A 71,219-nucleotide genomic window follows, 5' to 3' on the forward strand; every position below is an offset into this window, starting at 1 on the left:
CAGACTTGTTGGTTTGTTAGCAGACTAGCTAGCATTTTTATTAAGATTACTGACATACATGGATATAGGCTAAATATTATTTTCGAACCATAACTATCTGGCTAATGTTAACAGTAAAAAATATATAGAGAGATATAATAGGAATAGTAAATCCAAAACATTCTTTTAGAAATCTGGTTAGCTCATGTTAGCTAGCTGAGTCTGGTTAGCTCATGTTAGCTAGCTTACTACCATTAGCAGATAATATTATGAACACAAAAATACTGTCAGAGTTTTAGTAGAATATAGTGTTAGATGCACATGACTTGTTACTTTCACATGGAGAAACTACACCAAAAGAACATTATATGGTCAAAAGTATATAATGTTTGTGCACATCTGACCATCATACCCATATGTGCTTGAGGACATCTCATTCCAGATTTAGTCCCCTTTGCTGTTATAATAACCTCCACTCTTCTGGGAAGGCTTTCCTCTAGGTTTTGGAGTGTGGCTATGAGGATTTGTGCTTATTTAGCCTTAACAGCATTAGTGAGGTCAGCCACTGTTGTCGGGCGAGGAGGCCTGGGGTGCAGTCGGTGTTCCAAGCATCCCTAAGGTGTGCAGTGTCGTTGAGGTCAGGGACACTTGAGTTCTTCAACAACAAACTTGGCAAACCATGGCTTCATGGAGCTCGCTTTGTGTACAGGGGCATTGTCATGCTGGAACAGATTTGGGCCTCTTAGATCCAGTGAAGGGAAATTGTAATGCTACAGCATACAAAGGCATTCTATACAATTGTGTGCTTCCAACTTTGTGGCAACAATTTGTGTAAGAACCACATATGGGTGTGATGCTCAGGTGGTTATTAGAATCAGATTTATTAGACTGGAAAAGAGTTATGGTATTGATATATATGAAATTGTCATCCGACAGATGCCAAAGGGGAACTTGGCCTGAAGCTGTTACCCATAATGCTTCTACCTCCTGACATAAAGATACAATAATGTTGTTATGAAAAAAATGTTAATGCAATATATTTTAAATATTTCACATAATATTTGAATAACTAATAAATAATATTGAAACATTATTATTATTATTATTGTTATTATTATTATTATTATTATTGTTGTTGGTGGTGTTGTTGGTAGTTTTTAATGTTTTTCTTTATTCAAATTTATTTGTATAGTGCTGTTAAAAAATAGACATTGTCACAAAGCAAGTAAGTCAAAGAAAAACTCCCTGAGATGACACGAGAAAGAAACCTTTAGAGGAACCAGATGACACCATTCCTAAAATGTTTGTCTTGTATGTAAATATATTTAGGTGTGGAGCTAAATGTAAGGTTTACCTGTTAGAGTAATCAGGTGTATTGGTTTTTATGAAGTGTTACTAACATGAAACACTATGTGAGTAATAATAAGTCAAATGGATCCAGATGTCTGGTAAATATGAACCAAAATTTGTTTGAGTGTAGTATGTGTTCTGGCCATGTGCAAGCCAGTTAGGTTTGTTTTTAACCTAGCTACACTTGCAGTGTGACAGAAATCTGTCAGTGAGAGTATAAGCAACTACCATGACCGTAGATTTCTCTGCCAACTCAGCTCTGGAAAAACCTGCTCTATGTCAACATGTATGCAGACAAACTAACCTGGGGTCTCACACCCGCCTTATCTTAATTGTCATATCAACTGTCCTTAGTCAGGGATTACCTTAATGGGTGCATCCATTACATTCATGAACATGAGGGAAAACAGAGGTTAATGTAAATTATTGACACCTCACAGCAAAGTAATTACAGCTTAATTACAGCTTTTGTCAGGCAAATGACACAATTCGTAAACGCAGTCTGTAACCTAAAGCTAAGTAAAGCTCCACCCCAACTGTTTGCACACCCTCTACAATTTCTCGTCTTTTTATTACATTTTTTGTCAAATAGGTATGACAGTAAAAAAAAAAAAAAAAAAAAAAAAAAAAAAGAGTGAAGCCATGTGAAGCGAAGGAATGTGCAGTATGCGCCTGCTCTGTGTGGCTTGTGCAGCTGTGACAGCAGAGAGCAGTCACGGCTGTTGTGTGTCAAGCAACAACATGGAAAAAAGCCCACCTCCCAGCTTTACCTTTCTGTAAGCAGATTTGCAGTTACGATGGAAAAAACAAGCTGGGTGGTAACTGTACATTCCTGGACTGTTTTATATGATTTGGGATGGGATTGATTTGGGTTAATCTCAAATTTGGAAACCTATTTAATCGTTCACATGTGTCTTAGAGACCTTTAGCAGTCCTGCTTACAATGTTAGGAATAACTAATAATAATATGCAAAAACCAACTAATTAATTCGCTGAAATAAACATAACAGCAATTTGTCTCTCTCGCAAAAATACGTGAATTCACAGGACGTGCCGAGTACCTCGACATAGTATGACCCCCAAGCCACTGGAACATGGACTCAGTTAAATATTTGAGGTTTTAAATATTATTTCAAATACAAAAAGCAATACATATGTCTGAGGCTTAATCTGGATAAGTTCGGGTCATTGTCAGGGTGATAAGCTCGTGGTGCCGACTTCTTTATGTACCCATTCTGACATGTGTATAGAGCGCAGTGTATTCACACGGCCTCTTTTACCACCACCCACAAACTCATGAGAAAAACAAGGCATCTGCCGAAAGCCACCATCAGTGGGTGCCCACACACGTGCAAAAAAAAAAAGAAAGAAAAAGGGGGGGAGAACAATGTGAAGGTGTTGCTGGCTGACGCCGCTGTAAGCCAATGTGGCTCAGGTGAGGCGGGTGCTCCTTTCAGGTCCGTCGTCTGCACTCTTCCCGTCATACTCATGAGAAACTCCCAGCGTGCCTTCAGGGCCATCTCTCGCCGGTAACAGGTAAGCCTGTTGACACATGTCAAATCCCTCTTCTTTCTCGTGTGTGTGTTTTTTTTTGTTCCCCTCCTCTCCTCAAAGTTTTCGTGAACGTCGTGCAACGCCCTGTCTAAACCGCAGACATCAGAAAAACCGCCCGAGTGAAGCCGGGACTTGTTTGATTGCACTGCCTCGCAACCTAGGCTTGCACACACACCCGCCTCTCCACCTCACAAGAACGCACACACACCTCAACCGACGTCAACAATGCCACATGTCCTTCACCTAACAATCCCTGAGGCCTGATCCGGCCTGGGCCAAAGCCATAGCTAGAAAAAAGAAAAAAAATGGTGAGATGCTGATGGATAGAGGAGCTTGTGGATTCCTAGGACAGGTGTCGGATGCAGGGCTATTTGATCATTTTACATGTGTAGAGCGAGCAGGAAGATGGAGAAAGCTGAGGTGGCAAAGGTTAGAAGTGCTCTGTCGTCACATCAAAAAAAGAAAAATGTCAAGGCACAGCACCAAAATGCAACTTGTACAAAGGATTTTAGGAATTACACAGTAAGATTAATAAAATAATCAACACACACCATCGTCTTAAGATAAGATAAGATAAGATAAGATAAGATATTTTTGATCCCACAGTGGGGAAATTCACTTATCACAGCAGCTCACACACAGTTAAAGAGCAGGACATACTCGCTCACTATAGCATCACAAAATAACCATTTCAAATAGTAAAACTTTCTCAAAAAATTATGTCAGTCTTTGCAAATCAACTTAAACTGAGAGAGCGTCTTATTAGAATAACTGTTTTTGAAATGTTATTTCTTTTATTATTCCTAAGGTGTATATAGTTATAGTTTTAACTTTTCTTTCTTCCTTCCTTTTCTTTCTTCCTGCACTTTAACTGTCTGTTCAGTTAAATTCAGTGTTGAACAGTGATTTGTGCCTTTTTTTTTTTTACTCCAGACTGATAACTGATTAACATTAATGCTGGGGCAGGGGATTATAAATTCTAGTACTGCCATGCATAAAGGACATCTAACTTGAAGGCACTAGTTGGTCCAGTCTAGGCAGCACTGCATCAGGTACTTGTAAACAAGGCTATCTTGTATTTCCTGCTGCTTTGCACGACAGCCTCTTGGCAGCTACATGCTTGCCTGGCTGCAGTAGTGCTTGGCTGATGAGGTGGAGGAACTTGCTAGAGAAGGGGGAGGGAGGGCAGGCAGGAGGCCAGAAATAGGGAACACACCACCCTGACTGCTAGGGCTGTTAGGCACCCCAACAAAACTCTCAAGAGATCTCCAGTAACATTCTGCAGCATAACAGAATCTCTAAAATGTCACTGTGTAAAAAAAGAGATGGAAATTTAACAGCCATGTTGGCAACTTTGCCACTGGGGAAAATCAAGTGCAGGTAAGTCATAGGTAAGTGTTACAAAAGGGTTACGCAACTCCTCATAATATCTCCTCTGCCTTCAAGGCCCGGCTGGGTCAGATGTTTCTTCTCTAACAGATGTCTTGATGAATACTTCAGAGAAGGTTCCCAAAAAATATATGCAAGTCCATGCATGAAAAACACTTCCACGCATGAAAAAAAAATCCTAGATCCCCAATCCACCACCCAGATACCACCACTGCAGACCTCACCACAATTGAGGAATGTCAGGAATGGCAGACTGAAGCAGATGCAGATAGCATTTATTAAAGAGCTGGCAAACAAATACAAATCGTGAGGCAAAGATGTAAATAGTAAACAGGCAATCATCAGGTGATCAGCAAACCACATAGACAGAGCAAATCCAAAATCCAACAACAAAGAATCAAAGTGAGATTGAAACCAGAATATCAATATTAGCATTTTTGAGCTTGGTGAGAGCCTTCTTGGCTGCTTGGTTCCATGCTAGGTGTTAGCTCCCTTTTTGAGGAGTGACATCAGGGGATGCACAATGCAGATGAAGCCTTGGATGAAGAATCGGTAAAAGTTTGCAAAGTCGAGAAACCTCTGCAAATCCTTAATGGTCTTTGGTGTGGGCCACTCAGTGACTGTTGGCACCTTGGCTTCATCCATGGTTACCCGGCCAGGCTGATTATATACCCCGGGAAGGAGATTTTGCGTCTGTGGAATTCACATTTTTCTCCTTTGACAAATAACTGGAAAAGGCATTCAAGGACCTGGCGGACATGGAGTACATGGGTCTCTGGGGAGGGGGGTTAGATCAGAATGTCATTGTAGGCAATGACGTATCTTCCTAGCATGTCTCTCAGGACATCACTGATGAGGCACTGGAAAACAGAGCAAGAGAGCCCATAGTACAGTTGTAGGATCGATGGGGAGTAGACCACTGGCTTTGGTTTTGCTGAACTCTTCCTGAATATCCTGGTATTCTGAGGGGATATTAAAGGGTGCATGATCCTCTGGCCACTCCACAGTGCTCGATGCCAATGTGAGCTGAGGGGCCTTGAAACAGTGGCTGTGGCAGTGAGACAACCAGCAAGTGATTTCCTTGGACCAGGATATTTGTGGATCATGTAGCTGCATCCATGGAAACCCCAGGATGATGGGGTGCTTTGAACTGAACGTGAGGAGAAAAGATATTTGTTCCTGAAGCAGTGCGCTTACTTGTAGGAGGAGGGGCTGGGCACAAAGAATGATGGTGCCATCACCAATGGGTTCTCCCTCAATGGTGTGGATATGAAGAGGTTTTTGTAGTAGTTGCATGGGGATGTTCAGTCTGTTCACGGTTTCTTGGTTGATGAAGTTACCACCTGACCCAGAGTGAATCAACGCTGCCAATAGAGACCACATGTAAGAGTAGTATCTTAATGTGAAGAGTGAGTGATTGGTGAGACAACGAATGAAAAGGACTCACCTTAGCAGAACAGGGGAAGGTGTTCCTGCTCACCACTGGACTTGGCTTAGCTGAGGGCTTGGCACAGAGGGGACACTGTCTGATGAAGTGGTCACTCTTGCCACAGTAGAAACACAGTCAATCACTGAGTTGTTTTTCCTGTTCTCCCCTGCTAAGCCTGATGCAGCCCAGTTGCATGGGTTCTGATGGGCCCTTTAACCCCGGGGAGATGCAATTTCCCTTGGGGGGTTGGTAAAGCAGTTGTGAAGCAGGTGATCCAAACATATGGAGAGATCAATTAGGGAGTCTAGAGTCAGTTTTTCATCTCGGCTGGCTATTTCCATCAGGATCTCAGGGTTCAAGCTCTGACATTAGGTGGCTTTGAGGGCCGGGTTGTTCCATCCACTAGCTGCAGTGAGAGTGCAGAACTCAAGTGCATACTCGGCCACCCTTCTGGGACCTTGGGACATGGTGAGCAGCTGTTCTCTGAACTCCTTCCCCCCAGGTAAGTGGTCAAAGACACATTTGAACAACTCTATGAACTGGCCATTCTCCTCCCTGAAACCACACGGCCATGGCCCATTTTAGCGCTTTGCCCATGAAGAGGCAGAGGAAATGCACGATCTTCTGCTGCTCCGAAAATCCCTTGTGGTTGGCGAAATACACACAGCATTAAAATAAAAAGCCTTTACACTGGGAGGCGTCACCTGCATACTTGTCTGGCCTGGGCATAAATGTGCTAGCTGCCAGCCTAAGTGTGCATGGTGTTGCAGTGGTGGCAAGTGCATGGGATATCAGATTCACCTTAGTGTCCAGATCTGTTAAGCATTGCCGGTGTCCTCCCTCCAGTTGGCCTTGTGCTGCTAAAGCATGTCGCCAGTCATGCTCTCTTGCTGCATCCATGGTAGCGGCAAAGTAACCTGTCAGGAATAGTAGATTGAATAGAAATGAAGATTGAATTGAAATGTAGTTAGCATTTATTAAAAAGCTGCCAAAAATTTCCAAATAGTGAGGCAAAGACGTAAACAGTAAACAGGCAATAGTCATGCAATCAGCAAACCACATAGACAGGGCAAATCCAAAAACCAAGAATCAAAGCGAGATCAAAACCACACAAAGTGTGTGTGTGTGTGTGTGTGTTAGAGAGAGAGTCCTATTTATGTGCTGGTTGTGATTGGCAACTGGTAAGTGGAATCAGAAGTCAGTGGAATCAGAAGAGGTGACTGTGAGCATGACAGAGTTTGTGTGCTTTGGAAAGTGTAGTCCAGGGTGGCCATGTTTGTAGGCCACGGTACATTCTGGGAAACTAAGGTTGATACTGGAGTTGACCTGACAAGGAACAATAGAAACAATGCTGTACCTCTATTCGATTTTAAAGAAATTACCTGATGACTTGCACTTGTGCACTGTATATTATCAGAACACATGCTGATGGAGAGTTTGGGTGATGACAGGTGTAGCATGGTAGGCGGTAACCAATACACACACATACATCGTTAAATAAGAAAGGACAATGGGTACATGGAAACACGGAATGATTTCAGGATTGTCTGCACAGAACACGATGTGCCAGTGCTGCCACTTTTGGCAATCACTTCCGTAGCCTGTGCCAGCAACCGTAACTGGCAATACATGCCAAAACCTTTAAGCACAGCAACTGCAGCACCTGTTGGCAATTTCAACAATACTTTTTTATGATCTGTGACATCGCTCAGCATCCCATCAATGTCCCCCATTGTCTTATCAAGAACCAATCAATAAAACAAATGGTTCTTTTGATGGAAAAAAAAAAATGAATGTGAATGTTTTAGCCTTGCACTTAGAACCCTGAGCAAGACCTTTAACCGTCAAGGTTATGATTTGCTTGTAAGTTGCTCAGGATAAAAGGATCTACCAAGTGAATACATGTAAACATGCTGTAATCCCAGAGAAACTTCAAGTAGCTATCTCTATCTCGATATCCCCACTGGTCCCATCCTAGCCCTGCCTCCATCCAGCTATAGCTCCCTCCATCCCTCCCTCTGGGTCTGGGGTTGCACAGTCTGTAATTGTGGATTGCCACAGCACATAGACTGTGATATAAATATCCATTTCTCCTATTCCTGTGAAAATAAAGGCTGCTGTGAAAAAAGAAACAAGGGCTCTTTTTAGTTGCCTATTCCAGGTTATTCTCAGAGCCCGGCACCTACAGCATCCTGAGCTCTGCCTCTACGAATGTGATGGACTCAACTATTGTGTTTAGCTCAGGATAATAGACAGACAATATATTTCCACATCACTACTGTAAATCTCTTAACACTGTGACTTCATGCTTACAAATGGGCATTTCCGTTCTTAAACAATGCTCCGATATCATTTATCAGAGTTATGGGGCTACTAGACACAGAAGGTTAAAGAATGTATAAAATACTTTTATTACATTTTAAATTCAACTGAAATACTAATGACCTCTTTTGAGTGACCAAACGATTTAAAAAACATCTTTGTTAATAAAAGCTGATGTTCCATTGATTTGCTTGCCTTTCTAGATGATTGTGCAATCATTGAGCAATCTGAGGCAGCATGCTGACGTCCCCATTTAGCTGCACTGAGTTATTATTACATCTAGTGGTCAAAAACAGGAACTGCAACAAGAGCTAATAGAGCCCCATGCTTACTCTATGATTATTTTCACTGGAGGAGCAGCACAGAGGACAGTTAATGAAAGGGTTGCCAGGGTCATATTTTTGGACTAATTAAAAATATTAGCAGCCTCCTTGTTTTACAGAAAATAATTGGAATTAAATCTAATAAATTTCTGCAAACAAAGGCAAAGTGTAAGTGCAGACAGTGTGTCTGATGTGCAGAATCATTTCTATTGTACAATATTTTGCAAACATTATAAAAGGCAAAGGGGATTTTTTATGGAGTGTTTATTACAAAGGATGTTCGTACATCAGAAATATGTGTGCACCACGGTGACCTTGTTTCCTGCACAAAGATTGAGAAAAAGAAGAAAAAATGTGTCTCCTTTTCTCAATGTCTAATTGTTTGGGCCTGCTGTATTGAACAGATATGTCTAAAGTTGGTCAAAACATGCTGCTAGACTGCATATATTGTCTCTCAACAGCCCATTATGAGATTACTCACTACAGTGAGAATTCACTATAGCGTAAGTCAAGTGTAATAGCCTCTCGGAATAACTTCGTTTGTGACTACATCCTTTTTATTGTTGTCCTGCCCCACCAAAATCTATGATCATGAGCTTCTGCTGCTGCTATGCGCAATGTTAAAACTATGCAAACATAAAGCGAATCATGGAACATTACGTCCTCTATACTTAAACAATAAAACAATAAAACATTATGGTCAAGTCTTTGTACTGTACTGTAATGTCAAAGCCTCCAACAGTAGATTGTATGAGAATCGTGATTAGTCACCACTGCGAGAAAATGTCATGACATTCAATGACAGCACTCCTTCCAGGAAACCTTCACATATGACCGAACAGTCTTAAGTAACGTGTTTGACATTTTGTACATTACTTTCCTTAGATGTACACCATTGCTGTGCACACACCAACCTGTTGACAAAAATATGGATCAAAGCAAGAAGCCTGTCGTGTTGAATATCAGCATGCCTGTGGTTGCTATAGCACAAACACCTGCCTTTATGCTTTAACACACAAACACACACACACACACACACACACAGATAAGATCTACCTATTGACTGCCAGTACAGAAACCTGCAGCTGACTGATGTCTAGTTTCGCAGTGTTTGAGTGTAATTACTGTAAAGTTTTACTGTTTTACTGTTTACTAATGTGTATATACCATGTATAGCCACAAATGCAAACATCAATTCAATGCAATTAACTTTTATTTGAATAGAGCTTTTAACAATGGACATTGTCACAAAGCAGCTTTCTAGAAATATATAAATTCTGGATATAAATTTTAAATTTATATCGACAAATATTACAGTAAATCGATGGGAAGATGCTCAAGGTTGGGTTCACTCCTCCTCAGTCTGTAGTAGACATGGCCTTATTCAGTTTAAAATTCTACATCGACTGCATCTCTCGAAAGAAAAGTTATTCAAGATATACCCTGGAGTGGATCCCTCTTGTGAGCGTTGTGGACATGCCCCTGCATCTTTAGATCATACATTTTGGAAATGCCCCAACATCACCCTTTATTGGACAGAGATATTTAAAACTCTGTCACTAGTGCTTGGGATACAGCTTCCTATGGATCCTGTGTTGGCACTGTTTGGGGTAACTGATGATAGATTATGTCTAAACTTCAAACAAAGGAATGTTTTATGTTATGTTACATTATTGGCCAGGCGTTTAATTCTATTAAATTGGAAGAGTAAATATCCACCAACTCACATACAAGTTTTAAGGGACACAATGCAACATCTAAAACTAGAGAAAATCAAATTCTCATTGAGACAAAAAGAAGGTCTTTTTAATATCATTTGGCAGCCTTTTATTGAATATTTCAACACTAGAGTAAAAGGCAACATTTTAATTTGATATTGTATGTGCAGGTTTTTGTTTTGTTTTTGTTGCTGTTGTTCTGTTTTTTTTTTTTTTTTTTTTTTTTTTTATGTATTCGTGTCTCATTTATTAACACTTGTGAATTCTTGTATAACTAATGTTCGCATATTGAGACAGTGTTGTATATTGGAAAACTCTAATAAAAAGAAATGAAAAAAAAATTTTAATTTATGAATTAATCCCTACTGAGCAAGCCAAATTAAATAAAACCATCACAAAGTATCAAAATGCATATAGAAATGTGTAGATACGTACATATAGAAATGTCCACCATACACACATAGAAATATCATTACAATTATAACTGTAATTATTAGAATTGGGTAATTTAGACTAATTTGTGCTATGCAGCAGTAACACACAGATGAGATGAGATCCTTGTTCTAGTCTGTTTGGGATCTGGAAAGAAGTAGGATGGGAAGCTAAAAACCAGGAAGAGGAGGAGGAGGAGGAGGGTTCTATGTGTGGAATGCTCCAAACCCGGGGCTGGTGTTGCGACTCGTCCCAGACTCTGTGCCGTCACCGCTGGGGTCTGTGGCCAGACCTCCCTATGCCAGACCTGCTGGCTCCAGATCCCGCCCAGGCCAGTTTAGCTGCAGTGCAGGACCCATAATTACAGCACAACACACTACTCCCCCCTCCACTCCCTCCTCTCTCACTGTTAAAAAGTGCAGAGGAAAGAGACATGTACTGCTTAATATGAATATTATGCAGTGTAAAATTTACATACAAGCTAGCAGGGACTTTAAAGTGAATGTGGTGAGACAGGGCAAGAAAAGGTTCAGTGTGGTTTTAGGATCTACTAAAAATTTGTTGGAGAAAAACTTTATTATAGAGACATGAAGCCAAGAGAGAGAGAGAGGGAGAGGGAGAGGGAGAGAGAGAGAGAGTATTATTCTTACTGAAGGAAAGCAGCTGATATACATACATGTCAAACGGAAAAGAGACAGATATTACCACAGCGTTACTGAATTCTCAAATCGGAAGGCGCTTAATTTTCTATATCAGCAGCTCTGACAGTAGATCTGGCTGCAAGTCAAATCACAAGTCTATATTAATGCACTCGTCCTAATATCTTATAGTTTCTATAGTAACACCTCATTCACAGAGACTTGTATGGCAGACGATCTATGAAATCTAAGCCTAATAATAAGCAGATATTAAGAAGTTTATATTAATGAAAGGAGCCTCCAGTGCCATCGCTTTGTAACAGTAAGTTTTCCTCCATGGTAAAGTCTTCAAGACACGAAAAGCTTATTCTTTCTGGTTCCTTGGTAACATGACAAGCTGCGTTTTTTCATCTTACTGACTTCAAGAGAGAAATAAAGACTGGTGAGGGAATAACTCTTTATGGCTGCTATAACCTAAGTGATAACAGGAAATAACCTGGATCTTGGATATTCCATTACATAAATCATGGATATTCCATAACATTAAATATAATTACCAGTGGATAAAAAGTACAACATGTCATTTATTAATGAATTAAAAATTGCAATTGCTTGCAATTTGCTGTGGTATAAGTGGTATAAAACATTTCAGGATGTAAGAGTAAGTACACTTCATGTTGTGCCACATCACACCACACCATTGTTGATTATTTTCTTATGAAAGAACATCCCGTCGTGTTCTATTCCTTACACAATATGGATCCCACCAGTGACTAAGATGAAGAGTCTATATAAATAGAAATCATACATAACATATATAATAAAAGACACAACAGACACAGATTATCATGAATAGCAGTAGCACTATTTGACTAAAGAGAAATCTACACCACTGTGTGAATTTTAGGCCTATTCACCCCATATGCATTTAACATGTAGGGCTGATGGACCAGACTATAGCAATCACAGATCAAAGGATTAAATTGTGCATTTCTGAGATTCAAAAGCACAACTACCTTCTTTTTAATGAACGGGTGCCTCATTGCTCTTTAGTGAAAGAGATGCCAGGTAAATCTCACGTTCACTAAGAGCCATAATTGAAGTTAAATAAGTAGTACAGTATCTGATGATACTGAGAACTTCAAAGCCATAAAACCATATGCACAGAAAGGTCTCTCATTGAAAGCTCAAAGTGTCTTTTGTGGCCCTGCTGGTGTCCTGTAACAGAAGATCACATCATGCACAGCCTAGCATAACAGAATCTCTAAAACGTCACTATGAAGAGACAGAAATTTAACAGCCAATTTGGTAATTTTGTCATTTGATAAGTCTAGTACCGACAGATTTAAAGATAAAATATCTTTAAGTTTTATACAACTCTTATCACTATCTCCACTGCCTAATGAAGGCCCAGTGTGTTTACCCAGTGTGCTTCGTAAATCTAAAAGACTTCTCGAGGAATACCTTATCCTCAGAAAAAGAAACAGGAAAATTATACACTGGATGAGTGGCCTTTCCTTTTTTTCCCCCTTCCTTTTTACTGCCGCTGTAATTTCCTTTTAAACGGAGCTTCCTAAAATAACCTGAACCTAATAATCCCCAACCAAAATGCATACAGGAGTTCTTGGAGGTCCTCTTGGGTGGTTTTCCCTGTTTCATTTACACAGGAGGCAATGTTTGCTCACTTATACTTAGCATGGCTTACTCTGTGAGAACACACCAGTGAGTGAGTGAGTGGCATTTAGTGGACAGTAAGAAAATGAGAAAAATTGTAGCCCAGCATCGTAGGATATTAGAAAATACAACAGGTGTGAACCTTTGGTTCGACAGCAAAAAAGTTTGATTCATGACTCGTTGCTTTATGAAATTATGAACAATTCAATTACATTAACAAACTAAACAGTGATTCTTCTTAAAAAATATTATTAATACATTAGAAGTATTTCTTCCTCAAAAATTTCTCAGAGATATTTATTTGATACTGATTCTTTTACTTTCTGAATCATTCTTTGTGAGAATAAAACCTTCAGCTTTGTCTCTGACACCTGTTATACCAAAAAAAAGTCTGCATTTCCTGTGATAAAAAGCACCTGCTTAATAATTCTCTTTATGGATCTGTAATTTCTGACTGCTCACTCCCACCTGCACGTATCACACAATGTTTGTAAAAAAAAAAAAAGAAGGGGGTCTTTAAACATGTTAGTTTTGATAATAAATGGAGATTCATTTTAAAAGCATTTTTTTCTTTACCATTGGAATCAGTATTACCATTGGAATTACTCTTACACTGACTCTGACTCTGTATTCTGATGCATTGAGAAAATAAATTAATCTCTACCCAGGAAACAAAATGAATGCATTGTGCAGTTCAATATTGTCTGTTTAACATATTGAGTAATGATAGCATGTTATTTGGATTAAATGACCCAAAACTGTATCATGTTTTCAGAAGAAAAAGTTGCCTCAATGCAACATTACAGCACAAATTAAACTCTTTTTATACATATTTTTTAATATCTAGAACATTAGTGTCTACATCAGCAAGGTAGCATAATAACAAAATCTCTTCAGATAAACTGGGCAATAATTTTAATGAAATATTGTTGCATGTGGTACAGCAGTTATTAATACCGCAATGACATAAACTGTATATTGTGCATGTTTTACTATGCTCTCTAACTACATAATGGCTGTGGCAATGTTCAAGCTATTTCACATTAAGGGGTTCAAGTGGTTGAAAACTTTCACTGCCAACTCCGCAGATCTCTGTGGTTGATCAAGCTCATCAGGATGAAATGACAGTTAATTAGCAAGTTACTCAATCCTGCTGAAAAACTGTTACCGCTACTTTGCCAGAACATGAAAGAAATTTGATTAGTGCTAAAAGTCAGGTACTTTATTTTTATTAGAATCCACACTATGCCAAGCTTGACTGATGAATGTGTCTATAAAAGTTTTTAATCATCAAGGTCGTTTCGAAATGTCTACGAATGGTAAGACAATGCGACCACACTTGTGTTATAATCCTGAAAACGTTTCATCACTCATCTGTGGCGCATCAACAGTTCTAGAATAAATTAATTTAAAACTGTGAAGAACTGACAATCAGTAGATGTGATGAGACTCACTGCTAACAGCCATTATTTATAACACGAATTGCTGTATACATTTATTTATAATTATATTGTATAAGAAGTAAATGCAAATACAGCACCCTCTGAAACTACTGTAATGGCGAGGCCAATTCTATTGTTTTTGCTATACACTGAAGACATTTGGGTTTGAGATCAAAAGATAAATATGAGACGATACATTAGAATTTCAGCTTTTATTATTATCCTGATATTTACATCTAGATGCGCTGAACAATTTAGAACCTTTGGCACCCTTGATGGCAGACTACCCAATTTTTTGGTGAGCAAAAGTATTGGAACAGATATTCTTAAAGTAAATAACAATCAATATTTGGTTGCATATCCCTTGTTGCAATAACTATGCTGTCAAGCAACTGACATCACCAAACTGTTGCATTCTTCTTTTGTGAGGCTTTTCCAGGCTTGTACCTGGTGAATTGCATGCTCAATTAGATTAAGGTCTGGTGACTGACTTGGGCAGTCTAAAACCTTCTACTTTTTTTTTCCCTGATGAAGCCCTTTGTTGTGTTGGCATTGGGTTTAGGGTCATTGTCTTGCTGCATGATGAAGCTCCTCCCAATTAGATTGGATGCATTTTTCATTCATTCAATTCATTCTGCTGCTACCATGAGTTATATCATCAAGATCAGTGAGCCCATTCCAGAAGCACCCATGCAAGCCCAAGCCATGACACTACCTCCACCATGCTTGACCGATGAGCTTGTATGTTTTGGATCATTAGCAGACCCTTTCTTTCTCCACACTTTGGCCTTTCCATCACTCTGATAGAGGTTAATCTTGGTTCCAGAACTTTTGAGGCTCATCTCTGTATTATTTTGCGGATTCCAGTCTGCCCTTCTGATTCTTACTGCTGACGAGTGGTTTGCATCTTGTTTTATCTATATTTCTGCTCTGGAAGTCTTTTTCAAAGGGTGGATTGTGATACCTTCACCCCTGCCCTGTGGAGGTTGTTGGTTGTTTTTTGGTTTTTCTTCACAGCTCTCACGATGTTTCTGTCGCCAACTGCTGTTGTTTTCCTTGGCCAACCTGTTCGATGTCGGGCTGTTAGTACACCAGTGGTTCTTTCTTTTCCAGGACATTCCAAATTGTTGTATTGGTTATGCCCAATGCTTTTGCAATGGTTCTGATAGATTTTCCCTCTTTCTCAGCTTCAAAATGGCTGGCCCGAGTCAGCAGTCTCATCTTCATGTTGGTTTATCCTTTTTAACAAAAAAATGCAGTCTTCACAGGTGAAACCCAAAACTCTGACCAAGAGTAGACATTCAGAGCTATTAATTGTTTAGACATTCAATCTAACAGGGCACACCTTGACAACAAGAAACATCTGTCAGTCACATGTTCCAATATTTTTGATCACTTAGAAATTGAGTGGGTTCAAACAAAAGCTGCTAAGTTCTAAGTTATTTAACACATCTAGATGGAAATGAAAGCTTAAATTCTGATCTTTTGTCTCATATTTATCTTTTGATCTCAAACGTCTTCAGTGTATATATGTATATATATAGTGTCAGTTCAAAGAGGTCTACAAAATTTTAAGACTGCATCAAAGGCTACAAATGGGTAGCTTTGAGCTGTAGGTGAAAAACCACTGATGTCTGCTGAAACAGAGATGCCCATGATCTCATTTAAACCAAAGTTTCCGACAGTACAGACTCCCTTGCTGAGGTCTGAATATACTCTGCCGACGCAGCCCTTATATTTCTCTCCATGATCTCCCCTTACACATATCTATCAACAGCAGCAACTAACGACTGTTTATGTAGGCACGGAAAGGAAAATCCTAACCACCAAATCTAAGCAAAAGGTATGCACACTAAAAATCTGGCATCAAAAAGAAGCTAGATGCTGATTTATGTTTTATGGTTATTTGTCGAGACTGGCTTATGGGTTTTGCTGTTGTCGAAGCATGTGCACTTTTATAAATGGAGGAAACTGTATAGCAGCTTGGTTGGAAGGTATGATGGCTCTGACAGAGTGACTTGAGACAAGTGGTGACAGCATGTGAAAGAATTTCAATGAATTAAAACAAAATACCCATTTGAAACATTTTAGGCTATTACATATATCTACAGAATGAAACAAAACAGGCATCATAGCCTCATAACATCATAGCTCAATCAAATCCAAGGTACACTCCAAAGAAACAACTAGTGCATATTCACATACACACACATCATCAGTGTGTACACTGCGCATACTCGTGGGTGGCACTGGACATGCACAAGTCTCTGTAAATAGACCAGGAGCAACCCTTCTATTTCTCCAGCCCAGATTTCCTTTTCTGAGGTCAGTGCAGGGGATGGAAGTGCTGTGCTGCAAGCCTCTAGTCGCCATGACAGACCGCAGCAGCTTCTCCCGGCGCACTTCAAGGAGTCAACAGCACTGACCAAATGGAGAGTTCTCCAGCTAAACCTCACTCTTGCCCTGGAGACTTGATGGGGCTACCACAGCCAAGGCAGACTCTCTGTCACCATGTTTATAAGCGAGACAAAATTCACCACAGTGTCTAGTAGTGGTAAGTTATGGCAACTGAACCCATGTTGTAATCATGAAGACCTTTCTCCACTCCTCTCAGCAGCTTCATTAAGTGTTACATACTGCTCAACTTTTATAACTTAACAACATAAAGTGCTAAATATGGGATAAATGGAAGTAAGTGGAGTGTATATGAGAAAAGAATTAATGCATGCCACATGAAGAAACTGTCAAGGCAAGAATTCTTCGGGATTAAAAATACAGGGCTGAAGTGTCAGAAGGTATAAACAACCTCTGGTTCCAGGATTTTTTGTTAGTTTTAAGTCTACACTGTTCCATTTTGTTATGTCAATTTCTCGAGTCTTCTGAGAGCTCTGCATTTCCTTTTCCTGTGGTTTTCACAGGCAAGAAAAGCCAAACCAAATGTAGATGCTCTGCTGCAAGCCAAGGAGTTGAGTATACTGGACAGACAAAGGCACCGGAGGCAAATCCAGCTCGTTTATTCATATTTATTTATATATCTTCGTGGTTTTGCGCTTGGCGTCCCAGACTTGCAGACCCCAGGGCGTATATTCTCACCAGCAACATGGACAAGGACAGATGAGAAAGGCTTTATTATTTATTATTGCCAAGGCTAAGAGTGAACCATACTAGTGTAAATTCCATGTGGGTAAAGAGTCATGCTGACTGTATAAATAATGTTACAATACTCTATGCTGTACATGACAAATAAGGACTATTTTGTCCTTAAAAATTTATAGCAAATCATTTTTGAAAATTTACTACAGTCATAATAAATCATATCATCCCGGCTACCTCACTCTAAAGATATGATATCCTCTGCTTCACTGCACAGATCACCCATGTAGATGTTTCCCAGTGTAATGACTTCACTGTCAGCTAAGCGTATGGAACCAATTTAAACACATTCCCCTCTCTTCCTGTGTGAATCGCTCCACATCTGGGCACACCTCCAGCTCAATCACAAGCACGTCCTCCATATCGCAATGGGATGGGGGGAGCAGGAACCTTGAGAGCCTGATGCAGAAAAAAATATGATAGATCTGCCTGAAAGTTACACATTACGTATGGGGTAGTCCCAGACGCTCCGCCCACAGAGTTACATAGACTGTCTGACGGACACTGAGATAACTACAGAGATCATAATATCACTGGTGATCTAAACTTCCTGTGTGTATGCACTTCTGTGCACCACATTTATTGATCCGACAAGAAACAAACTTTTGTTTGAGCTAAGTAAATGAGATAAGAAAACAATGGTTTGTAGTAGGCTTGAGCAATGTTGATTTTTCCCTGCTTGTGATTTCCTATTTTAGAAAATCATGACCATTAACCATAAACCATTTAACCGTCCAGAACAGAGCATTTCTACCATTTCAGATTTAAGGAGAGTAGGGAAGGATGCAATAATATTACCAGCTGTGCGGTCGGGAACGGCTTGATATCAGCGCCAATCATGAAAACTAAGCTGGACCATTTTTGGACCATTTTAGCTGGACATTTTCTGTGGTATCCCTAACAAATATAGCTTAACGATGTTAAGTATATACTTGTCTAATGTTAACTAAATCATACATGCACTGATAAATTTTATTGCATATTAATGAACTGAAAACATTCTCCATTAACCATGACAGAAAGCGATGGTGCTGTGCGAGAGCATGTGAGACGACAGGGAAGTGGGCAGGGTTTCCAGGTGGTGTTGGTTAATATTAGAGATTGCATACCACCAGAGCAAATAATTTCAGATTTACACTAAATGGCCAAAAGTATGTGGCCACCTGAGCATCACACCCATATGTGTTCCTTCCCCAAACTGTTGCCACAACGTTGGAAGCACACAATTTGTACAGGACGTCTTTGTATTCTCTAGCATTATAATTTCCCTTCACTGGAACTAAGAGGCCCAAACCTGTTCCAGCATGACAATGCCCCTGTGCCCCTGTGATGTTCAAAAAGCGCATATGGGTGTGATGGTCGGGTGTCCACCTACTTTTGGCCATATAGTGTATATGTCAAATGTCTTATCTCCTGTTTTACTGGGGAGAAAAAGATTGTTTTTCTGGCATTATTTTTTTGGCATATGAGTCATAACTCATACTAGCATACTCCATTAAATTGCGGAGCCCCTAAGCAAAATAGTAATGATTGGCAAGCCTGGTAATACAATATAATCTGGGTAACCATCAGCAGATGTCATGGAAGCGTATTATTGTTTAGAGACAATTAAATTGTTAGATCGCACAAGCCTAGTCTGTAGTTGATCACTCACATTGCCCCTTCAGTGTAGTTTTTTTTTTTTTTTTTTTTTTTTTTTACAACATAGAGTGTTGAAACCTACCAGACATTCTGGCGATAGCTAGAAATCTGACTTACAAGACTATGAATGATGCAAGAGTCTGAGTGGGATTAACATGTCTGTGATTTTCTGTTTACAAATTAAAAGAGGCATGCTGTAGGCTACTAGGTGCAAGAGCTTAAAAAGAAGACACGGAAGAATATCAGATGACGGAAGTATAACAGCTTAAAAAGAACAGAGGAAAGAATATCAGGAAAAACAGTCTCACCCACACACACACACACACACACACACAAACACAGAGCTCATTCTTTAGCCTGCTCCCACAGGCCTCTCTGGTCAGGTCTGTTGGCAATCCTAGGCCCAGTGCTAAGAGGCCGCACAGAGCCTCGGCTCACATGCTCGACCTTGCTGCTACACACACCGCAGCTTCAAGGAACAGCACTCTCAGCAGCTGGCAGAGCTGCCATGGAAAATTCATACGCACCAGGAGAGGTGCCAAGGGGGTGTGGACACAGAGCAGTTCATATGGCCGTTCACATTTTTGGTATCTTGTGTATTTCTTTACGAAAGTGAAGAAGCAGGAAGCAGCCACAGAATAAGCCACAGCTCATATTTCAAAGGACCATCAAGGTGTGACTGGCAATTTTCAGCATTTCTCATGACACTTTACCCAAGTTTTTCTAATCAATTGTGACCTCATTTAAAGAAATCAGCAAAACAATATACCTAGTGCCGACTGACAATAAAACAAAACGCCCTAAGTAGGCCTACTTAACAAAACAATGCATTAGATAATACAGACAGCTATTAAAGTGATTTTGAGCACTGCAATTATCCCATAATATGCGACATCCCTGATCTGGCAAATTGAGTGATGCACTCAGACGGTGAACACCTTGACATTTCACCTGATGCTCTGCTGCATAATAACAGGCTGTCCCATCAATGACGGGCCTAATGTGTTTATTTACCCTGTAATCACTTGCCTTTCACTCCTCTGTAATGACAGAGCGCTCAGGCAATACTGTCGGATCACACCAAATAAGGAGCACACAGCCAGTCGTTACACTGGAAATGAGGAATGTAGGACAAACAGAGTAAAATCTAGACTGATATAATGTTCAGGAGTCTGGCACTGTAATGGCAATGTAATGCTTTTCAAATGATGAAAGCAAATCTAATTAGTCTGGCTTTTAATTGAGATACAGTTTGTCTTAATTATTTTAATATGTGTTAATTGCTCCTTGTTATTCCTGTAGCTCTTATTTTCATTTTACTTCCCTATATTGTACTCATACTCCTAAATCTCTTGATTTTACATTATTAATTTACAGTTTTGCATTATATAAAGCAGCCTTATCAATCTTTTATAACTTAAAAAGTTATAAAAAAAAAACTCAATATAAATAAAGTTGAACCATGGCCATAAATAGCTATGTGAGCTAACAAGCTAGTTTTGGAAGGATTTTTTTTGTTTGTTTGTTTAAATTCTCCCCTGTCTGCTGTTGTCAAATTCAATATGAAATGCTAATGCTAACCCTGATATTTCAGTGGCACAATGTAGTCTACTATGCAGAAAGCATCCCAAGACTACCCAATCAGCAGTGATGACTGATTCTCACCTGACCTCACCTTCTTGACTTTAGCTTCCTGTTGAGAAGTTTATATTATAAGTTAACCCCAGACATAGCTATGATATAAATATGTGAAAATATGACAGAACATATGATATACTGTAAATGTGTGTTTATGAGGGCATTTCATGGTTTGTAAAATGAAAACCTAAATTTGTTTGTTTTTAGACTCGTAACATGACCAAATCAGGTTCCTATAAATAAATTCTTAATGTTAGTTCCTTAAAGTCAGTTGTATTGTGTAACATTACTCATTAATGACACAATAATGCCAATGTTCATTATTAACTATTGTACTGATATCATAACATTGTTACGTAATATAATTCAGAAATTAATAAATAACTTTTCCTGTATACCAAAATATTTAGTTCAATAAAATGAATCAGTCTAACTGGAGTTAGAACAGTTTTTGGAAGAAGGAAATTAATCTCTGATAACATAGATTAATTAGCATTTCATGTAGCACACGTGAAATTTGGCATTGTAATTTCTGCAGCGTGGACATCACTAAAATTTTTAATCCTGGTTACAGTACTGAGTTGAGCTGTATATAACATGAAATATTAGCTATAAGCAAAAAAATCTGTTTGTTTGCTGTATTTCAAAAAGGTAAGCATTTGTCACTGAGGTATTTATGAAATGATTTAGAGACTTGCTGAAACAAGACATTACATCATAATTAATAATAGTTAATTATTTGATATAACTGCGATCTTTATCTTTCGCCGTATTGGCGTTTATGTGAAAAGTAAAACAGCAGGCTGTGGAGAGAGTCAATGAAGTGACTTGAACACGAAGCTTGCGTGTGGTATGGCATTGCTCCGATCCATGAGGTCACTTTATAAAGCTAAAACGCAATGACGTCAAGCTCCAGGAACACAATAATTACAGGTGCAGACAACAGAGTCTGGGGTTCTGTGGTCAGTCGGGCCAATGATTCAGCCGAATAAGAAGCTGCCCTGCACGCACAATGTAATGCTCTGTGCTTTTGGCCAAGACATGCACGTAACCAGTCCATGACGACCTGGCTACTTATGACAGCTCCTCAGAAATCTCACTGGAGGTCGTGCAATCATTTGCTGTCAAATCAGGCAGAACTCACAGCTAATCAAACAGGCCTTTTATTTCTGTTTGAGCAAGACGCTTTACAGGACAACGTGGCTGTGAAGAGCAGGAACTAGACGAGTAGAAATCCTTTCAGCATTGTGTGTGTGTTTATATTGTTAGTGATGGTAGGTGTACAAAAAAAATCCCCTCACCTAGATGCAGTGGTGCATGGGAGACATTGCTCTGGTCCCGTTTGATCTCCACAGGAGGGTTTAAGGAATGGCTCCTCTCTAATCTTCCCTGTCTGTAAATGAAGGGCCCTTCAGACAGAAGCTCGGCGGGGACGTAAACACTGGAGGAGACACGCCGGTGGCACCACTGTAACATGCTCTTACACACAAGCTCACAAACACACACAGGTGTGCGTTCCATACATGAAACATACTCATTGTACAATGCAGTGTAGCCAGAATAGTGTTCAGAAGGAATGGAATATATGTAGTATATACTATGAACATAGTAGATAGTAAAAATTAAGTACAGTTAAGGTTCCAGAGAAACAGGACCAAAATCAGCTGTAGTAGAATATATACACATAAACATCTGCATTGTCAATGAAGAGACAAACATACTGCCTACATACACATGCCTCCACAACAAAAGGACACACGCCACATTATACTGTGCTTATTAAAATGTTTTTTGTTTGTGTCGTGGCTTCTTTATTTACTTCGGTGTAGGTGCTGTGGGTGGGTGGATTGTCTGGCTCTGTCAGTGTGCTGTCTCTTGTTTTGTCGGCGTATTTAAAGTGCCTCGGCATTCCAGAGAGTTTTTTAAAAGATCTTTGAAGTGTCGCGCCATAACTTAGGTGTGGTGAAGCACATAGCTTTAGGCTGACTGTAATCACCAGAAAGCTGAGCTGATGTGTTGCTCAAGTTCAACGGAGTACGTGAAGCTTTGAGAATGCAAGTAAGAGAAGGGATTGAGCATTTTTGAGTGTTTCAAAAAAAAAGTGTGTGTGTGTGTACATGTGTGTGTGTGTAGTCTGATTGTGCTTCCTGTCTCCATTTCTGCCGGCCCACATAGACAGTGAGAGAACGTTGGGCGGACTGCAGGCCACATGACATTTCAGTGCTCTTGCAGAGTGATGTGTTCACTCCCTCCCTCCCTCCCTCGCTCCCTTCCCTCCTTCTCCTGCCCTTCAAAGCTTCGACATGTCATCTCCCACCACAAAAACAGAGGTGGGAAGACTCACTGGCGCTACTGCTGCCTCAGGGCGTCTGGCACTAAAGCTGCCTGCAAATACAGCAGGCAGAGGAGGAGAATGAAAAAAAAAATAATAAAAAAATACAGGGTGTGTATTAAACAAGGCTCTTAAAGCCTACGGCACCAAACCGTGGTGGAGCGCATGTTTGTGTGAGTGCGCAAACGATAGGTGGCAATCAAGGTAAAAGGCCTGGAATCGTCAGAGGACAACTATGTAGTACAAAGTCAAGAAAATAGTAAAGCTGCACTTCCAGGTTTGATGCCCCAGTTTCAGTAACACAAACACTTTGAACTTGTGCATGTAAAGATGTCAAAGACATTCTTCCGTGACGTTGATATGCGTATGTACATATTTATAATCATAAAACCACATAAAAACCACACAAACTGGGTTTAATCATGACACCAGAGATCATTATAAATGACAATCATAATAAAACTATAGAGTTCACTCTCATAATCTTGACTGAAAAAAAAAAAAAAAAACCCTCTGAGATAGGGGTGGCATTTGAAGCTCTGACACTACCTGAAGAGACAGCTAAGCTTGTGGCTTTTGCATTTCCCAAAGCAGACAAAGTAAAAATTGTCACAGACACAAAGTAAGCAAATTTTCCCATCTGAAGCAGAGCACGCTCACTCTCAGGACATTAATATGAAAACTTAAGCAAATAATGCAGCAGTTCTGCAGCTACTGAAAACCAGACTGTCTGACAGTATGACTCCTAATGTTTTGAGGCAGTGTCTCAGTATATCCTTTATTCACCATATAGCACACTATTTGGACTGCAGTTATTTTATAATGTTGTCTGAATTCCCAGTGAGAAAAAAAACAAAATATAATTCATGATACTCGCTCTCAGTAACTGCTTTATCCTGGTCAGGGCCGCGGTAGATCCAGAGCCTATCCAGGGAACACTGGGCATGAGGTGGGAATACACCCTAGATGGGACGCCAGTCCATCACGAGGCACCACTCACACACACACACACACAAACATATACACCTAAGGGCAATTTATCTTAGCCAGTCCACCTACTGGCATTCTTTGGGGGGAAACCAGAGAACCTAGAGGAAACCTACACGGACACAGGACGAGCATGCGAAACATTGCACTGATGGTAACCCGAGGTCAGGATCGATCCAGAAAGAAATCCTGGACATGTGAAACTACTACCAACTACTGCGGTGCCCACTGTAAAAACTTCAACTAAGCATTAGTTTGCAAATCTGTTGTTAAAATATGTCAAAATTTAGGTCTGACACGTTTTCCTTGGAACTTCCATTTGGAATTAAACGTGATGTTGAATTCTGTGAACAAAGATTAGTTTGTTGTGAGAATAAAGCATAATGTGCATGTTTTTTTTGTTTGTTTTTTTGTTTTTTTGCATAAAAGAATACACAACTGTAGCCTACACAATCTGTCAGCCTTCACCAGCCAGAGAATTTCGGTTGATTAATCTTCAAAGTTAAATGTATAGTTGTAAAATAATTTTATTATTCATTCTTGACAAGAGACATGTAGAATACTTCTTTTCTAACACCAGCTAATTAGACCTAGCTAGTACAAGCTAGTTAGATAGCTAAGAAAAGCCATCAAATCTGCACGTAGTTTTCAATGAACTTCAAACACCAAGACACTCCTCGCTCTTGAATATTTTTGTCGTTGAAGTTGCTCTTTAGTTTTGTTTCTCTATAAAATGAACATTCTAAAAATTGTCATAAGACTATTGTATTGTTGAGTAAAGAAATGATTATTTTGCTAAGTTTACAAAGTTTTAAATAAAGAAATAAAATAAGTTTTCTGCAAAAAAGGTTTTCTGCAAAACTAAGAAGTGCTATTGTAATCAGATTTTTTTTTTTTTTAATTAAATGAGAAGACGATTTACTTTTGTACAGTGTGCACAACCCAATATATGATATTATTACCCATAATGCTCCATAAATCCAGCATACAACTGATAGACACTACTTGCACCACAATGCATAAGGATTTCTTTTAGTTTGGATTTTCATTGCCAGGAACATTCATTCATCTTCAGTAACTGCATTATCTTGCTAAGGTCGCGTGGATCCCAGAAATGCTGGGCATGAGGCTGGAACACATCCTGCATAGGATGTGCACACACCCTTACATACTCCTTAACACCTAGAGGCAAATTAGAGTAACCAATCTGTCTTCCGGCATCTTTTTGGGAAGTAGGAGGATACTGGAGAACCCTGAGGAAACCCAAGAGGAGCCACGGGGAGAACATGCGGAACTCTATACAGACAATAACTTGAGCTTAGGATGTAACCAGGGACCCAGCGCTGGTTGGAACACCACAGCAGATAACCTTTTATCTAAAAATGTAAACAAATGTAAATGGAAAATGTTGTTTAATGACCACTAAAGCCTGCAGGTTTTAAAGCAAAGGTTAAAAGCAGAAAATGCCTTTAATACTATTTTGCAGGGTCAGGTTGTTAGGTAACTGGTAATATTTAACCTGTTGGCCTGTGTAGCGATATGTCATGATGATGTGTTTGCAGACCACTCACTAGACACGGTGTTTTCTGAATTCAGGCTGCTGTCTCTCTCACTGTATGTAGAAGAGAATATATAGTAAACAGTGAACTAATGAGTGAGGCAGCACTTTCAGACACAGCTAATGACTCACATTTGTTAAAAATGGCATGAGCTCAAGGAGGGAAGCTGGCAGCTGAGCATGAATCCAAATAATGTTACATAAATGAATGCCTCCAGCACTAAAATATCTAAAGTTCAAAAGATATTTAATGCCTTTGTAATCCCAGCAAATGACACTTGCTTTCTTTCATTTATGTGAAAGTGAGGCCTGCAGCCTCGCAATAGCAGTTTACTACACTGACTGTGTGTTTTATCTTTGGTAACTGCTTTATCTTGGTCAGGGTTGTGGTGGATCCAGAGCGTATGCTGGGAACACTGGAAACGAGGCAGGTATATCAAACGCAGGGCACACACACACATTCACACACTCATTTACACCTTGGGGAAGTTAGAGCTGCCAGTTCACCTAGCGGCATGTTTTTGGAAGATGGGACGAAACCTGAGAACTTGGAGGAAACCCATGTGGACACAGGGAGAACATTGCTTCATGCTTCTCTGACATATTTTTCTTTCATATTTGTATTATTTTCATGAGAAAAAGTCAAATTTACTGCTGGGTGCTTTCCAAGATCGTGAATGTTTTGACATGCACATAATTCCCACGCTAATTCTTTTGAGTAAAACAACAGAATAGGAAAAAAAAATGAAAATAGAGATGCTGAACAAAAACTATGTCTTAATAAGAGTGGAAGAATAAGAGGAGACAAGATACACAAAAAGAGAAAGAGAATTCAGTGTAAAAGAACAGCTCTCCTGGGAAGGACGCACAAAGTGTCACAGCTCCCAGAGATCCAAATACAACTTAAAGAACAGGAGAGCGGGTGAAATGTGCCACTCGGTGTGACATTTGACGGTTCTCTGTGATCTGGGATGCTACACCCTCTATTGTGACAAATCGGGACTTCATTTCAAACGTCTAACCGTGCAATGAGAGATCATCAACATCTCACATAACATGGTGGTGATAAGGTTTTGGATAATATAGCAGATGTCAACCGAGGCGAATGCTCACCACAAGAAATATAAACTGCCCGCTTTACGTGTGAAACAACTGGCAGAGAAGCAAGCCTTGTGTGTGTGTGTGTGTGTGTGTGTGGGCATGCTTTTACCTCTTGGTGGCTATCAAATGTCCCCACAAGGATAGTAATATCTGACGGTTTTGATCTTGTGGGGACATTTGGCTGGCCCCTACGAGGAAAACTGATTTTTCACAAAAGCTGCAGAAAAAAAAAAAAAAAAAAACAAGCCAAAAGGTTTCATTTGGGTTACTGAGGTTAAAGTCTTAAAGTCAGGGTTAGATTTATGTCTATATTTATGCATTAATAAATATGTCAGTGGAATGTCCTCACAAGGATAGTAAGACTTTAAATGGTTATTTCTAATGTACTCATATAAGCATAGACACTTATTATTTTGATCTATACACTATTTCTTCAAGCATTTGCACTAATTATATCAATATCATCAATATAAATATCACATTTGCACACATTTCCTTTCTTCTTCTTTTAAAAATGCTTAATGTCACATCAGTTCAAATGCACCTACAGGCGTTAACTGTCGTCTCTTTTAACGACTAACACCTGAAACCAACTCGGCGAATATGGCTCTCTATGCTTCGGCGACACTGCTGCATTTTTAATCAATTATATTAATGACTGAATGACTAAACTGAATTTCTTTTTATTATACAACACAATTCTATTAGTTTTTTCACAACTTATCAAGCAAAACCAATGTACTCAATGTAAACTTCTGGACCCTAATAATTTTCTGCAACAGCAGATTTGACAGTAGATCCCACTGTAATTCAAATCAAAGATTTATATTAATGCACTTGTTCTGATATGTTATTGTTTCTATAGTAACACCTCATTCACAGGGATTTGTATTGCAGACAAGCTACATAATCTAAGGCTAACAACAAACATTAAAAAAATTTGCTTTTATTCAACAAAGAAAAATGTGTAATCATTGATATGGTGATGCTTACTGTAAGGAGATGTTTATTTAATGTTTATGGGAGGAGACTCCACTGTCAATCATTTATAACAGTCAGCTGAAATTCTTCAGGAGAGAGGACTTTGCAATTTGAGGTTTGAAAAGATGTATTTTTTTGTCTTATTAAACTTTAAGACAGAAAAAAGAGAGGCTGGATGAGGGAATCACTAACTTGACTAGCAGGAACTGACTTCTCTCGTGAACGTTCCACAACATTAAACATGACTATAAATGGTTAAAAGGAACGATGTGTCGTTCATTAATAAATTGGCAAACTGCTGTGATATAAGAGGAATAGTAAAAATAATCCACTTGAGAGTGGTAGCAGAAACTTTGCAACAGGCCGCCGTTTCAAGGCAAGTCACAGGTTTATGTTAGTGCATTCATTCTAATACGTTATTGTTTCTATAGTAACAGTTCATTTAGAGCAACCAATTAAAAAAACTTTGTGGTGGTAACAGTTTCATGTCTAGTTTTATTCCTTATTTGTCTAACGGGATTTAAAAACCTATAGGTGATAGCAGGTGATGACATCCTGACTCATACTCACATGAATTAAATGTCAGTAGAAATAAACATAATGCTAAAATTATCACTTTTGTTGACATTTAATTTGATCCCATTAAACAAAAATAAATAAATAAATAACAATAAACCCTTTTAAAATGTGATACCTGTGATGTGACTGTATAAACCTTTGTCTCAAACATTGAGGCCTGAAAAACAAGCAGACAGCTCAAAAATTCAAGTTTATAAGTAAGAGAAGACTGCCATCCAGTGGTAAGGTAAGAAATCTGCTTTCTGGTGTGCCATTTATTCTTAATTTTTCATTTATTGGCACCATTAGAGCTTTTTATACCTGAACTTTCCACTCATCCAGATGTAGGGTTGAAACACTGAGTATCATATAACGCAGAATGTCCGGGAGGTATTACAGCTGCAGTTAAAGTGAACATAACCAATAGTATTAGTAACAGTGATGGGAGATCATTCACTTCAACAAGATGTGCAGTTGAAACTTGTCCCACATACTTTCACAATGTAAATGCTTGTGACAATATGTGCGGACGTATTTCAACACTAATTAAAGCAGGAACATCAACAAAGATGAAAAGATTTTAAGTGAGGAATGGAGAGCAATGCCTTGCCCTGATGGAATGCACCTCAGCTAAGAGGCTTTATTTAAAGCTGCAGCGGGACCTTTCAGGTGGTCTGTGGAATGGTCGCCCCGAGGTGTCATGGGTGGGGAGCCCGGGGCATCATGGGTGGAGAGCTAATAAGGTATTGGTAGGTCTGGAACAGCTAGTTAGACTGGAGTTGTCCCCGAGGACAGGCTTACCAAGCAGGCTTCACATGCAACACCTGGGTTTGACATGAGATTTTAAAAAAAATAAATCCAGGTCATCCTAAATCATTAATTCAACTTATAAGCTAATTAACATGACTGAACCGGAGGAAGAAAAACATCAAAATGGATTGAACACTGATTTAAGAGTTTAATTAGAGAATCAGGGATAGAGGAAGAAAAACTAGATACAAGTCATAAGGCAAATAGCTAAAAAAAAAAAAGAAAGAAAGAAACTACTTAAGTGTTTGCGTATCAAATATTATTTTGAATTGCATGTATAGGATTTTCTATCCAAATTTTTTTTATATACAGTAATGCATACAACAAGTTTTAGGCCAAAAAAGTATGCTACATATTTATATGGGCAGTGCCCTAAGTGTTTGTACAATTACTAAACATCTTTAAACATCTTTTTACTCACAGATAAATTATAATACAATAACATTTCCACTTTGCAAGAAGTTTGCTGAGAAGGACAGATGAGCATAGATTTGAGACATCCATACGCAATATCATGTATTTGTCAATTGAAAAACAAACACATCTGATTCATTATTCTCCAGAATGCCACATCATGAAAATCCAGTCTTGTGGAATGACAGTATCTTTGTTGAAGCAAAGTAGCTTCACAGAAATCCGGATATGGCTTTAGATTTACTCCTGTTCATAAATCTCTGTCAAATGTTTTTTCAAAGCACACTGGTATTTTTAACTATTTCACACAACCATTTATTAAATTTGACATGTAATTTGAATTTGATAAATACATGATATTGCTGTGATATTTGTTTTTCTCAGATCTTTGTTTGTCTAACCTTCACACAAACTTTTTGTTTTTATAGTTTATAGAATCGGGTAGTTAAAAATACCAGGGAGCCTTGAAAACTAGTTTTGCTTCAACAACGATATTGTCAGTTCGCAAGACTGGATTTTCAAGATGTGACATTCATAGAAAGAAATCACAAACTCTCCAAGTGATACATTTGACTTATAGGTCCTTAAGGGACATGCAAATACATCTGATATTGTCATCAAAGATTGAAGTTTATTTATTTTTTTTTTTTAGAAAGAATGCAGTAGATGGTGTAAGAGCTAGTAGCAGAAAGTTTAGTAGCCATGGGTACAACTTTATTTAGAAAAAAATCTCTGGGAAAAAAAAAATCACAACGACATCTGGTGTTTTGAGCAACATAATGTGTCTGGAGGATCTGGTCATAATCAACAGAATAATGAGTGCCTATATACAAAACCATTTGCATTCATTATACTGTACCTTTAGGGAAACGACTACCGTGTAACAACATAATTTCAAAAACTGGTTCGATGATTTCAAAGGAAGGCCACATGAACCCATAACAGGTGGCGTAAGACTTACAAACCACTGTAGGTTCTAAAATACGCCTTAGAGTCATGTTACATGACATCAGATAAATAGCTAATGAAGTGATTAGTCTTAACGAGGGTATTTAGTGAATTTGGTCTTGTTAAGATAACAGTGATGGCTAATAAATAAGTGCATAAAGGCTCTTTCCTGTGAGGACTGATCAAGTGCTACACTTTTAATACAATTCACACACATCTACACAAACATGCACACACACAAACATCCTGGCACTGGGCCCCTCTGACAGAAGACACGCTGTGATTACAGCCGAAATATGGAGCATTGAGAGTAGGATAACACAAAGACTGCAGCGGATGAGCCGAGGACCTGGCCTGAGGGCTCACTCTGTTGGGTAAAAAAGAAATACTGTAAACATGTCCATCCTCTCTTTGTTCCATTAAACCCCCCCTTTACAGACGCGCGCTCCCTCCAGCAAGTGTACATTACCTGTGCAGTCACATCCTCTCTCACACTCTACACAAATCTCTGGCTTCTGTAAAAGAAAGGAAAGGGTCATTTACGCTGTTTAAGATTAAGGGTTATTGACATGTTCATGACCTATAATTTCCAGAATTCGCTCCCTTCCTCCACCATGCCTAAAGGTTAATTACCATAGCGCTAATTTGCTCTGCCATTCTTATTCAGACCTTTCCAGAAAATTGCCCTTTTCAGAATTCAGAAAACTCAGTAAGACACATACCTTGAACTTACATCTAAATAAATATAAATTATTGTATATAATTATTAAAGGATTTAATTATTTAATATTTAATAATGGCAAGGATGATGATGATTATTATTCTTTATTGTAAATTTTTTATACTTTATATTTTATATTCAAAACATTTTATATTAATTTTTATGCTATTTATTTTTAGATTTATTTCTCTATGTTATTTACTTTAAAGAAATTAACATTCATTAAAATTTAGTTGCGGTCCCCTCCGAAAGTACTGGAACAGCAAGGCCAATTCTTCTGTGTTTGCTATACATTGAAGATATTTGGGTTTGAAATCAAAAAATGAATATGAGACAACAGATCTGAATTTAATTTCCTGCTATTTACATCTAGATGTGTTAAACCACTTAAGACCATGGCACCTTTGATGGCAGACCACCCACTTTTTAAGCACACCTGGGCAACAAGAAACACCTGTCAGTCACATAATCCAATATTTTTGATCACTTGGAAAATAGGTGGGTTCAAACAAAAGGTGCCATGTAAACAATCTCATGCACTATGTTACACAGGTTTGATCATCATGCTTCAACAATGGTCATTAGTGCACTATAAAGTAACAAAGCTAATTGGACACTGAACATTCGACGATAACAATTTTGGAAAACTACTATTTTGGTTCTTACATTTGTAAGTCATTTGAGGTTCTTGACAGGAAGGATTAAATAGGCATATGACGGTGTCAAATCTAAGACATTACATTAAATTGTGATGTTAAGTAGACAGCAATTTAAAAAAAATTAAATTCCTGGTCTCATGCGCTGATGTTCAGACAATTTCTAGGAGGGATTTAGACTAGGTATTTGTAAACAGACAATGTACTGTGTAATGTTGTTAACTCCCACTTCCGAGTGATTTAGTAAAACCTTACAGAGAATGGTGCTGATGGGAGTGGTCTCCTCCTGGGTGACTCCGCTCTCATCCATAGGACACCAGTCGAACACCTAGGAGAGATTTTGAAGCGACGTGTTAGACAGCACTCTTCACCACCATCATCGTCAAAACACTGACTGAGGGATTAGATAACCAAATAAAATGATGATAATTATAATGTAATTCCCATGTAAGAAAAGCAATAATTCAAGAGAGCATCCCTTTTCTAACAATGACCTAACAGAACAAACTGTAGTAATGGCCTATGTCTGTCGGTGAAATGAAACGTTAATCATGCCAAAGGAACCTGCCAAAAACGTTGAAGCTTGGAACATTCTGTTCCTCTTAGAGCTCAGATTGTTACAGTGGCCCTGGCACGGAACTACCAAATTACCAAAAAAAAAATTTCTTTTAGGCTTTTAATAGCTTCAGCACATGAGATGACAGGAAGCAAAGACTTCTAAATGCCTGAGGACAAGCTGATCTATTCCTACAAATGGAAGATTTCAGGCTTATATATTAAAAGCAACAGTCTGATTATGCTGTGCAATCAGTCCTTACATAAAGACGTTTTACAGACACCCTGGTTCGATCAGTGGGTGAACCTAGATGCAATCATGTCGTATAGAGACCAGACAGTTCTCAGTCACGACTCATCTCATCATCTCAATAGAGCAAAAAAAATAAAAAATCTGAAGAACTGATTGAGCTCAAGGTGTTTTTTTTTTTAGAGCACTGCAGGGGCGCAAATCTTTTCTTTGCTTTAATAATGAAGAAGATTTGGGTCCTGCATCAAACTTCACCATATGGTTCTGTTCATATAATTCAGGGAAAAGTCTGAGGAAAGCTTATTATTTGCTACTTCGCAACATAAGTTGGCCCATGTATAAAAAGAAATAAGAAGAATAAAAAAATAACTATATCAAAAAATGAATTCCACTAACAAGGAAGGAAAATACTTGCGTAACTATACTTCATTAGTATACTTAAGAATTATTATTATATTTATAGTTTACTTAAGTATTAGTGAAATTGAATACTTGTACACTCTTTCCAAAGAAAAAAAACACTTTTTACTCCTTATATTTTTATTTAGACCTTCTAAATGCTCCTTACACATCTCAGTAGCATGAGATTTAAAATCTTGTGGCATGTTACTCATGAATAAATTAGCAACGGTAATTGTTGGCAAATCTGGGTTCTAAAAGGAGAATAACACACTTTGGGGTGTGCTGTTATATGAAAATTTTTGCCCAACAACACACCCCAAAGTGTTATGCATTGTACAGTACTTTGGCCGAACACTTGTGTTTAAATAAATACACAAATAAAGTGACCTAACTTAACTCAACTAAAACACAGAACTAGCCAATCGCTGCAGGATGCAATTTAAATAAAGTCTACAACTACCACACTACTGAATCTATTATTTGATCTACAGTGCAGTTTATTTAAACCTGTATATTTAGAGTTAGAGAGTTTTTGTCATTCTAGCCATACACAAGTATACAGTAGAAAGAAATAGCTACAGTGTAAACCCATATGAGGATGGGTTCTCTGTTGAGTCTGGTTCCTCTCAAGGTTTCAAAAAGGTGCAAAAATTGTGGGACACAAAGTGGCAGTACACAACAGACAAAACATTAAAGTGGTTAGAACAATAAATACAAACAATGGGACAAGACAATAAATACAACACACGACATCAACCCTTACTACTACTAGCAGCACAGAAGTCCCTGAGTTACAGAAATAAAGGGACAGTGCTGTAACTAATAAATAATACTCATTCCTATGCAGTAGGGAGAAAAGAGACAAGATAAGGAGATGGAGTGGTTGATTGTTAAAGTGGCTAGTGCGTTATTACAGGTTGTGTCCGTTAATTTCAAGGTTGGTGAGCAGCAGGCAGTGTATTATTGAGGATCCGGGCAGCTTGTGGGAAGACGCTGTTCTGGAATCTGGTGGACTTGACCTGGACACTTCAGTATCTTCTGGCAGATGGCAGATTTAAACATTTCAAAATGTGGTTTTCAAGAGGCAGAAAACTGTGCATATCTTGAGAGATCCTTCCCATCTCGATATTTAGTGAATTTGATAAGCTTTCCTATGGGAGGTGATATAGGGTACCTATAGCTACAAAGAATATTTTTTAGGACTTCTTTTATTCCACAAGCTGTTGCCTTGATGAATTCCTAACTTGGTTTTTATATGTAACAATAATGTAAATAATGTATTTATTTTCTACCTAATGGATAACTTTTCAATTCAGATTTCAAACAGCGTATTTATTTCTACCTAATTGGTTATTTATAATAAGAGATTGAAGCTCCTTTATTTGTTATTCGCTGTCTTACGTTTTATGTTTGGACTACTGAATCATGTCTCTGTGTGGGGGTGTATGTAAGTGGCTTACATACACACCCAAGTGTGTAGTTGTGATTTTCGGTGTAGTCATCGTGAAGTCATCGTGAAGCAAAAGGCGATTTTCCAGAAATCTACAATAAAGTTATCAATCAATCTATCAATCAATCAATCAGTCAGACAGTCAGTCTTCTTAACCAAAGCCCAGAATCACCATACTGCTGGATAAGGTATGTCATATATACTGTACACTGCAAATATACATACACTGTGATGTTATATATAACAATATAACAGCACGTCTACAGCAGTACCTAAACCAGAGCCCGAAACTACCACACTGCTAGATATAACATGGTAATATGGTGTCAGCACTGTGGGAGCCCTTTTGAAAAAGGCCGTTTTTACATGCAAATGTAGAGCCTCTGATTCCTTTTGATTCAGCACTCAACGTTAGACCTCAGTGTGTTCGCGAGCGCACAAGTGGTGTTCAGGTGAAATTACTGAAAATTGGTTTCTTGCTTTGTTAAGCACCTGTGGCGAGATCAAAGAACACTATTGCGTATGTGTCATCTCGATTTCAATGGGCGGTGATTTTGCAATACCTGATAGGTTAGTCATCGGAAAACAAAAGAAAACTTTTCACGACCTCATCAATGACAATGAATCGTTGTTCTCGGGAACATTTTCTGATTAAAGAGAAAACAAAAATTGGAAGTGAGCAAAAAAATAAAAAAACACCTCACAAAGCCTTTTTCGAAAGTAGAATCACGCATTAGGAATTGATTGCTTTTGTTTCAACCTTTCCTTTCATTATGGATATTAAACAAAAGCTTTGTTTTTACATTTACATTTATTGCATTTGGCAGACAACTTGGTCCAGATTGACTTACAGAAGTGCTTCATCAAAAGCGCATCCTCATGATAGCTAAAGCGTTGTGGGGGTTAGTATTGTATGAAAACACACAAAGCAAGTTTGTTTTAATAGCTTGCCTAAATGTTAATTTTAGTGTTTGGATTTTTAATATACCTATGAACACTATGGCAGGACAAATTAGGGAAACACATGCTAACATGTGGCCTATAACCAAACATACCATGTTTACCACCGAAATACATTTTCCCTTCCATTTAAATAGGCTTTCTTTTCTCATCATTAAGTAAAGCTACAGTAAGACAGTTAGACATTCTCTAATGTTCAAGTGAGTCTGAACTCCAGCCCTCATCACTTCCATGAACAAGTGATCGGTCGATGATGAATGCTCATCAGAGCCACTCAACTATACCAGAAACCTTATGTAACACCATGCACTCTTCAAAAGACTGTTCGAGCCTTTCAAAGACTATTCTGGAAAAAGAAATGTCCCTTCCACTGGTGATGCCATTAAAAAGAGCATCAAAAGAAAGAATGCAGAATGATTAGCTAGACTCTGAAAAAGGCAATTAATGCTAATTTGTCTTTTGAACAACATCTGCATTACTGCTTCTTTACTATAATTGAACCTCATTATACGAACTCCACAGCCACTTCGTACTTAATGCAGAAGATTGGCTGTTCTTTCCAAACTACATCAGGAGGAAATGTTTACTAAGGTTTCTCATGACAGCAGGTAACCAATGACTTCAATTATCACAGGAAGCTTGATCTCATCCATTTATGCTCTACAATCAAACAGAAAGCTCAAAAGCTTATGAATAAATCAGTGACTGATGGGCAGAGGATTCAGGAAGTCAATATTTGGTCAATGCCAAACACTAGCTATGTTCAGCTCCAAACTGGTTTGTTCAGTGCAACAATATGAAAAATTCTGGATAATTTATTGGGTAAATGGGATCTAGTGATGACAAATATGACATTGAATGACACTTCAGCAGTAGTACTGGTATGTTTTAGGGAAAAATGCAAGAATATTTTTGTAAACAGTTCACTGCCAAAACAGATTTTACCAAGTTCAGCTCTCATGAATATAGGCAATTGTATGTAATATTTCTCACCATGACATTTTTATAAAACAAAAAGGTTATGGATCCAATTTCTAGGCGTTTTACTAACTTCAAGCTTGAAATTTACTTATAGATCCTTTTGCTTCTTTACTGAAATAAACACCTGAATTAAAGTAAAAGTGTCTGTCATCCAGAGATCCATAGAAGTTTCAAAGGTTAGGGTTGAAACTGTACTTTTTCTTGTCACTAGGGTGGTACCATCAACGGACAATAATTTGTACCTTTAAAAATAATAATATTAAAAATAATTCTAACGGTACAAAACATACACCCTTTATTGTACCACGCCAGTACCATGAAAAAGTATCATTTATTTCTGAGTGTGTATGCAGTCATTATAGCACACACCATGCGTACAAGGTTAAAGGAAATTCCAGCATGATATTTAAACATATATTGAACTGCAATGTGTCGCTTTACTTGCACAGCTACAGAGCCATAGCAAAGACCGTAAACATCCCTGTAAGTACAACTGGTTCAATAATATGCAGAAAGAAAGTTCTTGGAACCACAACTAATCACCAATGGACAGGTGTGTGGTGCAAGATTTCACAACGACTAATGATAAGGAAGGTAAGAGCGAAGTCAGTAGTTATGTGAAAGAATTGCAGGATGACCTGAAAGCAGCAGAAACAACAGTTACACAGGGAACAAGAGGCAATGAACTGCACCGTAAAAGCCTAGGTTCCTACACCTCATGCACATGCAAAACTTCTCTGCTAAAAAACAAGCACAGAGGTGCACATCTATAAGCATTTAAATGTACTCAAGCATTACACGTCATCAAAGGAAACATGAATGGAGCAATGTACTGGAATGTAAAGGAGAATTTAATCTCTTTGGCCAAGTAAGTGAATGTGGGGAGATGATGGATGTTTCAAAACGATGACCCCAAATGTCAAGCAAAAAAAGGTGAAAGTGCTCCTGACTTGAATCCCACTAAAATTTATGAAGGATTTTGAAAGTACGAGTCCGTCAGAGGGATCCTTATAACCTTGCAGAATTGAAGATGATTTAGCAGGAGGAATGCGGCCAAATTTAAACCACAGTGCTGCAAATAGTTGACATAATAGACATAATTATGTCTTACCATAGACCTCTCGAAGCTGTGTGCCAACAGCTTTTCAACAAAGTACTAATGTTGGTCATTTGTGTTGTGTGAATACTTTCCCCCTCTATGAATTTTGTTCTTAAACATATATCTTTATTTATGATTACGAATACATATTTTTTTATTCATATGTATAAATACAAAGTCAAAGGATGTTAGGTTTGTAAATATGAACTGGATATATGCACTGGAAGTATATTAAATAACAAAAACAAAAGTGTCAGAATACATATTTCCCATCACTGTATATGATCTTAAAGAGAATGTAAAATATTTAAAAATGACATATTTGTATACATATTTCAGATGTACATCAATTTTAATATCTTGTGAATTTTATAGACTTTTGCAGAAAACATACATCCAATATGAAATCAACACACACACACGCACACATATATATATATATATATATATATATATATATATGTATAAACACATGAATAGTATACCAGGTTATGATGTTGGATTGGAGTAAGAAAAAAAAAAGCTGATGCAAAACTTGCCAAGACGATTTGAGCCACTTCATGTAAGTGGCATTTCTGTTAAACTGATTCACATTATGGCAAAGGGGGCAGGGGGTTAAAGAGGGTTATTTTGGTGCGGTACACGGTACAACCGGGAGGGGGTTGGCAGTCGTATGTGTATAAATGCACCAAGCACTATGTGAAGGACCAGAGAAAGACTGCAGACTTCACCACATCCTCCCAAAAAAAAAACAAAAAAACAAAAGAATAATCCACCGGCACTTCAGCTGATTTAAAAAAAAATTATTCACGAATAATTTTTTTCAACCATAGACTCATCGTATCAATTCACTGATTGATTGATAACATCATTTTTTTTTCTCTCTTTCTGATAATGGAAATTTGGAGACTGCTGGCTGTAATCATCACCGTGGGTGTCCTTGCATGCAGTGCTCAAGGAATGTCCCTTACTCTTGACAAGGAACACTGGATTTCCAAAAACTGGGAGGTATGTATAGCTCTAGGTACACATATTTCTCTTACATTACTAAGTTTAGTTATCAGTACATATAGACTCATAAAAAGTCATTCATACATAACGCTATACTTCTAATATTATGTCTATATATAATGACAAGGACAGGCATTTTGTTTCAATAATTAAAGCCGTAAATAGGAACTGGGTTGCAAACATACAGTGCTGAAAAAAAGCTGAAAATCTTGCATTGTATCTGATTTCTTTTTTCAAACAATAAGAATCTGTGTACGAATGTAGATACTTTTAATATTTGCAAAACCAGCTGCTGTATATGTAATGTATATTGTGTATATATATATATATGTGTGTGTGTGTGTGTGTGTGTGTGTTTCTTTTTGTGGCTTTTATACAAAAACAAATGCAAATGAAAAAAGTAACAAATAAAGAAAAACTGACACACCATTTGATTTTGCTGAAAACATTGTATTTATGGTTACAAGGACAAACCTTTGGTGGACACTTTAGTGAGTGAAGTGGCAAGTCTAATCAAGAGATCCAAAGCACACCAGTTCTACGGTCTAATGGGAAAACGTGCCGGTGAGAATTTCTTCTTCCTTGACAACATACGCATGTGGAAAAATATTTAAGTAGAAATCGATCTGTCTAGCTTTGATTAAAATGAATTTTCCACATAAACTTTGTATATGTACAGTAAGAGTATATGGAGCATTAACATGAAGGAGGAAACAAAACTTCCCTTTTCTTTTTCATCTCATTTGTCCTTAGATATTCCTCAGCGTACGAAATTGGGTCAGAAAAGTGAGTAGTGAAACACAAAAATCCTCTAACATCCTAATAATCCTTAAAATATTACAGACAACAGGTATTGAAACCTTTTTATCACCAACATGCTGATAATCATCCAAGAGACTATAATATTTATCAGGGATATATATTTATTTTCTGTTTGTGTTTTGCTGTCTTTACAGGAAATAAAGGAGAGAAGTTTGTTGGACTCATGGGTAGATCATTAAGAGGTAAAGACCAGTGGACACTACACACGGGCTCTGTGCACTACACTAGACATTTGTTGCTTGTAGTCTGTGGTGGTGTTGAGGTAGCGGTGCAAGGCTCACACAGTACATGACCCATCAGCTTGCACTCGATTTCCTCGCTTCATGCAGAGTGTTACTGTTGTCATTCAGCTGGAAACATTTTGTCTCATACCGATAGTAGCTGTGCTCATGCTCGATTGTACTGCTTGTCGAACACATTCACGCTGCAAGTGTAATCACTAATCATTGTAAACACACTAGAAATTGGGTCATCTACTAGGAATGGAGCTAGAGTCACACGTTGTGCACTCTTTATGACTTCAGAGGAACGCAGCTTGCGTAATTTGCGGAGCTGAAATATAGTTCTATAAAAAATGAAATGCATTTAATTGAATAAATAATTTTCTGGTTTGGTAACTATTACCATTTGGTGATTTTCTGTAACTGACATGTCAAAATGTGGAATCTAGTCTAAAATCCCAGATTCCACTGGCTGCCAAAGTTACTTATTAGGACTATAAAATAAAATACAGTTACTTCACCCCACTGTTTGAAACATGGCGTTTGTTTTTGCAGATACATTCACAAGAATAATCCCAGCCGAGACCAGTACTGCTATGCAATCAGACAAGCAATCAGGTGCAGCATTTCAAATCACACACATTTAACTAGTATATGAACGACAAATGCCACAATCTTGAAGCCTGACATCTTTGTTTTTTTCTTTATAACAGATTTGCAGGAGGGATGGAACAATCCTCAATATTACTGACAGTCACGATACTGTGAGAGCATTTTCATATTTAGAAGAAAGCATAAGCATCCTTTAACATGTAAATTAAGCCTGAAGTGAAATAAACTGTTATTACTTGTTGCACAAAAAGGTCTTCACATGCATATGTAAAAAACAGGAAAAGTATCAAAAATGTGCACTTTTCAATGTTTTATTTGAGATCTGAGCATCAACAAAAAAAAAATTTCAAGGAATGAAAAGTGAAGAGCTCACAGAGAAGGAAAAGATGAAATACTGCTTGTGTGCTAATTATGCTATTCTGAAATTGAATTGTATTAAACCCAATGCATAAAACACAGGTGTGGAATTCCTGTCGTGGGAGGCGCCTGTCATGTGCAGCTGTCAGTAAAGTGTCATCCCTGATATAAAAACACCTGATTGAAGTATTCAGTTAATTACCAAGACCTTCATCAGTTGAACTGGGTGTGAGAGCTGCGTAAATACTTTGTAGTGACGCCTACACTTTGAAACTGACTGGGCCAGCCCAATTCCTATCATTATATAAAGTTTAGTTTCATCAGAGCTGAGCCGGTTAATCAAGGGCTTCAGTAACATCTGAATATTAAGGTGTGTTGGAATTAAACTCTTTTAAGATTTGGGTGTATCTTCTTTAATTCAATGTCAAATGTCATCCTTTGAAACGCAAAACACTCCGAAATGTGTGCTCAAAAGAGAGGATCTGTAAAATAATTACAGCTACACAAGAACTAAAAAAATTACTACACAGACAGAAGTACAAAGGCCACACAGAGACCAAAATAACAATGAACGCTGTAAATTCATTGGAACAAACGCTGACATATGTAAAAGGCTGAAATTGGAGAAAAGGGTATTCAATGGGATTTCCTAGGTTCCTTTGGGAGGGGTCCATTTCAGTGAATTTGGATCTATGGTCTTGTTGCTGGTGCCTCGTTTGGTCTCTTTTGCTTTCCAATCATCAATCAGATCCTGTGATGGTAGACATCAAAGAACATTTTACAATTATTGTACAGATGGGGGAAGGAAGGGGAAATAAAAAAAAAAAAACTATCTACTAAGTTTGGATGATATGACAGTATTATTTTCATGTTATTCATGTCATGACCTTGGCAATATAAGCTTCTATCTGGGTTAAGAGTCGTCCTGAGGTACAGGATATAACATTTTTGAAATTCCCACAGCCGAAACTGTAAAATACTGAACATGACCCACACTGTACTTCAAAGTTACATTACGGAAATTCTGAGACATTTAGAAAGTGAATTTTTGAACAGTGGCCAAGAATGTTATTTTGTAAGCTCAAACACTAGGATTTTATAAGGTTCTATCAGACAGTAAATATCATCAACTAACTAACTTGGTAGAGAAAGACATTTTGAGCCTATACAGGTCATAAATGTTGTTTAATAAGTTTTACCTATCATGCTGTATTCCCTATGTGGTTACAATTAATAAAAAAAACTTAAATTGTCTCCAAACAAGGTATTTAACCTTGAAATTTTATTGTAAAGCAACATTAAATACATTAGAAAAAAAAACAATAATGCAAGCAATGCAACCACAAACACAAAATGTCTTACAATCTGCTAGGTGACCTACTGTCCCCGGTTACACCAGAAAGTTCAGTTTAAAAAGCACATTGCATACAGATAGCTAATGTTAGTAATGTTAATAGCTAATGTTATTTGATGTTAGCCGAAGACTTTCTAGTGTGACAGGATGTTTATGCACTGTAAACCCAGCGAGTACAGTAAACCTTTATTGTACCACTTACTTTCATTTCTCTCAAAGTCATTGCCTCCTCTGACACACCCTACTGAGGCTTCAAGTCAGTTCTTTAATGTCTGAATTTAAAAAGAACATGGATATTGATTGGCCAAGGATGATGCCTAGCTGGCAGATAGAACCTTATAAAACTAGGTTTTGTGAGTCTGGAGATAGAACTTGTGATGAAGCATGTGTTTAAATCATTTTCAACCAAAATGCCAGATAGAACTTTATAATACTAAGGTCACAGTGAGTAACAATAGACTAAGAGCTTGGCGGCCCTTATTCTAGAGCAATGACTTATTCAGCATTTATTTTTTTTATTATACCACACTGATATTGAATTATTGTATCTGATTCGTCAGACGATGTTGGTTAATTTTCTGTAACAGCAGCTCTGACAGTAGTGCTGCAAGACTAATCACAGGCTTACATTAACATTCTAGTTCTAATGTTATTGTTTCTGTAGCTCATTGAGACTTACTTTTTTTTTTTTGCCATATTACCCACCTCTAATATCCATAGGCAAAACTATAACTAGCATAAAATAGATAATAGTGGATATGTTGTACCTGTCTCTTTAAGACCAAGTGTTTCCCCTTCCAGTACTTCAGCATCTGCAGTGACTGCAAAGTGCTGACTATATCCACAGGGTTCACAGCAGTCTCTTGGCTGATTTCTGAACAAACAAAACGCATAAGATTTCATAACTTGTGTCAGAGAACCATTCACTGAGCAGTCACAGTAATGCTCTTGCACTGTTCCTTACTATTGGTGGTCTTAAGATGCACTCTTTCCTCACTTGTAAAATCCGTAACTTGCTTTTTGGAGTCCATGCACTAGGGATCTGAAATCTCTCTTAACGTCTATCTTTCCCTGGCTGGTTAAGACGACAGACCTACGTATCCTGACCTGAATATTTACCTTTGATGGAGATCTCTTTTCCCTGGAAGTTGTACATGTAGCGCAGCAGGACTTCCTTCCAGTAGCTGCGGTAGCTAATAAGCCCCAAGTCAGAGAGAGGCCTTTCAGGAGATCCCACCTTCTCTTCCACCTTGGACAGCAGATAACCTACGGCAAACACAAATGGGTTTAGAAAAGATGGACGAGCTACAAAGATCAGACTCACACACTAGTTAATTCAAGTTGTCTAGCAAAGCTTAGAGTATCAAGATGAGAGCTCTGGAGGGAAACGAGTCACATCCAATTTTTTTTTAAAAAAATCCAAGTATATTTTATTAGGTAAAATAAAAATTGCCATTATAGGGAGGTTAAGTCAGTATCAGCTAACTAACCTTTGCTAATGTTATGAATACATGCTGCCAAGACTACCTTCTCCGTCATCCCATAACGTAGCTAGCTAACACTGTTATGAGACAGCATGACTGGGAGGGTCTGCTGCACTGCTGTATGTAGTGAAGTGTATCAGGGCAGTCGAATATCAGCATAAACAAAAATCAAGCTTCTTAATGAAGCACAGACACAATAAAACTGATGCAGTCGTCCACTATTTGGTCCCCAAAATTGCAGCGATTATACAGTGTGGTGTGGCATGATACTAATAACTGACTGTTAATGAACACTCACTAAAATCAATCAGCATCTTGCCATAGCCCTGCCTCATGTACTGTGGCATGGTGAGAATGCAGGACACATTGTAGTTCAGAAAGGAGTTTTTCTCCTGCAAAAATAAGACAGCAGGTTTAGCAAAACTCTCAATTAGTTATCTATAGAATGTCTTTAATGCAGAAGATATTAATCTAAATTTTGTATGTGTAACCAGTGGAGGAGAAGGCATAACTAGCTATTGGGACCTTCATACCTTTGAGAAATATCCCACGAGATGGCAGCCTGTGTTGTCAGCCTCAGTCATGACATAAAAGAGGAAGGGCTCAACGTCATAGTACAGTGTCTTATGGTCCAGAAACAGCTTAGCCAGCAAACACAGGTTCTGACAATAGATCTACCAAGAGGAAGATAAAAGGCTCTTTATTAAGGCACATGACTTAAGGCATGCGTTTCTTCTCCAATAAAATCACTACACAGCAGACGTGTAATGCTGTAATAATCAGCTATTACCTTGTTTTTTTTCCCATCCACCTCGAACACAGAGATGGCTCCTTTTCGGTAAACCTCATCTCCTGGGGGGTGTTTCCACACACATTTGGCCTGTGGGGTCCAAACACAGATTAGAAGCAAGAAAGAATCAAGCTGCTCACTAAGCATTATGCACAGCTTAATAATAGGGAGAGAAAACTGTCTGAAATGCTGGTTAGGTATCAGGTCGGATTTGACATGGCATGGCTCGACTTGCCATACCTAAAGGCAAAGATTACTGCGCTCAGTTGGTCGAATGAACTTTCTTTGTCTGAGTCACTGGCCATCTTAATATGCAGGCTGAAGCCCCTCTAAATTAAGCAAGCTCTAAACCTAATCTACCCAAAACAAACAAGTAAATGTAATTTTAACCCATACTCCGTTTCCATACCTGTACTACCTTCTATATACATTTGAGTATTAATTCAGGAGTATTCTTAGGCCCTAACCAATACTTAATCTGGATATGGATATCTGGCAAAATGCTATAAATGTCAAATTTATTGACAAATTTCAGTTTTACTTGATCTGACATATTGACTTTTTTTTCAATCGCATATGACGTTGACTGACAACACAAACCTCACAAGATCACACTGACACACACTGTCTTATAGCATGCCACCACAATGCCCATGACATTTCATATAACCTCATTTTTATAGTGTTATAACACAGCATTATTTGTCAGTATTGCATCAATATAAGGCATCAGGTGATACTCAGAACAGAGATAGAAAACAGGACATACTTAAAAAATAAGGCTATACAAAATAAGAAAAATGTGATTGGTCCATCCCTGATATCACAGTTTGACTAAAATGAGACTGAGAAAGAAGCAGTGGTTTAGAAAAGGGGAATTTTTACCATGTGTCTACGCAAGATGGTCTGGCTCTTCATGTACTTCAGGCAGAACTCACAGACGTAGAGGCGACCAAGCCGGGCGTACTCCTCTGGGTAAGGTGAGTGGTACCAGGTGTCCAGCTCGTAACGACCAAAGAGAATGGTTTTTATCATGTTACTGCCTTCGGTGATTTGACCTTGCATGCGCAGCTTTTCCTGAACAAATCCGACATACAGAAAAAAACTAAATTGAATAAGAACCCACAATTAACTTATATGTAAAATGAAGAGAAAGAAATGACTGAAGAGAAGAAATGAGAAGAGACACGAGCGGAACTGAATGCTATTAGCAGAAACATCACAAAGAAGGACCTGATCAACGCAAAGCAGTCACTGATACAGGTCTTTTTTGAGAACTTACAAAAATTCTGACAGCTGATACATTTATACAGTTAGTATACTACAATATAAAAACAAATCACTTGTAACCTTCTAACATGAGAGGCACTTGAGAATGTTAAATATGCTCACACACGAATCACTTTCTGCAAACGGTTTTCAGCCAATGCTACATCTAACGCAGGGGTTCCCAAATTAGGGGTCACCAGATTTACAAATGGGGTCATAAGAGAAACTCTCCTCTTTTGTTTTATTATACAAATTATTATTAGGAATATTGCTCTTACTAAAAAGACGGATTTTCCCGCTTACCTCCACTAAACAAATTAGTGTTGTTTCTCAAATCACATACTTATGTACTATTCTACTCCGTTTTTGAATACTAACACATACCACTTTTCCTATTACATTAATGTTCGAATTTCAAAAAACATCTCATGTCACCTTCAAACCTATAGAACGGTCTGTTTTGCAAACCTGTCTTCTGGATTTTCTAGTTTGGTAAATATTTTCGAACGGGAGGTCAGAGTTTTCAGCTCACACAGCTCACGGTAACAATCACAACAACAGTGGAAAGTTTTAAAGGCGAAACTCGTCAGTGTGTGTTAATGCTGCTGTGCATGAAATCCTAAACATTTTACAATTTGACCCGGAAACCAGAAGGGCAGGGTTGATTCGGCTCTGACGTGCTATCTAGCAAATGTCGTTTTTAATTCTTCCGGATGTACACAAGATACACAGTGAGTGTGTGAACAATGCCGCTTGAACTGCCGCTGCCTCACGTCATGCCTCATGAATAAACCATGCTCCCCTGCTTCATGTTGGACCGTATCACACTACCCCCGCATGGATTATTTTTCTATAACATGCCCCGTCATGTTTTACTTTTCGTGTATTGTTTGCAGCTGGATGTGACAGTGGAAAAAGATGCGCTCTTACAAACACACCTCCTGACGTTTTGAAGAGGTGTGTCAAGAAATCTGAGTTCACCCTTCCCACTAGACTGGTAAGTCAGTACAAGGAATATTCCTTTGGGTTTTTTTTTTGTCACCAATGTTACAGACATAATAAAAGGTTCAAATGTTACAGTAGTCCTAAATTATAAATCTGAAATTAACAAAAAACGTAGTCTTGAATTCACAGAAAATTCATAAAGTCCATTTGAGGTTCTTTGCCCAAAATGTCTGGGAACCCATGGTCTAGTGTTTGTTCAGAAACTCTCGTACGTGCCATTTTCCTATATAACATTTGAAGAGATGTTCTCTGTGCTTAATTGCCAGGATTTCCACCAGTGCTGGTCTCTCTGTGGAATATTAATACCATCCGATTTTATCAACCAAACAATAAACTAGTCGAGCCTGAATACAAAAACGTTTAGAGAAGAGTGCAGAAGTAGTCGTCTCTTCTTACCAGATCCTCAGATGCTCTTGCTTGGGCTTTTCTAAACAGATCAAGGTCATATTCACTTGTGATGTTCTCCAAGAGTGGCTCTCTAGATGTTCCATGGGTCTGCCTATGTTCCTAATGAGGAAACAAGCTCAAATTCAATATGGTGGATGCAATAGAGTAACACAAGCATTATGGATGACAACAAACAAAGGAGTCATACCATGTACTTTTCTTTCTGCTCCTTTGTAAGTCCGGTATCTTTCTTCTTCCTCAATTCTTGAACCTTCTCCTTATATTTTACCTGCCTTGCAGTAGGAGCCTGCATAAATATAAAAATCAAACTCACTTGAGCAATTCCAGTGTAATGGATGGGACATTTGAACTCTCAGTGACTTGCAAAGTATTTTAGGGAGAACACACAAATATTCAAACAGAACAGATTCATTTTCATAACAGTATTTATAAGACAGTATTCATATACAGTATTTGCTGTTTTGATATACACATTCTTAAGGAAATTCTATGAATTCTATTCTTGTATAAAACTTGAATTAGGAATAAGTTAAAAATAAAATAATTAGTCAACTCAACTCCAACCTCAGGCAAACGCCACCGTTTCACTGAACATAACACCAGGATGCGATGGTGAGGTTCGCCCTCTAGTGGCGCTTGTATCGTGTTTACATTTTGTTCACAATGTCACTGGCCACATACGAGCACAGGAGAGAGGCTAACACAGGTTTAACCACCCTGTCCTATATGAGGTGTTGCTGAAGGTATATAGATACATAAGTACATATGCTCAAAAAAACAGAAAGAAAGAAATAATTAAACCTATAATTATAATTTAATGTACGCTGGATTTATAATCATTGCATAACCACGTACCTGGTGACGTGTAGCATGTCTGTTGTCCTCATTCTGAGTTTGACTTCTTTCTTCTTCCTGTTTTTCCCTCTCAGTAGCTTTAACCTTAACACAAAAAAAATACTGTATAAAATGTGCACAAACCCAGATACAAGATAATGTGCATAAAATATTAATATCACAATCAAACCTTGCACTCGTCAGCTGATAGGTTATGGTAAAGAGGACAGCCAGATATGGAAAAGTGTCTTTCATGTTTTCCAGTTAAATGTCCTGTGAAAGTGGGAAAAAGTTAAAAAGATTTTTAAAAAACGGGAGGTTGAAAAAAGAAAAAAAAGAGGAAAAAAAAAAAAAAAAAAAAAAACACCACCACGCTGTTGTCTTGCATGGCACTGGGAAAAGGGCTATAGAGATAGATTTATCTACCCAGAGAGTTGCATCCAGGTGTGGGGCATTTCATGTTAAAGTTGTAGCTCTCATGGAAGCGGCGGCGCTTTGGCCGATGAGAAGGATCGCTGCCCGAGTCTTTCTGGTCCTTGGCTGCACCTTCATCGTGGGATGCATTGGGACTGGAGATGTCAATGTCTGACTCAGATGAGGGAGCGTTGCCTGTAGGAGTCCTGGGTGGTGACTCGTCTCTCTCTGCTATTTGCTTCACGTCTGCTGGGACATCTAACATGAGGAGCAGTACAGATTACAAATTACACACAGTAGATTGAGTATGAGAGCATTACAATATATGCATGAGTTTATTTTTATCCCTTGAGCTGTTTAGGACAGAAGATATGTTTTGTTTACACAGTATCAATAGCAAGCTGTTGACTGACATAATAGATATGTTACTGTTCCAAGTAGACATGCTGAACATTTTAATTGGGAATGAGAAGCATTCCTGTTTCATAGTCACTTTCCCCACCACAAAAAAAAAACAAAAAACAAGCCAAAGTGACTACGCATTTTAGCAACTGGTTCAATATTTTAACTATTTAAACAAACTAACATAACCAACTCTGCTTTACAAACAGAACTCATTCAAACTATTTTACAATTTTAATAATTGTCAGTCACTATTTATGTGGTTATTTCGGGGGGGGGGGACAAACAAACAAACAAACAAAAACAACTCATGACCAGAACTTCATGAAGGGGAATTTCAGTGTGCACCCATCATTGGAATGATGAAACATGCCTAGGAAGAACCCTAGTTCCAGTAACAGGCTGTTCATAGTTTTATTTTCAGTTTTCTGTTTTAATAGCTAGTACATGGAAACATGTTCTTGCCATTATGACAATAAACAAAGAGAACAAACAGTGCAACACACAAAAATGTATTTTGTTTCAAACTAATACATCGGGTAAGGTGCGTGCTGTTCTAGGACAATGATTTACGACGATGAGGTGTGATGCGAACCACCACAAAGCAGAGTTACTGTTACCACCCTGTTACTGTCTTATATCACAGCATGTTTTTTTTTGTTTTATTATTGAATGACATGTCATACTTTTTCCATTAATATTCATGATTAATGTTGTGAAACATCTGAATGAACCAAGTTAATTCCTGTTATATCACAGCATGGTTGAATTCTCAAGTCTAATTGGTCAGAAAATATAGATATAAAATTCGTAATAAGATAAGATAATCCTTTATTCGATCCCAATGGGGAAATTCTTAATCAGTGGCAAATCGCTATACTGCTAAACAAATCGCTTTACAATGGCGTATTACAACAAGTGTTTTAACTCATCTGTATTCAGCAGTACGAGCAGCTCTTGTATCGAAGCACTTCAATTTAACTAATGTTTAAATCCACAATTCTATCAAACAATGACTGACGGATGCTTCAGTTTTACTGACGTGCTGTGGTTAACGTCACCTTCACTGTGTGTTTATTGGGAGTCTGCTAGAAGAAAGAAAGTAAAGTGACCCTGCAGGACTAAACTGGCCATTATAATGAACTACAGCCTTTATATAATATATCTATATTAATACAATATCATGATTGTAAGTTTCTGTTAATAAATCCATTATACAATAATGTGATCATATCGAGTTTTATCATAGAAGAGCAATTTTTATTAAAGACAACAGTCTGAGTAACTAACACAGTGAATATGCTTAAACTAAGGGTTTTTTTTTGGTATTCGATGAGCGTTTTTCATCTTTTCTGTCACGAGATGTTTTAAAGTGTTTAACGGAGTACCCAAACGGGTACGAGTATGAGTGTGATGTAAGTATGATGACATTTCAGTGACTTGAAATTATGTAAAAACAAAAATGCAGAAAAATCTTACAATAAATAATCTTTGTGATGCTTTCACACCTACCTAGTTTTGTGATGACCTATCTAATGTTTTCTTAAATCGGTTTGTTTTAACACATGACCGTCAACATCATAAAACACAGTCCGCACCACAATGATGCAGATCTAATTGCTTGCAAAATGTGTTTTTTCATTTTTAGTCATTTGTCGTTCCACAGACTGTGGAAGCTGTTGCTACCAGGTCCCAGCCACCTATGGAGAAAAATGCACACCAACGGTTCTACAGTCTCAGTAAAATTCAGCGCAACTCTGAATTAACTTAGCAAAATGACTTTTCAGCTTTTTCATCTAGCAGAGTTTGTTAGACGGGGTTCACTGAGGTGCTTCAAAATTAAATTCCAGGACTTTCAATGGCTTAAGCACTACTGACTTGTTTTGAGGGTCAGTTTGAATGGACACAAGCACTGATAAAGCTACCAAACAAGCACACTGTATAATTCTTCGTTACAATATAACACTGTTTGGCTAGCTAACCTGCTCTGTGACCCTGCAATATTCTAGAAAGCGGTCGTGAATTTACCTTGAGAGCTCTGACTGAGGCGGACAGAAGCTCTGGTTAACCGTGCATTACTGCGTGGATTTGCATCACTGTGCGAGCTGTCGGTCTTCTCGTGCTCTGTGGAGTCGTCTGAGTCTGCGGTCCCGTCTGAACTGCTCCCGGCAGCTCTCTGCAAGAAAACAGTGAAGCAGAACTTTGCAAGATCTTGAGGTAGAATAATGAAGACGTTACACCACTCATGCTCTTGGATGACTGAGACCGAGTGTGTGACGACTGCACAATGCTGAACATAAGCTTACCCGGCATGTTAGTTATATTAGACTTGCAGCTCAAGTGCAGATCTAAAGAAGTAAACTTCAGACATTAAACATGCTTTGGCATCTGACTACATTTGAGGAAATGAGATAAACTGTAAAAATTACTGTGTAAAATTACTTTATTTTTGATGACCTATACCTTTAAATCGTTGAATATTTGGTTATATACAGCTTATTTACCATCAAAGTAATAAATACATTGCCACCATGTGTTCAGTAAAGTCATTTTTTTCAGGTTTAATCTAGAATCTAAAAAATGTTTTTAAATCTAATTACTTTGGCCTGAAAGTAGCACTTGCATGTTCATCCTCGACCAAACGAGGGGCATCCAACATACAATTACAGATCTGGCTTTATTTATCGTCGACAATAACCGACGATGCATGTGCGATCATAAGGTCAAAAAGTATGTGGACACTGGAGACTTCCCATTCCAAAACCATGGCCATTAATATGCTGTTTTAATAACCTCCACTCTTGTAGGAAGGCTTTCCAGCATTAGTGAGCTCAGGCACTGATGCGGGTGAGGAGCCCCGGTGCACAGTGAGCATTCCAGTTCATCCCAAAGTGTTTACTGGGATTGAGGTCAGGGCTCTGTGAAGGACACACTAGTTCTTCCTCACCAACCTTGGCACATCATGTCTTTATGGAGCTCGCTTTGTGCTGTCATGCTGAAACAGGTTTAGGCCTCTTACTTCCAGTGAAGGGAAACTGCATTAGTACAGCATACAAAGACATCCTATACAATTGTGATCTTCAGACGTTGTGACAACAGTCTGGGGAAGGGACAGATATGGGTGTGATGTCCGGGTGTCCACATACTTTTGTCCATACGGTGTATGAGAAAACCCAAATCTTATGTTAAAGGGATAGTTCACCCAAAAATGACAGTTCTGTCATCAATTACTCACCCTCAGGTCGTTCCAAACCCATACGATTTTCGTTCATCTACGGAACACAAATGGAGATATTTTTAACGAAACCTGGGAGACTTCTGTCTCTCCACTGACAGTCTATGTAACTAAAACTTTTCCAAAAAGTTCATAAAAGCATTGTAAAAGTAATCCTTGTGTAATCCCAATTTTATGAAGTGATACGAATGCTTTGTGCATGCAAAAAACTAAAATTAAGTCTATATTCACAAAATCACAAAAAAGGTGCAGGGCTCCTAGGTCCGGTTGTATAGCGAGAACGTCTCGCGTCAACACAAATCATTCGTATCGCTTCATAAAAATGGGATTAAACCACTGGAGTCACATGGATTACTTTTACAATGCCTTTATGAACTTTTATGAGTAACTGATGACAGAATTTTCATTTCTGGGTGAACTATCCCCTTAATAACAGCTTCCTAGGATTAATGTTTATCAGTGTTTTCAATCCAGTGTTTACCAGAAAAAGACGGATTCCCTTTTGAGTCTGATTCCTCTTTAGGGTTCTTCCTCATGTCGTCTCAGGGAGTTTTTCCTCACCGCTGTCGCCTCTGGCTTGCTCATTAGTGATCTAAATCTACATCCCAATTATTTCTGTAAAGCTGCTCCATGTCAGTGTTTATTGTTAAAAGCTCTATACAAATAAAACTAGACTGAATTATTGATGCTTCATTTTAGGACAAATTCTCAGCAGTAGAATGACATGAAGACACAGGCAATGCTTATTATGTTGTTATTCTTTTATAAATCACGACACGTCTAACATTCTAACATGAAAAAGAGTGAAAATATCAGCAACGTGCAAGAGCAAAATGTAATATATTACAGTGCACATGCGCAGCCAGCTACATCCTATTTAATATACCGTTAGTTTGTGTACGCCAGGTCACGTGAGCAAGCCGGGATTCGAAGCTTCGAGTCGGTTCAGAGGATTTGATTCATTTTGACTCAGAGTCGGTTCGGAGTCGCCATCACTAGCCCTTAACACCTGACTGAAAATGTTCGCTCCTAGCTAACCGACTTTAACGTTACACTGGATTCCAAACAGACTTAGACACTCTCCAGAAACATTAACAAGGTAGTGGCTGGCCTTGGCCTTTAACTTTTTCACCAAAAAAAAACAGCGTATCCACCATAACAGCTAGCACAACAATGGTCGTTTTTTCAGTGCTAGCTTAGGGTAATGTTTCACATCGTCCGTTTACATGTGTGTTCATGGTTAAGTAAACTATTATTTAAAAAAATAATAATATCAGCGCCTAAAACACAGAGCCCAGTGTGAAAAGGCTCTGTAAAGAGGCGTCCAGCTAGTACAAAAGAGGAGTCCTGCTGTAAATTTAGCCATGGCTCAATCCGACATGGAGTCGTCCATGATACAAAGGGCACTAGATAGGCATTCGAGGTGTTTAGGTAATGCACTAAGTAGTGCACCTATATAGTGAACACGGACCTTTTTGAGACAACTCCACCCACCGCTTCGCTAGTGAAACATTGAATCTTTCGTAGCATCTCCATTCTTACCTTTCTTCGAGGCATTATGACGGTAAAGTAATTCCCGTTTCTTCTCAATGACAAACAATTAAGTCTGTCTTCTTAATTTTTCCTTTTTTTATTTTAAAATGGTTTTCCTTTATCATTTAGAGCACGGACTTTAAAAGTCACTAACTGTGTAGTTTAGGCAACAACAGCCTCTATCGCGCGCCACATTCTCTTTTCCGGTTGGAACCAACCAAGACCGGAAATGGTGAGAAAACCTGCTGAGAAAAAAAAAAATACACCAGAAGATGGCGGCGTATGCACACGCTAGCTTTATGTGCCGTCCTAATTATCGATTTAAAAGTCGATTTAAAAGTTTACGAATTAAAGTCGCACACATACACTCGATTCAGTTCGTACTTACAAGTGAAAGGTTTTTTTGTTTTGGTTTGTTTTGGCTTGTTACTAATCCTTACAATACATCATGGTGTAGGTCTGAGTCAGTGATAGTTAATCTTTTATTTTTATATATGCAAAACACCCCTGGACATTTTGGGCCCTATGAAAGGTTAATACTCAGGACCCTGGACTATTTAGGCTCTATTTTTTATCCATATGTATTTTTACATTAGATTTTGTATTACTGAATACAAATGTCATGTAGCTTATGATATGCACTGAATATAGCACCACCACAGCCTGTTTATTATGGGTGTGTATCAACATCTCCTCATATATTAATAAAGTCTGTCAGACTTTCTTTAGTTGTTGATGCATGCGCAGTTTACAAATTAAAAACAAAGCTTGAGTGTATATTGTTAGTGCATTATAATTAAATGTTGGAGAAAAGTGCGTGAATAAAAATGAAAATATACCTATTCTTAGTGACTTGTGTAAGTTTTCATCCTCCTTGAACTTTTCCACATTTTGTAATATTGAAGTGGGGAGAAAGTCAACATAGTTTCCAAAATTATTTACAAATTAAAAAAAAAATGTAAAAGGGGTGATTGCATAAGTCATCACCCCTGTTGCTTGCGAAACCCCTAAATTTGTTCTGGTGTAAACAAGCGTTTGGTTATAATAGTATCCCAAATTTTGAACATCCCATTGAAATAGTATTACTATAACCATGATTCTGCCTAGGAGAGGCCATCCACCAAAAGTCAGTGACCAGCTGAAGATGAGCTTAGTCAGAGAAGCACCCGAGAACTAGGGGTTGAATACTTACGCAATCACAACTTTTGCCTATTTTATTTGTTAAAAAAAAAAAAAAAAAAAAGCAAACAATATTGATTTTCCCCCACTTCAGTATTACAGGATATTTTATATACATTCATTACATATAATCCCAATTAAGTTCATTTCAGTTCCAGGCTATAACACTACAAAAGTCCAAAGGGGTGACTATTTATGCAAGCCACTAAGCCACTAGTATTTTGGTGTGTTCTGTAAAGGAGATTAAAGCTGCAGTTTTGTTTTTTTTTTCAGTATACATTTAGTGGGTGCCTGAAACCTCGCTGCTGTTTGAGGGGGTTGAGGAACCTGGTGTGAAAACATTTGCCCCCATGCACACACACACACACACACACCATTCACAGACGAAGAAGGAAAATGCTGTGGTTTTCCCGAGTGTTCCACTCAGGCCTTTAAATGGGATTGGGGTGGAGGGGCGAAGAAGGCACCACTAGCAGCTGATACTGTCCATCCTAAAATAGCCCAGATCACTGAGCTACACTTCACATACACACTGCACTCACTGGGGACACAGAGTTTGCAAAAGCTCTGAGAATTATACTGGATTATATGTTAAGAATCCAACGTTTCTACTACAAAGGAGAACTCTGAAGACTCAAGATGCCAAAGATTGTCAGACCGGATAACTGGTGGGTGAAACTCTGGTGTGTTTTGTGAAAGGAGAGAAAACAGCATGATCATGAATGCCCTTGTGCGTTCACTGAATGTCTGTGTAGACAGTGGTGTAGTTACTGAATCTGAAATGATGATTCATACGTGAAGTATTAAGGATTTTGTGATGTTTAAATTATATTTTTAAATTATATGACTTTTTTCCCCTTACTGCCTGAAGTCAACCAGCAAAAACACTGTGGTTTGACCGCAAAAAGTACATTACTATAAACTTCCAGGTTCAGAAAGCGACAAATGTTCAGGTCGACATCCAGGACACCAAAATGATCCTAAGGTGAGAACCTATTGCTATACTATGCCTTGCATAAATATTCACCCCTGCCATGGTTTGTCAAACGGATAGAGGTCTGGGCTTTGACTGAGACATTCAAACACATTCAGGAGCTTGGTTTTTGAACTCCAGTCCTGCTGGAAGGCGAACCTCCACTCAAGTTTCAAGTTTCTATGACATATAATCCCAATTAAGAACATTTCAGTTCCAGGTTGTAACACTACAAAGTGTGGACAAGGGGATGAATACTTACGCAAGGCACCATATAGCAACTTCTGAGTTTACATATAAGCTTAAATATTCATGCAAATTATTAATGACAATTCATCTAATAATTCTCTCCTTTACGTCTTTGTTTTGCAGCTGCAAAGATGACGATGACAACAACATCTATAATGAGATCGAATTTTATGATCGAGTGCACAAATGTGTAAGCTCACAAACCTGTGCTTCAGCAGCTCCGCTATGGAAAGTTATATAAATAATTAATTCATTGTATCAGAAGTATGTTGTCTTAAATGCTATTGGATTCAACTTCTTGTCATGAGCAATAGAAGTTCTCTACATCCAAAAGACAGAATCTGCTTCCGAGCACTGCTTTTAAACTTATTTTAAAAATAATATGTTTTGAATTGCTTAAAATGTATTACTCAAGAAAACATAAAACTGAAATGAAAGTGTATGAAATTTAGCATTTTTAATTTAACAATGAGTAAAAGTACAATACATAGTTAAGTAAACTAGTAAAGATAGAAGCAACATGCAGCCAAATACCAAATAGCTTTTTATTTCAGATTTCTTTGGGGTAAACATGCAGAGAGTCTTTTAAACACAGACATGTTAATGTTATTGTGACCTCTTAGTATTAGGAAGCAGTATTAGGTGTATTAACATGAAGTGGGTCTTAACTTTAAATGTTAAATAGCTTTAAATCTTTAAACAGAGTATATAAATGTGTCCCAGAGTGTATATAAATATCTCGTTCCAAAAATATTAGTTTTTTTAGGCTATTGTTAGTAATGACACAGTCTTTGGTTCCCTGGTAGTGCATTCAGACTTTTGGACCCTGCAGGAATATATAAGACTAGCTGTTTCATTGCTGTCTGGTGACAAGCAGATGACTTCTGAATCCAGTAAGGAATAAAAACATCACGGGGCATGTGGTTGTAGGTGGTGTGATGCAGCTTGACACAAAGCATATTTAATGTTATAACCCCAAAGTTTATTATTTTCCTATAACAGCACATACTGAAGTGTTTTTTCCTCTTATACCGCATCAATTTTCCAACTATTGCAATTTTATATTTATTAACGAATGAAATGTCATACATCTGTTTATAGTCACATTTAATGTTGTGGAACGTCCGCATCACAGTAGTCCCTGTTATCACTTACGTGATAACAGCTATAAACAGTCATTCCCTGACCAGCCTCTCTCTTTTTTGCTCTAATAGGACAAAAATGCAGCTTAGTTTTTACAGTCATATTACTGAAAAAAAGCAGCTTGTCATATTATTGACTTTCCCATGCCAGAAAACTGAAAGTTCCTACTTTACCTCTGACCATTACGAAGCGCTGACTTTCAAAAATGAGACTCCTTCCAAAAATGCTAAATAAATGTCTCCTCACAGAAAACTCCACCATACCCACATTTACACACATTTTTAAGGTGTTTATGTGGAGTGTCCACCATACAGCTACTATAATGTAATATAACAGTAATGTATTAGAAAGTGTGTTAATATGAACCCATGCTTGGTCTTGCAGCTGTTGTCAGAACTGTGCTGTTATAGAAAACTAATTGACACCTTCTGACCAATCAGAATTGAGAATTCAGCAGTGCTGTAGTATAAAATGAAATAGAAATACCATTTGAGACATTGTGTTACTATCATGAAAAAAACATAATTTGCTTTATAATGGTGTATCATGTGTAAAGTTTCTGGGGTTTTTTCTAATGTCTTTTAGGATTCCAGGGAGAAGGTACATGACCGGACCATTAATGTTCTGATTAGGAAAATGAAGGACAATGTAGCCTGGCCTCGTCTCACTAAAGACATAGCTAAGGTAACACTAATGATAAGTTAATGAATTTCTGAAGTTTTGCTATGATGCTTGGTGAAGAAGCAGGCAGTGGGTAGCATCCAGAGTCCCTGGTTTGATCGTGACCTCGGGTTATTATCTGTGTAGTGTTTCGCATGTTCTCCACGTGTCTGTGTGGGTTTCCTCTGGTTTCTAAATATGTGTATCCAGGGTGTATGAATGTTTGGTGAAGACATACAGTACCAGAGTGAATGTAGTCAGTGTGGATTGGGTAGAAGTAATTTTCTGGGGCGAAAAAATAAAACAAATAAAATGGATTGATTATACTTTTTATTTTTACATTGGGGTGCATTTCAACAATCAAGAAAAACTTAACATGCACATGTATCTCTCTCAAAAAAATAACTAATAACTACACACATTAGCATTAAAGAATATCCATTACTAAGTGTTTAGAAATGAAGCTTAGTACTGTGTTGCTTTCCTGATCCTCACAGCCAGCTTGGCTATCAGTAGACTTCGATAACTGGAGAGACTGGGAACATGAGGAGGAAGATGGCCAGGCCGAGTTTGAACAGTACATGGATGTGAGTACACTTCTTCTTCACTGCTTGCACTTCAGCTTTCTTTGTACAAACTTAAATTTATTAGCTTTGGAGATGTTTTATCTAAAGCAGTTTATAAGGAAGCAGAATACAATCCAAACCACAAACCTGGCACAAAAGAGCACACATGATTTATGTCTTGAATCTCAGGACATAGCAAGATAAATAGTGCATTGCATATGTGTTAATTATACACAATCTGTTTTTTTTTTTTTTTAAATATAGATGCTGTCTGATATGAAACAGAAAGGAGAGCCACCCAGCATGGATGACCTTGACCTTGATGTAAGTACATCCAAAGCACTGTTTTTAACATTTAATATATGTCTGGAGGTTAATATTAAAACAAAATAAAAAAATAAATAAATAAAATAATAACACGATTACCTTCACAGAGTGACTGAGTGACTCCGTCTTCCCAAGGTAAATCTTTAGTCTGACAAAATCTCAAAATCTTTTTAAAGTCTAATACATTTTTTAAATTACATATTCTTTTTGATCCTTACAGATTGTTTTTCATTCTCCCCAAGGCTCTGGAAAATAGCTCATTGAAAGTACATGTATTATGTAAGGAATAAAACACTTTTGAGATGTGCTGTTATAGAAACATAATCAACAACATGTAATGTTACCACCTCACAGTTGATTATTTTCTGATACCAGCATGTCATAAACTGTTTTATCTTTCTTATACCACAGCAATTTGCTGATAAACATTTTCTTAAATTATTAAAGACTGTCACATACTTTTTTATCCATTTATAGTTACATTTGATGTTGTGGAACATCCATGAAACAAGTAAACAGTCATTCCCTCTCTTTACCAGCATTTCATTATTTTTGTCTCTTGAAGTTAATAAGACAGAAACGCAGTTGTCATGTTACCAAGAAACTACAAAGCATAAAGTCTTATGTACTTCGTCCTTCCTGAGGCATAAAGCTTCATATTACAACTTTACTTCTGACTGTTACATAGCCCAGACATTGGAGACTCCTTCCAAAAATGCAAAATAAAACTTTCAAAAATTAATAACACATTTTTAATCTGGAAAGTCCATCATGCAACTCACGGTGTACATTGTTACTGCAATATATTAGAATGATCGCATTAATATAAACCTGTATATATAAACCAATCAGGTTTGAGAATTCAAAAGTGCTGTGGTATAATTGTTATTAAATATTTTTGGTTAATAGTAACTAATCACTGTTGTTCATAACTGGCCACTTTGTTATTTATAAGTTTTTTCTACAACAATGTTTTGTAAAGACATTCAACACCTATTTGTGTAATAAATTTCTATAAAGAAAGCTGTTTGTAAATATTCTGCACTTTGTATAAATGTCATTTTGTAACATGTACAGTTACTGTAACTACGCGGGATCAGAAATTATTTAAGTTTTCTTTTTGGTATGTTCTGAACAGAAACAATATTTTTATATTTCCGTTCCAGCAGTCCACGCCCCTTTTTAGTTGAAAACTGCTTAGAATTAAATAAAAGAATGATTAATTATGTTCTTTATGCTTATAGGAAGCCTAAGGTTATAAATTAATTTATTTTTAACATTATCAGAACATCCTTCTACTTTGCGTACTTTGTGTGATTTGTTGCTTGCAGAATCATAGGAAAAATACTTTTTACACAGATTTTCCTGCCATTGCCTCATTTTCAAAAACCTGGCAATAATGGCTTTCTAACATGCAGGGAGTGATGAATTCTAGATAATAATTTAGGCCTGTTGGAAAGAATGTTTAGGTTTAGGCTACACTGAAATCACACTGGAACAGAAAAATAGCATTATTAACCGGTTAAGCACTTTTTAAAATAGCATCTTCATTCTATAACTATTTAGATCGATTTTGTTCATGTTTTCCAAAATACATCCAATCAAATATTTTTTTTGTTTTCGGCTTTTGTTTTCGTTCCCTGTAATGTTTCAAATCCCTGGTCACTGTAAAAGAAAAGTAATGGCAAATGAGAAAACATACCCTTGTTGTGACTAAAGAAGTGTCCTAACATCCGTTAACATGCTCAGCATCCAGTGTCCCACATGGACCGCTGTTGCTCAACTGACTTTTCTTAGCTTTTATAGACGTCACATCGCACTTCCAACTACGTCAGCTCTTGCAGATGCCAGGTGGATGTTAATGTGTGACTGCTCTAATAGTGTTAATGCAGTCAAGTCTAGCAGTCATTAATTAATCTCCCAGACTTCCAGTACCACAGCACAGAGGAGCCAGAGGAGTGCAGAAAGGAAGAACAGCAGTGATAACAAAATGATAAGGATATAATATGCATCAGAGAGCGCATGCATCAGAGAGAAATAGCAACACATGGCTAGGGGACTGACTGACCTATTTGAAAACTCGCTACACCTCCTTTACCGTTTGCAATGGGGGTATTTCTCTAGTAGTGTAATTAGCACATCTAATTAGTACAGTAAAATAAGTAATTTTACTGCCTCTATTCCTGGCTTGCAATATTTTCTTGGGCCTGCACCAATAATTATTTTAGTATTTAAAAAAAAACGGTTTGGTTCGCATTTTGCATGTAGCTTTCATACAAGAGTGCAAAACACTGATAAGCTTGTTTGCACAATCTGTGATGTAACACGGTGCTGATCCTCAGGTCTTCCAGTGGCACAAACAAAATGTCCTGCTCAAGAGTTGCAGTGGAGGTAAAGGGCTAAAAGAAAACAACAAGGTAGTTAATGTTTAATTGAGGTTCTCAGTATGAGAATGTGCTTAAAGAGGGGGTTACAATGTGCAAAACAAGTGGAAGTATTTGGATTTAGAAGATTTCTTTTAAAAACACTGAGACTGAGTTAATAATAGTAATTACCAAAATGTCCATAATGTCACTTATGGAGAAATGTAATGTGGTTGTTATGTTTTTTGTTTGGGTTTTTTTTTTCTTTTTTCATTACACTCAATTTAGTCATCTGCTCTATTACTTCAATACCACTGCTATGGTATGCTATAATAATACACCATTCCGAAGTGCCTCAACATCCTTGCAGGAGAGCATTAATCAGTTTACTGCTATGGATATAATACATCATTTCTGAGCGCTTCAACATGCTTGCAGGAGAGCATTAATTATTATCTTTTAATGGAACCTGATGCCTTTCTGAATCTTTCAGTAAGAAAGAGCAGTCAGTTTTCCAAACCCCATGCACCAATTTAAAAATGCTGGTTGGCACATGATCTCTTTTTTATGTCTTATGTGGCTTACCATTAGATGGTACGTTATTCTTTCAGATTATCTGTCGAAATTAGTGTTTAGCATGAATTGTATTATTACTTTGCAAATTTACAGTCAATAAAACCCTGCAATTTCTACCCATCAAAAATTTGGACACATATCTACTATTAAATATTAACACAATTAAGTAACACATGGAATGGAGGTGGAATTATGCAGTGACCATGAAAAACAAAAATAAAGAAAAAAAACTTTATATTTTAAATTCTCAACAATATGAAACATCTTATGAAGTTCAAAAAAAAAAACTTGTATGCTGAAGCAGTTTAATTATAAAAACTATTTGTTTGCATTTAAAACTTCATGTGGGTTTTGTGTTCATTCTCTGTTTTCCACCCACCTCCCAAAAACATGCCAGTAGGTGGATTGGCTGAATTTGCCACTAAATTGCCCCTAGGAGTGTGTGAATGTGTGTGCATGGTGTCTTGGCATCTCATCCAGGGTGTATTCCTGTCTCACACCTGGATAGACATTGGATCGACCACAACTCTGACCGGGATAAAGCGGTTACTGAAAGTGAGTGAGTGAACAAATTCGAATCATAAGCTTTTAACAAGATCTTTCAGAGAATGAAACATGTATATTCAGTCCTGTGTGTCCAAACATTTGACTGTTAGTCTGGATCATATTTTGTTTCAATGAAATGAAATAAAATAAAATAAAAATAAAGAACACACTCGCGCAGGCACAGATGGCATAGATGCATGAATGTCTTTCATTAGACCTTTAAGTAAAGAGTTTAGTTAAATATACAACAACATAAAAATATCTAATTAGTATTGAAAGAAAAAAAGTTTCATCCAAGTGTAAAGGGCTGTTTATGTTAGGGTTCCAAAGATTGGTGATTTTAATGCTCAAAGCTGATTTAAGTCATTAGATATTAATTGCCAGGTTTATTAGGTGTGTGAGAGAAGGGAAATCACCAAACTGTACTATGAGGACTTTTCTCCCAATAATGAGAGAATAACAGATTTTTCAAAATGTACATTTCTCTTTAGGATAACACCTGTATTTACTTCTACATTAAATGCACAGATAATTTAAGTTTTATGAGTTACACTGAACAGTTCCATAATCTCTGAAACCTACACCAAGGAATGCAGTTGTAACTGTTGGACTTGCATGGCCCCAGTGGCAATTAGTAACTCAGCATTGTACAATCCTACACGTATAGAACACTATCTTCAGTGAGTAGTACAGAGTACAAGAGCTGATAGAAGGACCTTTGGACATGTTTTCTGAAAAAAGAGTCAAGTTGTAGTGAATGGGCCAGACTCATTCAGAAGATATAGATGAAAGGTTCACCAACAACTAAAGGCTTCGGCTGAAGTAAACCAAAACAAACCACTCTTACATCTTCACAACAACTGGTCATTAATAGATTCTTAAAAATGTAGAAAGAAGACCTTCAAATAGGTACAGAAGACCTTCAGCCCTGTCTTTCTCAGATACAAATCTTAAGTCCTTCACATAAAATCAAGGGAGACCATTGTTTGAGAGGTCAGACAGTCTCAGAATGGGCTTGGCTGAAGAGTTCTTAGGCACGAGAAGGGTAAATTTTTAAATGCTATACATTTTCTGTATTTGGCCTCTGAAGTATATTCAACAAACTTTGAAGCCTGATGCTGGAGAAGTGCAGGGAGAAGTACCTGAGCTGAATCACTGTTGAACATAATCAATATACTGACCTTCAGACTGACCATTTATCATTCACCATTGTCAAACACTTAAATATTTTTCTATGAGGCCTTTTCAGCTTTCTTTTCCTGTAAAAACAAGGACAGACCTCTAGGAACAAGTATGGTGGGAACTAAAATGGCAACAACGCTCTTTGTGAATGACAGAATGTAAAAAATTGTATGGTTATCTGAAGGGAAGGTCAAAAAGTCCAGGATCTGCAGAAGAACTAATGATATGGCAATAGAGACTATTCTGAAAGGGGCGCTAGTGCTGTTCTTACTGTCGGTATAGAGTGGTGAGTGCAGGCCCAAGCCAAGACCAAACAAAGTGCCCATGTTGCGCATCAGGCTTGCAAATGGTGTCGTGTCCATGAGGACCCAGGACGGGTTCACACACCATTTCTGAGCTTTTTCCAGAGTCCACAGCAGATCCACACCCACGGCCTTCAAGAGAACATAAAAGCCCACTGCAAAAATGAGCAGGAACAGAGTGATGCTGAAGTACCTCTGCAGGTTGGTGTTGTAAATCCACCTCTGTCTTGAGAATATCTCAGCTACAATGATACCTGGCATCAGAAGACGAGTTTGTTTGATGATATATTAAAGCCACTTGGGTAACACAGCTTAGATGATGCCAATGGAAAGAATCACTATGTCAAGCAGTGGAGAATTGTCCACCCACCTGAGATAACTCCACATATAACCTGGTGGGGGAAGTGGGCAGCAACGTAAACACGAGACGTGCAGACTAACAGCTCCACCAGCCCCAACAGCATCAGTAGCACCACCTGTAAAAGACTGGTGGTAGACAATGAGTCAAATTTGTGCTATATACTTTGTGCTCAAACACTTCTGCAGGCTTAAGGCCTTGGCATACTTCATGCAGAGATGATGTTTGGCTGACTTCCACAAATAATATGACGTAAATGCGGAGCAAACAGACATCATGTGGAGGCTTTGCTCGCTGTGTCATGCACATGGCAGCTGGACGAACTCAGCGCCAAGTCAATTCATAACAAGATGGATGATTTTCGAGGGGCAATCTTCTTCATGAAAATTGTCATTAATTTTTTTTATAGTGCCACCAGCAGTACTGGAGCACTCATATGCAACGGCCAATACAAAACATCAGAGAATATGCAAGCTTATAAGCACACAAAGATGGCTTCTTCTTCAAGCAACCCTTGCAGACGTCATCTCTGCATCATGCTGAAGTCTTTAGTTTGACAGGAGTAAAAAGTATATATAGGCAATAATGCAAAATCTCAAGTGAAGTTGTTAGATTTGGCACTTGTCTGCCTTATCTAAAATCTCACCAGTAAAACAAAGCAGGAGGTTTTCTCTGAGCAGCAATGGATAGCAATGATGTGACCATCACATATCCTACTGCAGCAGAGCCCATCGCATGACCAGAAGGACTTCCTTAAAGGAAAGAAGCAAGGAGCATCTGTCAGACATGATCCACCAACTAAGGTTTGGTTTTTAAACTTGTACATAAATGTTTCTTATTCTTTTTATTTAGATGTTGAATAGACATAGGCCATGCAAATGACAAAAAGTAGCTGTGAAATGAGTGCCACGTGCCGTACATGCAAATAGTGATGCAAAATTTGTGAATGACTAGGCAGTTGTCTCTTTGAAAAAGAATCAGGTAATACATAGTAAACAATATGACTACAAATGCCTTACACTACTGTCTTTCAAGATAAGATCAGGGCCATACAAAGGGCCAAAGGAGGAGAAGGAGGGAGTGTTTTCAAGTTGTCCAACCCTACCAGTTTAATTCAGGTCAGTGATTTATTCCTACAATGAATGATGATTGGGCTGATTTCAAAGGTAGTCCTTAGGGTATAGCATTAAGATAACCCAAGACAAGACATGATCTAGTGAGATTACTATATTCATTGCCATCTGAGTTGCACAACCATTTACAACAAGAAAAATCAACTGACAATGCAATATGTATCGATATGATTGAAGGTATATTATAGTAATCAGGGGTGTTGCAGAGTGTGTCATGCATGATACCTGGTCCAGTCTCACATGTGATGGGAAGCTGCCTGAGAGCAGGCGCTGACTCAGTGCCATAAAACCTGGTCTCATGAACCCACCAATAAGGCCTTTCTCCAAAAAGAACCCTGCAAACCAAATGCTTACTGAGATGCAGAGCAGTTTTAACAATAGTCTAGACATGTTTTCTAGTTTCAGAACCTCTTACCATTTTAGCACCAGGTTAAGCCAGTCCCCAACCACACCCACCCAGATGAGCTTGATGCCGACATCCCTTTTCAGGTGGAACCAGATGGGGAAGAAGATGAAGAAGGTGGTGTGGAGATCCGCCACACAGGAAATCAGCTGAAACCAACTCTCATAGGCAATGTACTCTTTCTGCAAATAGACTGCCAGACTCACCCCCCAACTATGGAGCAGATCCATGACTCAATGACGGCAAAGGCAGGGCGCTTAGCCCAGCACAATCACTGAAGCACAGATGATGCGGATTGAAGCATGCAGACTTGATGGTTTTACCTCTTTTCAGATTTCACTTGCCCCCTCCAGCTGGACTTTATTCAAGGCTGGATCATCATGTTTACATGGCTTCTGCGGTATCCAGGAGTCTTCAGGGTCCATGACCTTTCCACCCTCTGTAATGGAGATGGGGGCCAGGACTGATAACAAAAACACGGTGTAAGATGATTGGTTGTGACACACAGAGTATGATGTCATATGACGACACTAACGTTATTAAACCAAACAAAAGAGGTTTCTGTTGGATGGACTTTTTTCAGCATTAAGTATGGTAGTCAATTTTCATTATTTGTGTAACACTACATAATTACAAAATAATTACACAACAAAATATACAATTTCGGTTAAATAAAAAAAAAATCAATAATTAAATAACACATTTATTGTCTTAGATCTTTTCAGTGCTGTTTGCAAACTGTGATGCCTTGATAAACTCTCAGTGACAATGCTGAGATATGCTACAAAATGATTGAAAACAGCCACCTCTGTTTGTTTTCTCAAACGAAGTTGAATGAAAATCAGTAGTAACTGATTGCCAGAGAATGTAACAGCTTTGTTGCTAATATATATGATAGTTCTTTTCAAGCCTCAAGCAAAATGACTTGTAGATTGTTGTAGATTGTTATTGCTATTCAACATATTCCACAAGCATCTAAACAGGCAACTAAAAGAATATGGCTAAAATGAGTTTTTAGTCCTCCAGGTGAATTTATACTTGTTTCACTGAATAGTGGGGCTCCTTTCACCTTTACTGACTGACTCACCTTCAAGATTATTCTACAAGTCCAATCACCTTTGCTCACTAGTACAACCCAACCAAGAGAATATATTATATTGCTGCTCTTCCAAGTGCAGAACATATTTTGAATGAATTGCCAAATACGAAACGTTTTGCAATTGCAAAAAGAACACAGGCTTTTGGAGGAATTTTGCTCAGCACATCCTAGTCAGTACATCTGAAGATGCAACGTAGATTGCAGGAGTGATAGAAAACCAGGACAAAATGGAGAAAGAGACCTTTCAGGCATGGCCTTTATTTCAAACAGTTATATGGTAAAATCTATTGGTTAAAGATGCAAATGCCACCACATAGTGCACATAGTAATGCATAGTGAGTGACTAAAAATACATGAGAAATATCAAAATACTGTAGTAATTTTGCAGTCCACAGTATTATAGCAAACTGGTAAAATTTTTTGTTAAAAAAAAAACTATATGTCAATAATATAATGACCTTCCTAAAATTAGTAATCTTTTCGACTAGTTGCAAATTTATTTAACACTGGAAATAATATTAATAAAAATTTTGTAAATATGAATGCATGGTGACTAATGGTAACTGATAAAGTGTCCTCATTTTCTGGGTTGAAATCAAGTTGGAGTCCCGTAATTTCTCTTCCTCCTGATTAACTTGTTTGTGTCCTGTCTGCTTTCCAACAAACAGGCTGTTTGTTAACTGTATCTAACTTTTTTCTCTGTCCTCTCTGTTTTATTACACATGTGCAAGGTCCAAAGATCAGCGTTGTCCATGCGTTCAGCTGGTGGGCCTGCTGATATAAAGCCCAGAGCAGCATGCTCAAGGCTATCAGTCCTCTCTCTCTCTCTCTAATCAACAGTCAGCTATTTTTTGAAGAGGAACGCCGTCAGAATGAACACGCTGATGGATGCTATGCATGGCTATGGTGTGAGCTCCACACAGTATCTACAGACTCACTACAAAGACGCACAGGGCTGGTTCCTGTTTGTCTCCATTGCTGCTGACCTACGCAACACCTTCTTCATCTTCTTCCCCATTTGGTTCCACCTGAGGGCATCTGTGGGCATCAAACTCATCTGGGTGGCCGTCGTTGGGGATTGGCTCAACCTTGTCTTCAAATGGTACAGCATAATGAACTGATAACTTTAAAAATATATATTTTTAAAAATTATTAGTTATTTTTTAGGGAAATATTTCTGCTCTCATTTTTTTTAAATGAGTAATTGTCAGAAAAATATTTATTTTATTAATATTTTTAAAACTTAATATTAACATTTTTCCTGTATGATTTTGTTAAGTAAATAAAACATTTTTTTCACAGTTAGGAAAATGGCTAGATTGCATGGCTTGCATACAGTACTGATTTTTTTTGGTTGTTCTCTAATTTGTTAACTGAAGGATCCTGTTTGGAGAGCGGCCCTACTGGTGGGTCCACGAGACACCCTACTACAGCAACATGTCTGTGCCGCACATTGAACAGTTTCCCATGACCTGCGAGACAGGCCCAGGTGCGTCTTCTCATCACCAACACACACCACATACCATTTTACTTTACTCTAAACCATAAACATCTAGTACACAACACACACATCAGCTGTGTTCTCATGCCAGTGATAACACACTACAGTAGGATAAACAAATTAAACCTGATGAGTGTGACTTGAGTTTGATTTGATCCCAATCACGTTGTGTGTTTTGCTAATTTTGCTGAACAGGTAGTCCATCGGGTCATGCTATGGGTGCAGCTGGAGTTTACTATGCCATGGTCACCTCCATCCTCACCATCATGCTGAGCAAAAAGGAGACATGTTCCACTAAGGCACTGTAAGAGTCTTTAATTAACAGCAGCTATCACTTTCTCATGGAGTTTAAATTGAAATAGGGATGCACGGATAAAATTTTTTAGTCTAAGTACTGGTACCAAAATTAGAATTTATTATTAAGCAATCAGGGATATCAAGGAACATTTTATTTAGCTCTGTTTATGTTGCCCCAGGTTTAAATAGTGCATGCACTAAGGCTACTAGGCAAGGTTCTTTATAATGTTATCTTGTTTATTTAAAATAAAGTGCATTAGCTTGCTACATTAGTTACCTTGGATCAGGTAGGGTTGGGTTTTGTTTCACTTCAGAAAAGTGCTTCTGTCCAGCTAAGTTTTTTTGTCTTCATTGTCAGAATCCCTTCCCCAGTTCCCTCGTCTTACTCCCCTAGATTATCATACAAGATAAGAGCTGTTATTTTCACTGAGCTAAGGTTAGCCAGGATCTTGGTCATGCCATGTACAGCTAGCAAAGAACTCCTCATGATTTTTATGTTTATGTTTTATCAGGTTACTTGTAGGAGGATGCTGTAGTTCCTCCTCTTGATTTTTTTTTAAATTATGTCACATAGCATTACATGGTATCAGAGAATTTATGAGGTTGAGTAAATGAGCACTGTATCAGATTGATACTCAATACAAGTATTGCTATCAATGCTTCAATCTTTCAAGTCATCATGTTTTCTTTTCAATATTCCAGGTACTTGCGTGGCACCCTCTGGACTCTTTTCTGGACCGTTCAGATCTGCGTTTGTCTCTCTAGGGTCTTCCTTGCTGCCCATTTCCCTCATCAGGTCATTGCTGGGGTAATTACAGGTCAGTTCTCATTAGAGTTGGTGCAAATCATGTGTAAATTCTGAGCCAGACTGTGCAAAACTAAAATCTCCTGTCTTCCTCACAGGTATGATCGTGGCTGAAGTCTTCAACAAGCAGAGGTGGATCTACTATGCCAGCCTGCAGAGGTACTTCAACATCACTCTGGTCCTGCTTGTTTTTGCTGTAGGCTTTTACGTTCTCCTGAAGGCTGTGGGTGTGGATCTGCTGTGGACTCTGGAAAAAGCTCAGAAATGGTGCGTGAACCCAGCGTGGGTCCACATGGACACGACGCCATTTGCCAGCCTGCTGCGTAACATGGGCACCTTGTTCGGTCTGGGCCTGGGTCTGCACTCGCCACTCTATACTGAGAGCAAGAAGAGCACCAGTGCCCCCTTCAGGGTCGGTTGCATAATCAGCTCTCTCCTCCTGCTCCACCTATTCGACTCCATCAAGCCACCGACGCACACAGCTGCACTCTTCTATCTGCTCTCGTTCTGTAAGAGTGCCACTGTTCCGCTGGTCACCGTCAGCATCATTCCGTACTGCGTGTCCGGAGCCCTGAGTTTACCAAGCAAGAAACACCTCTAAAAGAACTTCTGAAAGACAATTCTAGTAAGAACACAAACCCTCAGCAGTATTTTCTAGCTTTCATTCTTTACAGCACATCTCTTCAGCTATACTAACTCAACTTCAACACCAACATGTGCTTGGTTTGGTTTTCTTCTCCCCCTTCCCCTACCCCACCAAACAAAGAAAGAAGACTTCCTTAAGCACTGTAAAAAGTTGTTTATTGCTCAGGATTACGGTGTTGTGTTTAGATTACTGTTTTATTTAATCTCATAACTCGTATCTTAGTGCTCTTTAAGTGTACTGAGAATAGGCTTGGCGTCTAGCCCAAGCACACAAATGCTTTTAGATGAGGTTCGTTTTTAAGAACTGAGATGTATTACTTTATGACAGGGATGAAGAGCATTGTTTTATTTCACGCAATCAAACAGAAAGTTCTGCTTGCCTGTATTGTGAAATCCCTCATTTTTGTCTGTGTGTATGGAAATGATAGTTGCTTGTGCCTTCTGTAAAATTCTATTTTTGAAAACATTTATTTTTAATAAAACATTCAAAATATATGGAGCAAGCTTGTCATTTATCAGCATTTCCTATTCACAGGCTCTTTCTAGTCTTGCTTCTAGACATATACACTCAAGGCATACATAAATAAAACAGATATTTAGGATCTCCAACAGGATTCTTGACAAGAGGACTTTTTGTAAATGGGTTATTTTTCTTTTTTATTTATACCACAGCATGAGTACACTTTGTTAATTTATTAATAAACAACGCATCATGCCTTTTAACCATTTATAATTACAGGTACTGTTGCACAACATCCATGAGACAAGCTCCTGTTATCACTTACGTTATAGCAACTATAAACAATCATTCCTTTACCAGCCTCTCTTTTGTTATCTCTCCTGAAAGAAACCGGAAAGAACTAAGTCCTCTGTCCTGAAGACTTCTCGTGGAGGACAACTTACTGACTGAAGCCACAGATAGTAAACATCTCCTTACAGAAAACTTCACCACATCAACAATTATAGGTTTTTCTTCATTAAATAGCATTTTTGATCCATCTTTATTATTAGCCTGTAGATGTAGATTGTCAAGTCACTGTGTATGCACTGTTACTATAGAAACAGTAACATTACAATGAGTGCATTACTACAAACCTGTGATTTAAATAAGTCAGCACTACTGTCTGAATGTTATAGAAAAGACTGTTTGACCAATTCGAGAAATCAAAAGAGCTGTGGTATAAATGTTGATAACATACAAAATTCAATTTAATTATTTGCACATCTATGTAACTGATCTGCATGGGCTTTGTGTGTGTGTGTTTTTGTTGTTGTTGATTGAATAAACTTAACAGCACATATGTTTCTTGCTTTAGACATGCTTCATAAATAAACCTGATTTAACTTAGATTGCCCAACAGCACAAAGATGAACAAGATTAACAAATAAATTTGTCATAGTGGCTGTTTACAGAGATTTGGTTGTTGTCATTCCAGCTGAAGCTTCATGTGCTCTTTAGGCAGTCAGGGCACCAGGATCTATCTGTTCATCTGTCACTCCTCTCCTGCAGCGCGCCGGCAGCTGTGCTTCTGCAGCAGAGCCTCCACCTCGGCTCTCTTTGCCAGGCTGTTGGCCTTGCCTTGGAAACGGCCGTTCTTTCCGGCACCTTTTCCCTGTAGCAGCTCCACTACTCTGTGTGGACACAGACACAACAGCTTCAGTGCATCGGCTGGTTAATTCACTTAATTTGTGGAATAACTCTTACGTTGGTATTGA

The 71,219-nt window shown here is 38.1% G+C and overlaps 6 protein-coding genes across 12 annotated transcripts in view; 3 read left to right on the forward strand and 3 right to left on the reverse strand.

Moving 5' to 3' along the window:
* Positions 1-23,669: 23,669 nt before the first annotated feature.
* Positions 23,670-59,316, forward strand: ptges3l (prostaglandin E synthase 3 like). Of its 6 annotated transcripts, XM_026915158.3 has the most exons (9): positions 52,630-52,762; positions 54,649-55,043; positions 55,247-55,360; positions 55,721-55,787; positions 57,326-57,424; positions 57,898-57,987; positions 58,231-58,290; positions 58,401-58,428; positions 58,514-59,316. In XM_026915158.3, the coding sequence occupies exons 2-8, from the start codon at positions 55,015-55,017 to the stop codon at positions 58,407-58,409; spliced, it is 468 nt and encodes a 155-aa protein (XP_026770959.1). In that variant the 5' UTR covers positions 52,630-52,762; positions 54,649-55,014; the 3' UTR covers positions 58,410-58,428; positions 58,514-59,316. The 6 variants fall into 6 exon arrangements, 2 of the variants coding, with proteins under 2 accessions (XP_053094397.1, XP_026770959.1); XR_008302865.1 differs by having other exon boundaries at positions 52,626-52,762; positions 57,898-58,290; XR_008302866.1 differs by having other exon boundaries at positions 52,627-52,762; positions 58,231-58,428.
* On the forward strand, positions 37,967-40,349 carry si:ch211-131k2.2 (protachykinin). Of its 2 annotated transcripts, XM_026915161.3 has the most exons (6): positions 37,967-38,453; positions 38,924-39,020; positions 39,210-39,242; positions 39,413-39,460; positions 40,055-40,117; positions 40,213-40,349. In XM_026915161.3, the coding sequence occupies exons 1-6, from the start codon at positions 38,340-38,342 to the stop codon at positions 40,248-40,250; spliced, it is 393 nt and encodes a 130-aa protein (XP_026770962.2). In that variant the 5' UTR covers positions 37,967-38,339; the 3' UTR covers positions 40,251-40,349. The 2 variants fall into 2 exon arrangements, with proteins under 2 accessions (XP_026770962.2, XP_026770961.1); XM_026915160.3 differs by lacking the exons at positions 40,055-40,117; positions 40,213-40,349 and having other exon boundaries at positions 39,413-39,644.
* On the reverse strand, positions 40,407-53,469 carry kat7b (K(lysine) acetyltransferase 7b). Its single transcript, XM_026915153.3, has 14 exons — positions 53,206-53,469; positions 50,457-50,604; positions 48,039-48,284; positions 47,803-47,885; positions 47,634-47,717; positions 46,966-47,064; positions 46,767-46,877; positions 44,982-45,173; positions 44,097-44,186; positions 43,840-43,980; positions 43,605-43,698; positions 42,942-43,088; positions 42,590-42,696; positions 40,407-41,219 (listed from the first exon to the last, which is right to left on the reverse strand). Exons 1-14 carry the CDS (start codon positions 53,218-53,220, stop codon positions 41,118-41,120), a joined length of 1,659 nt encoding a protein of 552 aa, XP_026770954.3. The 5' UTR covers positions 53,221-53,469; the 3' UTR covers positions 40,407-41,117.
* Positions 59,317-61,963: 2,647 nt separating the features above from the next.
* Positions 61,964-65,581, reverse strand: g6pc1a.1 (glucose-6-phosphatase catalytic subunit 1a, tandem duplicate 1). Its single transcript, XM_026915156.3, has 5 exons — positions 65,169-65,581; positions 64,979-65,088; positions 64,267-64,372; positions 63,633-63,748; positions 61,964-63,516 (listed from the first exon to the last, which is right to left on the reverse strand). Exons 1-5 carry the CDS (start codon positions 65,384-65,386, stop codon positions 63,011-63,013), a joined length of 1,056 nt encoding a protein of 351 aa, XP_026770957.2. The 5' UTR covers positions 65,387-65,581; the 3' UTR covers positions 61,964-63,010.
* A 1,474-nt stretch (positions 65,582-67,055) lies between these two features.
* Positions 67,056-69,998, forward strand: g6pc1a.2 (glucose-6-phosphatase catalytic subunit 1a, tandem duplicate 2). Its single transcript, XM_026915155.3, has 5 exons — positions 67,056-67,357; positions 67,635-67,744; positions 67,952-68,060; positions 68,756-68,871; positions 68,957-69,998. The coding sequence occupies exons 1-5, from the start codon at positions 67,128-67,130 to the stop codon at positions 69,457-69,459; spliced, it is 1,068 nt and encodes a 355-aa protein (XP_026770956.3). The 5' UTR covers positions 67,056-67,127; the 3' UTR covers positions 69,460-69,998.
* aarsd1 (alanyl-tRNA synthetase domain containing 1) overlaps positions 69,643-71,219 on the reverse strand; it is a 9,368-nt gene continuing 7,791 nt past the window's right edge. The window contains exon 12 of the mRNA XM_026915154.3: positions 69,643-71,135. Coding sequence (XP_026770955.2) covers positions 70,997-71,135 — 139 coding nt within the window. The 3' untranslated portion in view covers positions 69,643-70,996. The remainder of the gene's footprint in view (positions 71,136-71,219) is intronic.

Source organism: Pangasianodon hypophthalmus, chromosome 12 (assembly GCF_027358585.1).
Source record: "Pangasianodon hypophthalmus isolate fPanHyp1 chromosome 12, fPanHyp1.pri, whole genome shotgun sequence".
Taxonomy (NCBI): Eukaryota; Metazoa; Chordata; class Actinopteri; order Siluriformes; family Pangasiidae; genus Pangasianodon; species Pangasianodon hypophthalmus.

What these genes read in the sequence shown, in the direction of transcription:
- ptges3l (XM_053238422.1), top strand. Translation starts at nt 55,015, where the DNA reads ATGCCAAAGATTGTCAGACCGGATAACTG. An exon ending in ATTGTCAGACCGGATAACTG is followed by an intron (nt 55,044 to 55,246) that starts GTGGGTGAAACT and finishes TACTGCCTGAAG; the next exon opens with TCAACCAGCAAAAACACTGT. An exon ending in ATGATCGAGTGCACAAATGT is followed by an intron (nt 55,788 to 57,325) that starts GTAAGCTCACAA and finishes AATGTCTTTTAG; the next exon opens with GATTCCAGGGAGAAGGTACA.
- g6pc1a.1 (XM_026915156.3), bottom strand. Translation starts at nt 65,386, where the DNA reads ATGGATCTGCTCCATAGTTGGGGGGTGAGTCTGGCAGTCTATTTGCAG. An exon ending in CTTAACCTGGTGCTAAAATG is followed by an intron (nt 65,089 to 65,168) that starts GTAAGAGGTTCT and finishes TTTGGTTTGCAG; the next exon opens with GGTTCTTTTTGGAGAAAGGC. An exon ending in TATATGTGGAGTTATCTCAG is followed by an intron (nt 63,517 to 63,632) that starts GTGGGTGGACAA and finishes TTCTGATGCCAG; the next exon opens with GTATCATTGTAGCTGAGATA.
- kat7b (XM_026915153.3), bottom strand. An exon ending in GACATGCTACACGTCACCAG is followed by an intron (nt 47,065 to 47,633) that starts GTACGTGGTTAT and finishes ATATTTATGCAG; the next exon opens with GCTCCTACTGCAAGGCAGGT. An exon ending in CAAGATGCTGATTGATTTTA is followed by an intron (nt 43,089 to 43,604) that starts GTGAGTGTTCAT and finishes TGTTTGCCGTAG; the next exon opens with GTTATCTGCTGTCCAAGGTG.
- g6pc1a.2 (XM_026915155.3), top strand. Translation starts at nt 67,128, where the DNA reads ATGAACACGCTGATGGATGCTATGCATGGCTATGGTGTGAGCTCCACA. An exon ending in GACCTGCGAGACAGGCCCAG is followed by an intron (nt 67,745 to 67,951) that starts GTGCGTCTTCTC and finishes TTTGCTGAACAG; the next exon opens with GTAGTCCATCGGGTCATGCT. An exon ending in CATTGCTGGGGTAATTACAG is followed by an intron (nt 68,872 to 68,956) that starts GTCAGTTCTCAT and finishes TCTTCCTCACAG; the next exon opens with GTATGATCGTGGCTGAAGTC.
- si:ch211-131k2.2 (XM_026915160.3), top strand. Translation starts at nt 38,340, where the DNA reads ATGGAAATTTGGAGACTGCTGGCTGTAATCATCACCGTGGGTGTCCTT. An exon ending in TCTAATGGGAAAACGTGCCG is followed by an intron (nt 39,021 to 39,209) that starts GTGAGAATTTCT and finishes ATTTGTCCTTAG; the next exon opens with ATATTCCTCAGCGTACGAAA. An exon ending in TACGAAATTGGGTCAGAAAA is followed by an intron (nt 39,243 to 39,412) that starts GTGAGTAGTGAA and finishes CTGTCTTTACAG; the next exon opens with GAAATAAAGGAGAGAAGTTT.